This window comes from Sander lucioperca, chromosome 14 (assembly GCF_008315115.2).
Source record: "Sander lucioperca isolate FBNREF2018 chromosome 14, SLUC_FBN_1.2, whole genome shotgun sequence".
NCBI lineage: Eukaryota > Metazoa > Chordata > Actinopteri > Perciformes > Percidae > Sander > Sander lucioperca.
The window spans coordinates 17,015,110-17,087,198 of record NC_050186.1 but is presented as its reverse complement, the minus strand read 5'-3'; the positions used below and the strand labels follow the sequence as shown (position 1 = coordinate 17,087,198).

At 40.6% G+C, this 72,089-nt stretch overlaps 3 protein-coding genes across 13 annotated transcripts in view; all 3 read right to left on the bottom strand.

Annotated features, from left to right (window-relative positions):
* The window catches only part of stt3b (STT3 oligosaccharyltransferase complex catalytic subunit B), a 93,979-nt gene extending 90,182 nt beyond the window's left edge, over nt 1-3,797 (bottom strand). The window contains exon 1 of the mRNA XM_031295958.2: nt 3,265-3,797. Within this exon, the coding sequence (XP_031151818.1) occupies nt 3,265-3,524 (260 nt within the window). The 5' untranslated portion in view covers nt 3,525-3,797. The remainder of the gene's footprint in view (nt 1-3,264) is intronic.
* Nucleotides 3,798-14,193: 10,396 nt separating this feature from the next.
* On the bottom strand, nt 14,194-48,828 carry LOC116047287 (TGF-beta receptor type-2). Of its 3 annotated transcripts, none has more exons than XM_031295960.2 (7): nt 48,776-48,828; nt 35,639-35,780; nt 33,905-34,095; nt 28,992-29,767; nt 27,371-27,512; nt 18,409-18,533; nt 14,194-15,226 (listed from the first exon to the last, which is right to left on the bottom strand). In XM_031295960.2, the coding sequence occupies exons 2-7, from the start codon at nt 35,767-35,769 to the stop codon at nt 15,047-15,049; spliced, it is 1,545 nt and encodes a 514-aa protein (XP_031151820.1). In that variant the 5' UTR covers nt 35,770-35,780; nt 48,776-48,828; the 3' UTR covers nt 14,194-15,046. The 3 variants fall into 3 exon arrangements, with proteins under 3 accessions (XP_031151820.1, XP_031151821.1, XP_031151819.1); XM_031295961.2 differs by lacking the exon at nt 48,776-48,828 and adding an exon at nt 38,685-38,795; XM_031295959.2 differs by lacking the exon at nt 48,776-48,828 and adding an exon at nt 38,427-38,678.
* An 11,744-nt stretch (nt 48,829-60,572) lies between these two features.
* The window catches only part of rbms3 (RNA binding motif, single stranded interacting protein), a 306,928-nt gene continuing 295,411 nt past the window's right edge, over nt 60,573-72,089 (bottom strand). For 7 of the 9 annotated variants that reach the window (XM_035991632.1, XM_035991635.1, XM_035991636.1 and 4 more), the window contains 3 exons: nt 69,689-69,778; nt 67,988-68,112; nt 60,573-67,443 (listed from right to left, as the gene is read on the bottom strand). In XM_035991632.1, coding sequence (XP_035847525.1) covers nt 67,440-67,443; nt 67,988-68,112; nt 69,689-69,778 — 219 coding nt within the window. In that variant the 3' untranslated portion in view covers nt 60,573-67,439. Of the gene's footprint in view, nt 67,444-67,983; nt 68,113-69,688; nt 69,779-72,089 lie in introns of those variants that run through there. The other 2 variants (XM_035991640.1, XM_035991639.1) reach the window with 2 other exon arrangements.

The following is a 72,089-nucleotide window of genomic DNA, read 5'->3' as shown; positions in this document are numbered from 1 at the left end:
CAATACTGTTTACATAATGCAGAACAAGCTTGACATTTTGGTGCTTGGAAATCGAATCTTCATTCCTCAAATTGCCAGCTTATATAACATGATAGTTAGCTGCAGATAATTTCAAGCTCTGCACAGAGAAAATCAATAACAGCATCCAGACAACAACAGCACTAATCATGTGTGTCTAGGAGTGATGGCCAATTCTAGTCAGCAACATATTCCTGTAGTTGTAAAATGCACGTTTTCTTTTCTCACTGTCAAAAAAAGTTAATAGGTAACGCAGCATAACCATAGAAATCTGCTTTTTGGAGATAGACAATACCAGACAACAGAACATAGGAGAATAAATATTTGAATAATGTACCATTTAGTATTTTGGTAAAAACAGTACTCATGGGGGTCAGGTTTATGGGTTATCTAAATAAAAACTCTAGTGTTACGGCTGCCATACACACTGAGGAATTCCCAAGAGTGAATGTAAAAATGTAGGGCAATGGTTCTCAGCAAGCTGATCAGGATTACATGTGGGGTCAAAAGATAACTAGAGGGGGGAATGAATGTTGTTAGATTTATGAATAGTCGACTACAGATATATTTCTTTTGTATTTTTTTACTGTATTTTCTAGGGGTGTGCAAAAGCTCTACCGATTCAAAATTGATTTATAGAATTCCAAAAATCGATTTAAATTTTTTTTTTGTTGTTTTGTAATGGCGTGTACACCATTGTCCTGAAATGAGTTTAGCTCGCCATTCCCATAGATGGCGCTGCGTCGAATTCACACCGACGCCTGGACACTCTTGTTATAATCAAAAGAAGAATGAGTGCAGCAGAAGTAGTTTAGTCGGCGCAAACAATAGCAAACCTCACAGAAAGAATTATTCAACCTGCTCCATCCTGATTGAAGGCGAGAGTTTGGGCACATTTCAGCTTTTATAACCTCGAGGGGAAGACGGAACTTGATAGGAATCATGCTATATGCAGGCTTTGCAAAGCGAAAATTAAGTATGTTGGAAACACCACAAACTTGAGAACTCACATGGTACGCCATCACCCAGAGATTAACATTTAAGACGTGGATGAACAACAACCTAAAGTACCTAACATGCCAGTCAACCAACGCACTCTTTCAATGCTCTAAACTCCCACCGAACTCTGAACGAAAAGCTCTTTTTATTCAACAGTTTTATTTGATACTTGAATTAAATGTATTTGAAAGCTGGCCAAAGCTTGGCACTCTGCAGTTTTTAAGTTGCAAAAGTTTTAATTTTGTATGAAGACATAAAGTAATATCAAACTACATTTAATTTGTTGTGTTTCTTTTAAATTGTATGTCTACTGCAATCACATGGGAAAAGTAACTACATTTACATACTGTGAATCGTTTTTTTTTTTTTTTAAATCGAAAATCGATTTTGAATTGAGCCTAAAAATTGATATTGAATCGTGACATTTTCTGAATCGTGCACCCCTAGTATTTTCCATATAAAATGATTATTTGCAGTCTCTAACACTGTTTCTAATAATGAAGTCAACCATCCGAAAAAATATTTGTTTAAAACATTACTTTGTAGCTGAAATCACCACTTTGCACATGTAGGCCTGCAACAGAAGGTTCAATCCAAGCATTGCTTTATTTTCGGGGTCCCTGAGAAATTTGAAAACAGACTACTCATAGCTGCAAGGGCTTTTAAACTCTTGAATATCAAAGAGCGCCCTTGCTTTCTTTTCTGTGACATGTTTCCGAAGAACTGTGCAGTTTTGACTGTGGAAACGGATGGTTAAACGGCTCCCAATGTCACTGTGAAGAGCAGCAAAAATACCATAGATAATATACCAACTGTGTGACCACCCAGGGCGTTAATTGGATATAAGAAGGTTGTAAAGAAACAAATCAGCGTGAAAAATGGGTGTATGATGCTTAGGAATACTCATATACTCAAACAGTTCTATGGGCAGTCCTTGGTGCACATTACAGTCTCAAAGCAGGATCAAGCTCCTCTGAACCATGTGGACCCTCTCGTAGACCTAAGCCTTGGCCCTTGGCTATAGAATGCAATCAAGTTAACATAATTGAAGAGGCAGGTGTTACCCTGAACAAGATGGAGCACCTGTCCTTGAAATTAATAAATGCATGCATCAGTCGTGCAGCCTGGTTGAATGCCACATACGACGGCAGTGAGGGAATGCTTTGCAACCAGGCGGACACTCGTGAGCCCATGTGACACTGTTACAAAGCGGAATAATCCTGCATTGTGATGACAGACACACCACACCGGATCAGTTTGTTTCCGGGTTAAAAGCGGTCTGCTATGACGAGTACCGCTGCAATTTGCGCTAAAACCTAATAGTCCATTATGCAGATATTTTCAACTCACTCAGCAAGTTGTGTTAAACTAACAGAAAATCTATTCCAGGCGTAAAACAGCTTCAATCAATCATATCGACTACCGCTAAAGAGATAATCCCCATATAAGCACAAAAAAAAAAAAAAAAACTTTAAACTTCACCTACTCACACTGAATTGAGTTTTCAATTAATTAAAACACGCGCTAAGCACAGAGAAACCGTGCATATCTTTCACACGTTTCCCTACAATCTCAACTACGTTGTACGTTTATGCAGATGAAGCCTCCTCACACGGCCCACTGCAGCTGGTATTCAGCGTTAATGAATGCTAAACAACATGAGTGGTCAAACCAGACCAGCTAGCTGCGTGTCACATTTAAATGTCAAGGTCCTTCAAACAGACTACACATCAGGCCACTGACCTCATATTCAAGAATCAGAATGAGATTTAATGCCAAAGTAACTTGCATGCAATTTGCCTTGGCGTGTTTGGTGCATACAATAAACACATGAAAAGGGAATAAACCATAAACAATAGAGCAAAGTACTGCAACAGTCAAGAACATAAATACAGAATAACAGACACTATAACAATAAAGTGTTTGTCCCAACAACAAAAAAAATCTCTCTCTCGTCATTATAGGAAAACAATCTTGAACGTAGAGAGCTAACGTTAACAGAACATCTAGCTATGTTAAGTAGTTAAAGCTGTTTAAAAAAAAAAAAAAAACTGTCGCTGTCATTGTGCTGACTTTTAAAGAGTAAAATAACACAGCGAAATTAACATACGTCATGTTTAATATTTAAAAATGACCCCCTGGAGCGATTTCGACATCAAGCTCTGTCTTTCACCGTCACTGCAAGCAACTGTTACCAGGAAATGAACCAGACCTGACAAACGTTAACGTTAGCTAACGTTAGCTTACCATGGATCAAACTCGTGGATGATGCTCTCGAACCGGATCACCGCGAAAAGTCTGGAGCTGAATCCGGCCAGGCAGGCCAGGAAAAGAATGCTAAACGAGAGTAAAGACTGCCACCCTGCCGGCTGTGTCAGTCCACCCGACAGGCCTCCTTTGCCCCCTCCTCCACCCGCGGCGCCGGGTCGGCTGTTCCCGTGCACCGAGCCCCCGGCATTGGTGGACGCTTTGTGCTTGCCGTCGCTGACTGCGTGGTGCTCCGCCATTTCTGCGTGCAGTGTCGGTTAGATTTGCTAGAGCGTCCCTCCTGCCACGCTCCCGTGTCTCCCTCCACTCCGTGCTGTCGTAAACTCCTTTCGTTTGTGCCTGCTCTCCTTAGGTTTTCTATTTTCCGAGTCCCCCGAGTATATGTATATATATTTTAATTCAGAATCGGTACTCCGAAAGACAGTCGTTACATCCCGAAACGCATACTCATGCGCCACATACCGAGCCTGCAACAGTCAATTCGCTTCCCGATTGAACGCCGGTGAAAAGAGGCGGGAGGGATGTGATAGGCGGGGCGTTAGAAAGCTCTCGCAGCCTCTCACAGATTGACAGGTACGAGGGGGGCGGGGTTTTGTATCATTAAACCAATCAGAGAGCTACATTGGCTAGACAGACAAATAAATCCACCAATGGAAACACAATAAATCATGGTTGTCACTGATTGAAATAAGGATTATCCTCTGTATGAATATTGAGTCATTCTGGTGTCCGCTATAAATACAACCCTTATTGCTCGGCTTAAAGTTGGCTTTATAACGTTGAATTAGTCACTTTTCGTAGAGAATAACAAAGTATATGATAGATAATGGGCACATAGTCCAAAATCTAGTTTTCCTGCAGCTTAAAGCTATAGGCAGGTGTGTGAAGATAAATGTTCTCTGTGAGTGCAATATTTCTGTTGCCCTTGGATGTTCTGGACTGGGTGGTGGAGTGGTAATAAAGATTGATGTGTTTCATCATTATTATGCCCCCCAGCAAAGACAAGAACACAGCATTCATCACACTCTTAAACTCAGGATGTACTCATACAATTTCCCTTTGCCTTTATTAGCATAAGACAACTTTTTTTCTTTTTTTTACATTTCCAATAAATGCTCAAGTTTTTGACTGATAGTATATATTCATTTTGTGCTTGCACTGTTTCATATAACAATGAGACAGAGGCAGGAAAGGTTATTGATTTATCTGAGATGTGATTTAGTCCCAAAGGGAGAAAAACAATAGTCCAACAGCCCTCTTCTGTGTAATATCATAGATAGCAACAACGTTGTTCTGAGGTCAGAGTGGGCATATCATCTTTTTTCTCATCTCCTCTAACATTTGTTACATATAATGCTGCCTTATAGGAGTGCGGGAAAAAATCGATTCACGTATGTTGTGTGGGTTTTTTTGCCTCGATTTTTAAACCGATTCTTTTCCCAAGAATCAATTTTTGATTCACCTCAATATTTTCTGTTTATGCGGTACTGCTAACAGCAACTACATCATATCCGTTTTCAGCAAAACAGACCGAAAGCAGAAAATACATGTTATGTACTTCTTTACAAACGAAATAAGTGTATTATTCAACTTTTGTTTTTCAGAATCAGAATCAGAATCAGAAAGGGCTTTATTGCCAAGTACGTTGCACATACGAGGAATTTGTCATGGTGTTGTTGGAGCATGTCACACATTCAAATATAAGAAGGATAAAAAGAATATAAACAATATAAGTATAAACTTTTGTTTTGTTTTTTGGGACTTTTGTTAAAGAAGGAGAAGAAAATCGCAATACAAATCGAATCGGCACCCATGTATCGTGAAAGAATTGAATCAGGACAAAAGCATATCGTCCTAGCCCTACTGCTTTATGTGAACCTATCCTACTGCACAGAGCTTCATCTGGGTTAACCTGGGAGCATTGTACAAGAGGAGTCTGTTTCTAAACAAGCAGCAAAGTCATTTAATCACTGACCTCCAAAATCATAAATTGAAATTATGAATTTATTGTGTGTATGGCACCTGATTTCAATTCCCATTGAATTAATGAATGAAACCTTTATTGCCCCGAGGGGAATTTGTTTTGCACTTTGGGCAATTTATGTGAATGTTTAAACAGATGCTGCATATTTAGACAATAACTACTTATCAGAGTATCTTGGTTTTTAAAGGGATTGCATGCTTTTGTTTTTACAAAATAAAAAAAGTTGTTAATTATGTCCTCTTTTGGTACCTTTGATTTGAGAATAGCCCATTTTCTGGTTTAAAAACTTCACTAATTCGCTCAAAATTCCCATCCTTACTTTGCATCAACAGTATTTACAGCTACCCTGTCAGCCATGAGATTATGATTTAAAAAATGTAAATGAAATATTCATGTAGAAGAATCGGACTGAAGTTTAAGCCGGCTTAGCGCAGCTGTGCATTGAGGCTATCTTTTGAAGAGACGAGAAGGAGATAAGAGGGAGATGAGAATACAGCGTTGGAGAGACGGGAAGATGTAAAGCTGATAATAAAGGACAGTAAAATGATGATTATGGAAATTGATGGGGGTCATCATAGAGAGTAGATGGAGTGGCAGAAGTGGATACGAGTTTTGAGTTCATGAAGAGATCACAGACCAAAGCCATCACAGACAGTATTATAAGCATATGCTGCAGCTAAAAGGCAGTGCCAAAAATAATTCATGCACACCCACCACACATAGCATCACACAGACAACAGATACAATGCATGCAAACACATGTAATCCCACACACACATGAGCACATGCATACTGATGAATACATCTTTATGTAGCACGCCCAGTTCCTCGATCATTCATCAAGGCCTGCTCATAGCCAATGAGCACTCCTTCACCCTTTCACCTCTACCTCTACCACCATTCTGAATGGATGACCTTTAAGACAAATAGAAATGCAGGCTGTGAAGATTGCGTCGCTCAGATGAAAGCCTGCCAAAATGAGTGCTGTTGCCAGGCAGGGCAGCTTCGCTTTCTTCCGTCTCTAGAGGCAGACTTGAATGTTTGTGTTTGCTTTGTCTTTCTTCTCTGTTTTTTCCTCTCTAGAAGATTACAGACTTGCCAAGTTTATGCTTGACATTCTTAGGTGTCTACGCGTCTTTACTCTGCCAAAGGCCAATCGTGCAAAAAAGCTTAAGATGCCTGGCATGAAACACCCTTTGCACCTCTGTCATCTCCCTCTCTGCTGTGACTGCATGTGTAAGATAGTTAGAAAGTGCAAGAGAGAGAGATAGATGTGTCACAACTGGTCAATAAGATTATAATTATTATGCAGATCTATTATCCCTTTTTGCCTAAACTGATGTCATTGAAAATGATGCAACTGGAAAGCTACAAACAGCTACGGTATCATCTAGGTGCAGTATTGACTGGCTTTAGTAATTTGTCTCAAAATGCATAATAATCTCAATTAGTTAATTGTGCACAGTGTTATGTAAGCATGCGGGACAATGCAAATAATCCTCTGTGAATATGCTGTCTCTGATGTAAGCACAGTTTCTGTATATTTTTTTAAAGGAAGTCCCATACAATGCAGATGGTAGGCTAAGTGCACAATGAGAAGAAGTCTGATGCTGTAATTTGTTTTTTAAGGCACAGACTGCAGTGTGAAGGATGTCTACGAAGCAGGCACATCATGTTCCCAGATTCCTGACATCCTTGCAATGCACAGCAGTGGAAGCTGTGCAAAAGAAGCAGAAAAAACCCAAATGAGAAGAATAGATCCATGTTTTATCTATACCCACTTTTTCCTATTGAGGGCCTTTAGTGGGGGCTGTGGCCTTTCCCAGCATGCAATGGGTGGAAGGCAGAAAAACACCACATTGATTGCCAATCCGTCAGGGATAACATGCAGAGTCAAACACATTCACACACCTATAGAGTGTTTACCAGCTTCCTGTCTTGTACTATACACAGAAAATAAATTTAAGACCATGATTTTATTGGGGGTTTTTTGTGCAATGTTATTAAGTTGTCATTTACTTTACTTGGCATTGCTCCCCTCTAATTACCTAGAGTCTGTCTGTGGGATTCAATGTAACAGAATGATTAGCCGGTGCCTGGGGATCACCACTGCGCACACCGATCTGCACTGCAATCATTAACAGAATGAGAACACTTAAAGAAAAGCATTAAAAACCCCAAAGAGGTGCGGCATCAAACTTTTATGAACTATTTATTTACCTGTGGCCAACAGAGAGTTAGACAGTCTGTTTTAAAAGTCTCTAAAAAGCTGTACAGCATCAGAATAATTGTCAAGGTCAAGTTTCATGTCTCATTAAAGAATTCCTTATTTCATTTTTGTATACAATGTATTCAGGTTTTAAAAGGTTTCTATGACAACAGAGTTTAGTGACATCTTGAGTGCAAGTCTTATTGATGATTCAGAGAATGAAAGACACAACACAAACACATGAGCGATGATCTGAGTTAGCTTCTACTTGATTATGTTGGGTCTTTGCACAGGGTTACCTGTGTGGCCTCATCACTGACACACCAGTTCACACTGAGCATGCCTCATTTCTCCAACAGTCAATGGGGCACACAGAGGCAGTTAATGTGAACATGACCCACATAGACCCAGGCAACACATGTGGATGATACACCACAACTGCAAAACATCTTAATCTTGACTTTGATGGAAGATGTGCTGGCATGGGATCGGTCATGGTCTTCACCTTGTATGATAGGACTGTTAATCTTGACAATGTCATGGGTTAGCCACTGATTATCTATAGCGCTGCACTATTTAGCTATTCATATGCACCATGCACAGCCGGGCTCAGACTCCTTCTTTAAAGAAAATTGCTTGTTGTAATATAATGTGAAATAGTATGAAAAGTTCCTGTATTTTGAAACAGAATATGGCGTGATCTATCATCCCGGAGATCAGAGAGCTTTTGCTCAATTTATAAGGCTGCATCTGCCTCAGGATGCTATTGCAGTCATCTGTCATTTCCCAAAGCATATGAAAAGCTATTTCTCCCTACGATGCTGTGAGTTGCAGAGACAATGACAGTTTTGATTGAAAAATTCTTTTCATTTTGCATTTAAATACAAAAATACTTTCATCTTCCACAGATCCAATAAGGGAACAAAGCAATCAATGCAACAATCTTGTCAATGAAAGCTTTTTTTTTGACAATATGAATAAGAAATAATTGACTAATACTGCTTTTCAGAAAAGTCTGAGCTTTGCATCTTTATCTTACCCGAAATCATCAAACATAATGAATCTAAAGTTCTGATTTTCAATCAGGCTTTTAATCACAATCATTATGCCATGAAATTATACAATAATTATGCAATTATGGAACTGAAAAGAGAATCATCTTGCATCTGAGCACAACGCAGGCCATAATATAAATAAGTTAAGAAAACTTTTGTCTGGGAACAACTTTCAAAAACATATCAGCACATAAAATTGCCTGTAAACATTCACAGTTCAAAACATTCATCAGGATTGATTCTGACCTGTCGACACAGCTGAAAGTGCCCGCAGTGATGCTTCACATTCTACTGGCATGCTGCATAAAACGTTTATAAGACAGTTTCAATTAGTAGAGGAAGAGCAAGAGAGATTGGGGGAAATAAGGAGGAATGTGGTTCTAACCTGAGCTCAACAGAGATATCAACTGTCTGCAGGCAGAATGTCAGATTTGGAAAAGTTGGCATGCATTTCTCCCTCTTCAGAATAACAGCTGCCTTATCAACATTTCCCTGGCGTTGGTATGGTTCGAACAGCCTCTGCATGAGGTCTTTTGAGTGGTCTTGCCATTGAGATATGAGAAATGTTGTGCGTAGAAAACAGTTGAACTTGGTCTGGCATTATCCCCGCGGGAGAGAAACAATATGACTCACGTGTTGAAAATTGAAGCAGCTTGACGAACGACCCTTCTTTCACTTTTTCCTGTGTAGCCTACGTGGGCTGTCTCAATTCAGAAGACAACCAATTTATGTTATACTGCTTCAATGACAGCCCTGAAACCTCTGTAGCACAATTAGGGCAGCAGCATTCAAAACAAGAGGAGCAGACATGAGGCGCCTCGCTGACATTATTCTGCTGTGGTCACAAAGTTTGTCTCTCCAATTCTTTGAAAGTTTACACAGAGATCATGCATGTATAAAGATGCCTGTCATGTGTTTCTCACAACTATGAATATTTTTACTGAATTCCAAGCAGCTTCTAACTGCATTTGCCTCACTGTCATCTTGAATTTATTTTTTACTTTAGGTTACTTCAGTGAAGCTTTTGTGATATATGAAGACCATATTAACGCTTGTTCATTTTCTTGTTTTATTGCCCTCTTACGTATACTGTTCAAAAACATTTAATTGAAGGCCAACTCTAGTCTATTTTCTAACCAAGGAGCACTCTGTAAAGGTGGTTCAATACCAAGTGGCCCCTTGGTCAGGACCATGCATCTCTGTGCTCAGCCCCGTGTCCAATCAATTCTCCTCCTGGTTGCCCTCGATCGGTCTTCAAACAGATCACAATTCACGCCTCCAAAATAAAGTTAAACTTAGCAGGACTCTCCAATGAATATGGGGGAGAAGGGGTGAGGTGAAGGGGGGAGGTAGATAGATAGATAGATAGATAGATAGATAGTAATTTTTATTGTCATTCAACTGTACATACAGATTGCACATATGGACGAAATTTCGTTCCACTGGCTCATAATTACTGCTTTAACTAAAAACAAAAGTTTAAAAAATAAAATAAATAAATAGAAATGCTACAGAGTTATTTTAACATTTAAATATGACACTAAAAAAACAGCATTAATCTTATTGTTGCACATGTTGAATGACAACATATAAAAAAAACAGTTATTGCACGTTTAAGAAAAATAGATACTGTTATAATAGATACTGTTATGAAGGACACAGTACACACATTTCAACATCAAGCAAAGGTTCGACTGATATTTGTTGTACTGTAGAAATGTTAGGCTAGCTGTTTCCCCTTGTTTCCACTCATTTATGCAAAGCTAAGATAACTTCCTCCTGGTTTTAGCTTTATATTTAACGGACAAACATGAGAGTGGTGTCAATCTTCTCATGTAACTCTCAGCAAGAAAGAAAATTAACTTACCGGTATTTCCCAAAATGTTAATGTATTCCTGGAGGGGAACAGACTCTTTTTACAGAAGACATTTTGAGTTGTCAAAGCAGGAAAAGAACAGGTGTAAATAATATCATTAACTCTATCCCGTTAGGTGTAACATGCCATGCCCACATATAACATTGATGAAAGTTAAGGAAAGGCATTCTTTTTTATGTGTCTTAGATTGACTTTGGTTCACATTTAAGGAAAACATTTCTGTACATTAGTTAATAATGAGCTCCCTATGAAGTCCAAATAGGTTTTGCAACAATGCTACAACAGAGATGGCTGGAAATTAACATCATTACATCAGCCTCACATCAGTAAATTATTTCTAAATAGACAAATTTATATGGAACACAGATTAAAGGATATACTGCGCCAAATTGGTCCCAAATCATCATCACACTCTGCATGCAACTAGGCATGATTGATGTAAGAAATTAAGTGGAATGGCATCGCTCTTGTCCTCTAAAATGATCAAATCATTCCCGCTTGTTTTTGGAGGGGATATCACAATAAAACTGCCAAGCACTGGTCTCGTTTCATGTAAGCAAACAATTCTCTAAATGCATTCTCCCAAGACAAACACCTTCAGATCAAACATATTGCCATTTGTGACACAGCTGTTTGTCCTTGATAGACAGTTTTTTTTTTGTTGGTATTAAGCACTCAGTGGCTCACTAGCTGAGAGTGAAGACACAATAATCAAATCAAGCAAATGGAAATTAAAGAAATAGTGGAACCATTGAGTCCACTGCCATCAGACAAAAATGTCTAAGAGGACAGCAGGGGTAATGGCTCCTTATACACCAGTCTCATCTCTCCCATTCTGGGCCTGGGTTGCCTGCTGCTCTTATCTTAACAGGCGCATCATCCTCTGAACAATTGCTGCATGCAATTGTGGCTCAGGGCCTTTAGGTTTGTGACTCCTGCTGCTGCAACTATCACTGCCAATAGCAAAGCTGCACACCCCAAAGTGCTGCTTTGAAATATGTCAAGCGAACATCTAAATCATATGAGTATTTAGAATAAAAAAAGATCTGTAAACGACTGGGATGGCGGGGGAAATGGCCTCTGACGTTAACTGGACCTGCAGAGCTGAGAGAGGAGGTGATATCAGAGCAATTTGTCTTCCTTGTCATCTCCTTACTGGAGCTCAAAATATTGTTTATAGCTCTCACACCAACGCACTCCTCAGCAACTTTGATTGATGTATGAGGTGTCTCCATGGCAACCAGCATGTGGGAATGATAAGTGACTTTGGCAGAAGAGTATCTCCTTCTGGATTATTAAGACCACCTGAGGGTTGAGTGAGCGTTTGCCTCTTTGTATATCCTACATGTAAGCAATGACGAGCGGTTCTTGGCTAAACACGTCCGGCTGCTGTCACCTCCCACTCGAAGGGTTAATCTGATTAAGAAGTATCATGATTGAGCAGGAATACATGTGATGCTGCATGCATGGAGTTTAACCACCAGCTACTTATGGAGGGCTGTACACTGGTGTCTTGGGCTTATACTCTGTGATGCGTTGTGACAGGCCAGTGATGGAAAGTGCTGTGAGATATTAAGAGAGAGATTCAACAGAGTGAGAGAATCAAATGGAGAAAAATTTGTGAAGTTATGCTCATCAACAGCAGAGGTTTAAATGCAATTAGGTCCCACCAAGATACATAATGACTCCAGTGTTTGGTGATTGGTTAGCACCACTGAGTATGGCTCTACAGTAATGGAAAGACCTGTCACATCTTGAGCTCAGCCCCTTCATTTTTCCAGTGCAGTGCTTCTATTTTTTTTTTTTTTATACCCTCAAAGCACAAACGTTAGCTCACTGGATCCCTGCACCCACCCAGTTGGCTCCGGAAGACAATGATGAAATGATGTCTTTGTATGCAGTATCCAGTAGAACCACTACACCCTCTACTGGTCAAAAGACAAAATGCAGGTGTTAGGCATATTCAAGGCAATATTATACTGTACTGTAATGTTGCCGGCAATAAAATAAATAAGTGTGCACAAGCTCCCATGTTGCCTTAATCAAAACACAAACTGGGATGGTATCACAGACAGGAGTATTTGTACCAACTGACTGGGAAAGTTTAAAAAACAAACCAAAAACTGAAAGACACAACATACAATGTAATTTATTTGTTCACCTTATTATGACCTCAATTGCTGAATCTAAAATTGAGTGAATTAATTTGCAAGGTGCGACAATACAAGCTGGCATAACAGGATTAAACATAAAATAATTATTGTTGACTTCATGTGCGATATGATTCCTGTTAAATTTCTTAATACTTGTTCCACACTGGTCCTGACTGTGGAGACCTTTCCTGGGGGTTCCACGCTCTGTGGCTCTAAAAATAGAGAGTTATTCTCTTACTGACACTAACATATGTTCAGGAGGCATTTAGAGGCACTCACTTTCTTCAATATGCATCTCCCTTCTGAGAACTTGACTCCTTTGCTGCAGGAAAATTGGCATCATATTTGATTGTGAAAAATGAAGAGAAATGTTACTTTTTTACTGTGAAATAATAAATCATTCATCATCAGCATGTACAGCAGCGGTCCAATTTATCCGTAGTGCAGCCCATACCGAGTGTGCCTGTAGCATAGTTTATGTAAATAGAGCATGTAAACTGTAGGAAGGGCAATGGAAACCACCCTATGAGACAACAGTCAGCCCACTGTAGCTGATAAATCACTTTTCATACTGTTCCCAAGTGCATTTGTTCAGCAGTTCATGTATTTTCAGTGGTGCGGCTTCACAACTGCAGCCTAGGCTAATCTGTTTTGAATATAAGAAAGGCAGTTTTTGACATAACAGAATTAGTCTTGTAGGGAGACATGATCACATAGCATCTGGCTTGACAAAAGAAAGCTAAATCTGACATGCTGACATGACCACATACACATACATACTACATACAGGAGCTTTTCTTTTTTTTTAAAAGCATTGCAAGATAGATTCTGGGATCCAGTGGATGAATTAAAAGCAGCTGCCTGCAAGATTCACACGGACAGGCTGAGACACAGGCAAACAGTGGCATAGACAGGTAGGCAGAGAGCCACAGACAGGCAGACACATATTCCAGTCTGAGTCAGCTGTGGGCTCAGGATGAAAGGTCTATTGGCAAAATACACTGTAGACACACTCAATGCCAAACACTGTGTGGATCTGCTGAACCCCATCTAGCACAAACACACACGCAAACACACACAATGTAAAAACATTAGGCACTGTCTGTCAATCAATAGAGAATTGCTACCATGAGCTTGCAAATGCCTTGTTTATATAGTGTGCATGATGGAATATGCAAGTTTAAATGCCAGAATGAGGCATGCATGCATTACTTGCACTGATATGATTTAAGTTGTGTCACAGTGTGCCAGGACTGGGACATCAACTTCATGTTCCAAGCCTGAGATCAACTGATGGGATATCATCAAGGCCATGACTTTAGGGAGCTTGTCTTCCTGCAGAAGCCAAGGTCTCCGGTAATAAATTAGCTTATATCGCTCCATACTAAAAGCATATTTTCAGTGCATAAGGTGTACTTTTGTAACGTATCACAATGACTACCCTATTAGCAACATTAACAGGGAGTCATTTGATTCAATGTTAGAGATATCAAATATTACATAACTGTTAAGTATAGAATTTATGGTGCCAATCATCTCATATAACATCCTTAGAGGAATAATCTTTGGCACCAAAGTTCAAAGTATAAAGCAATATGACAGCTATAAAAACACAAAGATTGACACATTGAGACCTGTAACAATTTTAATTATGGCTTTTATACAAAAATGACTTTGATATAGATCTTTTCTGACTGCTGGATCAGAATTCCCTTTTATGTAACAAAATGTATAGTTCAGCTGTTATAGCATATACACCTACCTTTCAGGCTGAATTTGCTGTCTTTATTTTACGATTCATAGTCCTTGAGATATGATATCAACTTTCCCTGTGGATTATTGCATTGGATGGGTTTTCTATTTCTTTGTTGTAGTTTTTTTTTCTCCATTTCATGCACAAGATATTATACTTGCACCCTGAATCCAGTCCTGCAGAATTATATCCAAGGCCACCATGCCACCTAGGAAAACATTTATGTATGCAGTCAAATAGACTATAAGGGGCATAGTAGTGTTATTAACTGTCTTAATATATTACATTGCTTCCTTTTACCCTGTTTTCTAAATACGTGCTGTCCCTTTATTTCCTATACCTGACATTATATTATAATAACCAGTATTGTCAGAACAAAAAAGACAGACTGAATATATAACATTTGGTGTGCATAGATATTGATAAAGTGCAAATAGTATTTGGTTAAAAAAGCTTTATAATGTAATTTCCCTGTTTGTATGTGACTTGATTCAGTCTTTGAAGCATGTAGAAGACGGTCCCTGGTGTCGATATGTATGCTTGGTCCTGATCTGTACATGGAAGTCCATCTCTGGTATCAGTTCATCTACATGATTTTCCAGTTTGCTACTCTGTCACACATTTCTGACAAACCCATAGCAAACACTGCATCCACTGGAATTTCTTTCTCTTCCAGCTGCTTGGTTGTACTTTCTCTGCCGCCCTGGTGGGGGCACTGTGTCTGTTGAGCTCTACTTCTCATCCACCATTAAGATTTCATCAGGGATCTTCTCCTCTGAGTCAGAGCGATCAGACAGCTTGTTCAGGTACTCTATGTCGTCGAAGCGCTCAGCAACACACTGGGCTGTCAGACGGGCCTCCGGGTCGTGGTCCCAGCACTCGTCTATGGAGGCGCACACCATCTGGATGCCCTGCACGGGGTGCAGTGGAGCACAGATATAATCAGTCAATACTACAAACTTGGGACAAGTCTGACTAAGACAGAATATCATCACCTCAAGCTGAAACTACAAATGTTCCATGTGTGCTTATGTGTTTCCATCTGTGTGTTTATGTGTGTCAATATGTGTGTGTACAAGCAGACAAACTAATGCTGTCTAATACAAAAGTCCTGCAACAAATCCTCCTTTCATCAAAGTTATGATGCCTATGTTGTATCGCAATACAAAACAGTAATAGTTTGAAACTAAGCTTAAAGTTGCCCTGTGAAGTTTTCTTGTAAACAAACAAAAGTTATGTTTACACAAAAACACATTCTTTGTGTCCTTGATGTCTCACAAAACTGTTGAGTGCATTTCCTTCCACATAGAACATTTACAAAGCCAATTCTTTAAGTATTTTAAATTGTGCATTGTTTACATCTAGCATTTACTAGCTTCAAGTTGTCGTCTTCTTCTTCCCTGCTGTGTGAAACCATTGGTAGGACTATGTATTGTGTCACCCGCATGCACGCGCATCCTCACGCACAAACAAACGGGGAACCACTGATAAAAAAACTGTTCCATAGCGCTACTAGAGGTCAAAAACTCCACAGGGTACTTTTACTGGAACAGAAAAAAGGCGCTGCTCTAGCAAATTTGTCAAGATACGTACTGTATCTTAACTTACAATTGCAATGATAACCGTATCTGTTTATGATGCCCAGTTGCTCATATTAGTCTACACAAACCATTTATAATAATATTGATGCTAAGACTTGTATGTTTTACCACAGAAAATGCAGGTGGAAGATTCAGGCATAAAGGCATGTAAGTATTGCTAACAAATAGGCCTGTCACGATAACAAATTTTGCTGGACGATAAATTGTCCCAGAAATTATTGCGATAAACGATAATATTGTCATTCTGAGACCATTTTCATCTAATATAATGATAATGGCATAATAATGCAGGTACACCTTTTCAAAGCTCAAACTTTTATTTCTAAAGAATATTCACTGGAACTGGAAGACATTTTAAATATCCACAATATGTCTTTGATCTCCTTTAGTATGTCATCTTTCACGGTGTTGTACAGTTGTGGAATTACCGTTTGTGACACGTATGTTCTCCCAGGTAATTCGTACTGGCTGTCAAATGTTTGCAGCATTTCTCGAGTGTTTGTGCGATAGACTACAGACTCTGTACTACATTTAACAATTATTTATTAAACACTAAATATTAAATTTAAATAATAATATATACTTAATAAATTATATCTATCTATTTCTATGTGGCTATCTGCCACATGGCGAGTAAATGTTTGTACTCTTTTTTTAATTTTTTTTCTTGTACTGTCTCTTTTGCTCCTCTGCTGTCTGCAGGTCGGAGCTTCACGGGGGCATGCACACACACGCCAGCCACCATGTCACTTCTGTTTACTGATAGCTAGTGTTTACCTCAGGCTAATTCATTAGCTAGTAAGTGGCGATTTTTGACAAGCAGGTAACGGAGTCTCAGTTCACCGTCCGGGAGCCTCTGACACACTGACAGCTGTAGGCTTGTACCGGTTAATGCTCTGTGCATTGTCGGACACATGCAGCAACTTTCCTGAAACCGTTTGCGAGACTACAGCAGCCCGTGGTGTTTATGTCCGAGCCTGTCTTCACCGCCTCCACCTGCAGGTTGTCAACTGTGTGGTTAGGAATGAAAGGGAGAAAACAGGACGCAGAGTAACACGGCGGATATCGCTCATATACTATACTATACATATACCCTGCTCCAACTCTCAACCCAACGAGAGAGAGAGAGAGAGAGAGAGAGAACAAACAAGCATGCAAATGGGATTATCGTGGCCGGAAAAATTATCAAGCTCATTTTTTTTATCGTGCGATTAATTGATTTATTGACTATCACGACAGGCCTACTAACAAATATTAATTAACTTAACTTTAATTGGTGCCATGACGTCACCAGCCAGGTAAATGTCCAAAAACATCGCTAACAGCTCGAACACAAGACGCCGCATCTGCTTTAGTTTGTGTACAGCTTCATTTACCAAACAAGGTACTGGATGATACTTTTTAATATTAAGAAAAGGGATCAACATCTTTGTCCTGTAACAACAGTAAATACTGTACAAAGAACTACAGGATGACTCTCTGTTGTTGTTTCCTTGTATATCAAAATTGCATCTCAAACACAGCTCTTGTCTCTTTAATTTGTCATCTGTCTAATTTGCCTAACTTTTGCCAGAAAACGCAAACAGGAATGTGCGAAGGGGACTTTTAGTTCCTAGTTTCGTTCCTGAAACAGTTTGGTTGAGAAGTGTTACATTATGCTTTTTGTAGGTTGTCCAGCCGGAGTTGTTAATTCGTTATTTATTTATTAGTTTATATATATTTCTTATTTTTATTTGTAGTGGATAATGCACATAAAGTAACACAGACATTTATCAACATTAATGTAAATTTGCACCCAAGTAGACACGACTAAAAACTGACAAATGATAAAAAGCATTCACTTCAGCCGACAGGAGAATGAAGTTAAAACTGAAAATGAAATCTGCAGCTTCAAAGTTTTGTTTTTCACACAGCAGCAGCTTGTCATAGACAGCATGTATGTTTTTACTGTATTTTTACAAATGTTTATCATGTGAAGCACTTTGTGACTTTGTCTGTAAAAGGTAGGCTACTATATCAAATAAACTTATTACGTCTAGATGCTTCTTAACAAGTACATCTAGACGTGCACACATCACTCCCGTTCTCTACACCCTACATTGGAATTGAACCGGTCATTGTAGCCTTCAAATCAACTGATTTTAGAAGTCCCAAGGTCAAGGTATAAACGGTGGGGTGATCAGGCTTTTGCAGTTGCTGCCCCAAGACTCTGGAACAAGTTACCCCCTGATATCCGCAAACTCAAAACCTATTTGTTTAGAATGGCTTTTAATACGTAGTAGTGGTGTGACAATTTCACTCTCCTCCTCCTGTTTCTATGTAACCTTTTCTGATTTTACGGTTTTCTATGTTTCATTCTTTTTGTTGTATGATGTGTTGTTTTATTCTTGTTTTCTGATGTGAAGCACTTTGGATACCTGCTGGTTGCTGTAAAGTGCTATATAAATAAATGTTGATTGATTGATTATGTCTGTGTGCGTGGTGCCTCTTACTGGGTGGTTGATCCAGCTGTCGAGGATCTCAGGTCTTCCTTTGTCTCGGAGAACGCTGTCCTTCATGCTCTCTACACACGGGTGTTCTCTCAGGTTCCCAAAGGGTGGCTCATACTCTTTCACCTCTACACACACACACACACACACACACACACACACACACACACACACACACACACAAAATAGGTACAGACACATTAGCCTGCGAGTTGCGGTTGTTTATACACTTTGAAACAGATTCCCATCTACTGAACGATGCAGCTCTGTTGAAAAAGAGGCGAGATCAGATGGCAGTGGCCCACAGCACACACATCAACAACACCTTTCAAAGGATTCCCTGTGCGCTCTAAATTAAAACTGCAGGTTGCAAACTTTAAATAGCACTGAAGCAGCACAAACAACTAAAGAATCCTGTGCTGCCGACAGAGGGGCTGAGGGGGAGATTTGCTGAAGAAACGCACTTATTATTATCGAATTTTTACCCTCAGCGTGCAATGTGCTTAAAGTATCTCACTAACGCAGCCTTGACTTTGTGCTTGCTTCCTTACACAACAAAATCCAGAGTGCTTGTCAAAAACAATTTACCAGTTAAGTTTACTCAGAGCAAGATTTCAAAAGACTGGTGTGAAGGATATAGCCTGGAAATGGTGGGTCAAGAGTTCCCAAAGACAACTTATCTTTACATGAATTAATGTATCCTTGGAGTAAAAACAACAATTCTAATTCCAATTTGCTTTGAAGCGTACAGGGCTTGTTTAAAGAAAACACAAGTTTTAGAGAATCCATAGAGATAAGAAAAGCCTGATGAGGCACATGAGTGTCAAGAATGTTGTAGTGAATAGTTCAAGTGGATTTTCAATAATTAAAAGATGACCAGAACATGAAAAGGCAGAGAATGCCTCAACAAAGACGTAAGACAAAAGTTCTTCAAACAGCACACACAGATTACACAATTTCCACTTGTTTATTTCAGGCTACTTCGAAAGCCTTAAATCGACTGTTGGCGGTTGTTGAAAACAATGATCCCTCTCATATGTTGCAATAACTCTGTCAGGATGGATCCCTTTTATAATTCCCTTTTTAAAAAAGACAGCTATGTACTTCTAGAGTACATATAACTTAAACCTGACAGAGTGAACTGAGTCAAACAGTTATTGCACAATGATGTTGAATGACTGAATTTTCTCAAGAAGTGAGAAAAGTATCACAACTAATGACTTAATGATGGGAATCAAAACAAAAAATACAGAGTAACAGTGATACATCTTACAATGATGCTATAGCTGCTATCTAGTGTCATAAAATATGCTATGAAATAGACAGTATAGGCATACAGCAGAGTAACTGCTTGTGATTAGTCCCCTGCAATTGGTAGTATTTGTCAGTATTTGGGTACTGCGTCTACATTTTCTTGTAGTAGAACCTGTTTCTGTTGTTTCTTTAGTTATCATTTCTTTTTTCTAAGCGTGCATACAAACCTAAAGCTGGACTTGCTCGTTTTTGAGCTCTCCATTACAGACACCTACAAGGCAGTCCCAGTCACTGATTGTGCAATAAGCTGGTTCTACAAAACACTATATCTGGCTCTAAATACACACAGACTGCAAAACATAAACTGAATGAAAGGCACATTGCAGATTTGTCCTGCATTGTCCCGTATGTAAATCTGTCACTCTGAGTTTACATCACTGGAACAAAGCAGTGCCAGCCAGCTCTGGAGGCCAACATGTCGTTCCTGCAAGTGAACTGACACATCTCGTATACAGACTATTATATATGCCAACATTTTTTTTTTTTTAAGATTATTTTGTGGGCTTTTCTGCCTTTATTTGACAGGACAGCTAGATGAGAAAGGGGAGATAGAGAGAGAGGGGGAAGACGTGCAGGAAATCGTCACAGGTCGGATTCGAACCCTGGACCTCTGCGTCGAGGCATTAACCTCTAAGTACACGTGCGCCTGCTCTACCCACTGTTCCAACCCGGCCACTATATACCAAAATTTAATGAATGAAAGTAATGTTCAACTATCCGCTAAAGTGTTGACTGGAATAGACCATCCACTTCTTAGTATACCGCTTGTAGGATGAGATGAAGGTCTCATTTCACTCTTTCAAAACTTTTCTTTTAAAAAGAAGCTGACTGGAAGTTATGATGACCACAAACAGGGATTGGTGGTTTCTGGGACACAGACTAGAGAAACAGAGGACTTTTTCAGAGGTTGAAACTTCCTTTTTAATTTTTTTTCCCTCTGGTTTGGCATTAAAGCTTAAACATGGCCCCACCCAACCATCAGTCAATATAAAAAAAAAGGAGACAGTTGCTTATTTTTGTTTTGACAGGTCCAAGGAAGTGTATAACTGTGTTCTGAACTGCAAATCCACTTTGTAAACTTTTGGGCAAACATGTTTATGTGTTCAACTCCAAACAATGGGTCCAAAATATATGAATCATACTAGTGAGTACTTTGCAGTGTAAACAGAAGTGTGTATTCCAGGATGGAAAGATTGGCCAACCCTGCTCTAAAAGGGAAAGATGTTTTTTGTTTTTTTTCAAGCCAACCTGAAATTAAACTCTGAACTAGCAAAGGCTATTGAAAACACAACACAGGGCAAGCGAGGAGTGCTGTGGTTTGCAAAAAGTCACACACTGCATATTGACGAGATTTCTGCAAAGCAATATAACAAGTTCAGCACAGCAACAATGAGGAACTTACACTATGTCTTCTACAACAGCTGACATGTAGTGATGTAAATTTTTGCAAAGCAAGCACATATTTCATCCTTAAAGCGTAACTCTCGCCAAAATGCAACCTAGGGTCTTTTTGTGAATGTACCTGAGTCAAACTTTCGTTTAAAAGCATAATTAGGACAGAAGCGCCACTTTTGAGATTTACCGTATTTTTGTTTTCGGTCAAATGGCCTTTTGAATGGGAGTGCTAGGGGCACTACTGTGATCGCATCAAAATCACTATTTTTAAACACTAAGAAGGCTCGACACAACATGAAACTTTGCTCGAAGTATGACCAGGGTCTCTACACATGAACTCCAGCATTGAGAACATTGTTTGTGTACACAGAGATTACTAAAAAGAAAGGTTTTAACAACTCACAGTAGCAGTTGGTTTTTCTGCTCGCCGCCATCTTGCCAGTCAAAAATAGTCGATCTCCGAATGCAACGTAACAGGGAGGAGAGTAAAGATGGAAAGCTCCTAAAGCTTAGTTCCATAGAATTAATATGATATGAAAGATAATTTGTTGTTTTGTCGTTAGTGAAAAACAATATTGACCTTGTAGTTGAAAAAGAATGAAACAATACTAAAATGGCAAGCTCCAAACTGGCAAGATGGCGGCGAGCGGAAAAACCAACTGCTAAAGTGAGTTGTTGTGAACCTTTCTTTTCAGTGAACTCTGTGTACACAAACAATGTTCTCAATGATCGAGCTCATGTGTAGAGCCCCTGGTCATACTTCGAGCAAAGTTTCATGTTGTGTCGAGCCTTCTTAGTGTTTAAAAATAGTGATTTTGATGCGATCATAGTAGTGCCCCTAGCACTCCCATTCAAAAGGCCATTTGACCGAAAACGAAAATACGGTCAATCTTAAAAGTTGCGCTTCCGTCCTAATTTTGCTTTTAAACGAAAGTTTGACATTCACAAAAAGACCCTAGGTTGCATTTTGGCGAGAGTTAGGCTTTAATGTCTATTTTCCATGCCAGTTGTCAGCCATTCCTGTAGAAACTGTCTGAGAATCTGCAGCCAAAAGAAACTAAGTTGAATCACACACTGCAGACTGGGGGTTACTTCTCAATGAAGGTCACCCTTGTGATATACATCCATGACAGCAAAGCCATGTTTCCAAAGCTAATGACTATATGGCCTCTTTCATGTCTTACAGGGAATGACCACATGCTGCACTGATGCTGTTTTGATTATTGCCCAAGCACATAGACGTATATGTTTAGATATTAATAGTCAAACTGCACTAGCGCACCAAACAGGACCAAAACAAAAAGAAAGAGAAACACAAACCATTAAATTGATACAGCAAAGTGGAGAGTGAGCATAATCCAAACCAGCATCTGATATTTTGTTTGATATTCTTGTGCTGCTGCCCAAAGAAGTTAATATTGTTTGTCTAATTACGCTCAACAAGGCATGATGCTAAAAAAAAAGAGAATCCTGTCACCTAAATACATAAATATTGCAAAAAAAACACAGATCCACACAGAGTTTCAACATGTGCTTGGAAATAAATGGGTAATGTGATCACAATAACATTGTCCGTTTCCCGAAATGAGTCTGAGTCTTCAACAACAGCTCGACTAATCCACTCCCAGCCGCCTCTGCTGGTTTTCATTAGGCTGCGGTGGCTGTGACACTTGTTTTGTGTTCCTCACAGGTTGTTAAAGTCATTTAGTACAGATGTATACATGTGCATTACACGTTAACAGAGCTTACGTTTGTACATATGGCATTGACTTAGCCTGGAGGCTTACCCTACCATTAACTATAGCTGATACATGCCACTAACCTTTACCTTACCATTATTAAAGAAGACCAAAAAACTATTTTAGCTCACACTGGATGCAACTTCAGTGAAACCAAATTGGCACACACAATTTGTCCCTAATTCATCCACAATCAAGTTGTTTAGATTTGTCCCAAAATGTGGATTATGGTGGACCCCACACAAACACACACACAGGACCATCAGGCCCTCCAGTCCTGGAGGAGTTGATGTTCTGACATCTGGAGAGCAGCTGCCCTAACCTCTCCTCCTCTCCAGTCTAGCCCAACCTCTCCCTCTAGGGACTAAAGGCATTTCTCCGTCTGCAGCTCCACATTCAACACCACTCCACTATTATCCCCCTACGTAGCCCCACCCGCCTGTGGAACGCCCTCATAGTCTTTCCAAGCCCTAAATCTGGACGAGCTAAATTATACAGGAGAGACATTTTTAGGGAACAGAGGCAGAGATAAAAAAAAGGCCTGAGCCTTGAATCCAGATTTTCCTTCTCTCCGAGGTGTGTTGATCTCTCGGTTTCCCTCTCACTCTAACTCTTCCTCGGTCTTCATAGTCTTGGAAGATAAAGAAAGCAAAGTGATGGCTCATGGCTGGCTGACTGGCACTGTCGACAGACGGCTGTGTTCTTCTCACCTGGCATATATAAGATCAGACCACAGCCCCCAGGAACAGTGACAGAGTGGCTGCCTGCCACTGAGACGCACAATGCTAATCAGACATCAGTCTTTCACAAACACACAGTCGGGAGGCATCAGAGATGAGAGGAAACCAGGGCTTCACCTCAGCCTTTATAATGATGCCCTGGGATGTGTCACTCTGAATTTCTGTGCATGTCCACACATGTTCATATTTTGTCTCAAAGGAGGTGAGTTTTCAGGGTGTCATTAGTGACTCACGACCTCCAGGGACAAAAGAGGCCAGCAGCGTGAAAGCATGAAACTCTTTTAGTGCACTCTGTAAACACATCAGTTTCACTCTCATGGTGCTCCAATTCCAGAATCAATACCGGATCTCTGCCAGCATACAATACACAAGGAGATTTCTTAGCTGCTAGTGGAGCAAAACCAAATTACTGTCTCTTATTTACGCAATTTATTCTTTCCACCTTCCTCATGGGCTATCAAGGTAGGAGGCTGGCTGTGTTTGTACAACCCTTTCAGCATGAGAACGTCTCCTTGGCTTTTGGCCTTAATGAACTACAGATTTCAGCTCTCTGCTTGTCTCGAAGACATGCCAAGTCTGGGAAAGTGGATAGAGATGTACAGAAAAACGTGAACTATTCCAGCTGCTTCTATCTTTTGTCTCTATTCTTGTCCAGGGGTGGGACGGGAACCCCTCTGCTTCCCTTCCCTCCAGTAAATCTGCGCCAGCCTGTCCTCCCTGTCTGTCTGTGTCGGCATGAGTAAAGCTAGATGGCTGTCTACAGTGTTTCTGTGCAGAGGGAGAGTAATTAACTGCTGCCTCACCTGCCTAGGGGTAGGAAGAAAGAGACAGAAAAATGTCGAGAAAGTTTCTGTGCAAGGACATTCAGAAAAATGTGGGTCTAAAATAATGTTTGCTGCCATGTACAGTGTTTTTTTGTCGAGTTCTAAATAACTGTAAAGGGAATGAAAGACTCACAACTAAATGAAATGAGTGGAGGAGGATGACTGTGATGAATAAAACTTAATGTCAAGCCGCAAAACATCTTCATATAAAAGGAGACACCCCTACTAACAACTTCATCCGCATCAACCGCTTGTCTTGGGGACTGTGTTCTTTGCATAACAGGAAATAGTCTATTTTCTTTTAAAAGGTGTACCCACAGGGCACATATATTCTTGCTGTTGGGAAAGAAAAGCAAGGGGGATTGTGGGTCACTCTGGCCCATATTTTTCTTCAGAGGACTCTTGTGCAGCCTAACTGCGCAGTACACTTTAAGGAGGGCCCCCAGGGGTAACCGTGGGGGCAAAACAGGAAAACGCCAAAGTAGAAGCGTTCATGCCCATACCCGGCTTTCAATCATTGCTCTGACACAATGGAGACAGGAGCAGTCACAGAAACAAACTGGACCACAGAGACACTAAAGGGAAGTGAAAACAAACAACTGAATGTCGACATGAAATACTGCCCTGTGGTTTGCCTTTAGATAATCACCCATTTCTATTATTTGCACATATCCTGGCCTTGTTTTTGCTACAGAATGACAAACATAAGTAACGGTACATTAGTAATGTGAAAGCTGATCCTTGAGACTTCTACAAGATGGATTGTGTGCTTGAAACTTTTAGATTTTGTTCCCACAGTGATAAATGGGTCGTTGAAGACACACGATTAAGTCCTGTCGCACTATGTCACACATGTGGTGAGTGAACTTGGTGGAGGTGGAGTTGCTCACTGCGCTCCTAATTGGTAAAGCCATCAATGTGCTCATATTCCTTAGAGGTCATGTGAACTGTGGAGGCAATTTTTCTTTTTACAGTATTTCTGAGGATATTCACACAGGCCACAAAGGGAAATTCATCAATCAGTGCTTCTATTGATTTCCTTTACACTCAGCTAATCTCTAAAAAGGAAAAACAGAGTTATGTCTACTATTAACTTTACTGTGTGTCCATGCTATTGTAGTCTCGCTTTGCCAGACCTTCCTCCACAGCGCTGCATACGAGGCTCTGGCTAGTCCACACAGCATTCCGGGATGGGAGAAAAACGTGCTCTGGTTTATTGGCATTTCTTTAAACCAATCACAATCGTCATGGGCGTCGCTGCAAAATAACATCGGGAAGGAACTTGTATTGGTGGAACGTGTACGTTCAAAAGTATTGGGTATCGAGTATCGAGTATTGATTGGAACCGGGACTAGCTTTGCGATTTTCCCGGACTCGTTCAAAAGTTTAAATTTCAATTCCTAGTTTCGATTCACAGTCCGCCGACCAGAAGAAGAAACCGCTGAACACGCGAGTCGAACATGGATAGCGTGCGTCGGCGGTTCAAAGTGTGGCTTCACTTTTCTAAACAGAACGAAATCTCGGCAAAATGCAACATTTGCGACAAGATTGTTTCGTGCATAGGAGGGTGCACATCGAACATGATAAAGCACCTCCGAGTTCATGGAGTAGAAATAAATGTGTGCCCCGTCTTTGACGCGCTGCGCCGACCGTCCTCCGCTGCCTCTTCCTCTGGTTCTGGCTCTGGCTCCAACCCCAGCCTGGCACCGCAGTGACTGCACTGCAGTCCGAATCCGGTAAGTAAAACAATACATATACAATAAATAATGTCTTGCACCAACATTGAGGCAGCTAACAAATTAGCCCATGTATTTTTTCATAGACAATTTACGACCTGAGATTGCGAACGTTAGCCAGGCTGGTGACTCCACGACTCTGTGTTCTGTGTTTTCTCCACAGCAGGAGATACTATCTGTCCAGAAGGCTCACGCATCCTGCCTGAGAAGGCAGATATGGTCAAATAACAACTGTTTCTGATTTTATACTGTACCTGCTGCTAATCTGGACTGGGTTTTACAAGTTGTTTCTTATTGTTTATTTGCTATTCTGCACCAGGTTAGCCCATCAGTGGGAGCACGGTAACATGTTTAAGTACCTGCAGCATCATACACTCATGTGTAAATGTGTTTTCATGAGGTTTTCAAAAATAAAGCTCTCTTGAGGAAAGTGTACCCCTGTGAAAATATATTCATAATTTATAATATTTATATTCAAGTTCATAGATTTGATATTTATATTGTAGTTGAAAACAGCCCTGTGAGAAATTCATAGTAAAGTTCATAAAAAGTTCATAGAATTAAAATTGATGGAGATGGTCAGACTATTTCCTTCAGAAAGACCATTGGTTAGCTAGCTCATTTAAAATATCCTAAACTTTTTTGACCCTGCCTCTTAAAAGAATCGGAATCGAGAATCGTTAGGAACCGGAATCGAAACAAGGAATCGGAATCAGAATCGTTAAAATTCAAACGATACCCAACCCTATTCAAAAGTTGTATTAGTCGTACGAGAGAAAACTCAGATTGGACAGATAGTCTAGCTAGCTGTCTCAATTTACCATGCAGCAATCTGAGGAGCAGTCAACCACAGTCCTCATAAATCCACCAGAGTTTAAAATTCCAACACAAAGAAAGCGGAAGGAAACGCTCATTGGAGAAAAGACATGCATCCGGCAGAATTTCCTACGGCATTGGAGCAATCCCAGAAGTGGAACATCGAGAATATAGACTAATGCTATTGTATCATGTTTAAGGCAGGTGTCCACAAAACACACTTGATCACCATAAACACACACAAAACACTGAGGTGGGTCCTGAGGGCAGGAAAGGGGAATATAATCAAAGGAATAGTTCAACATTTTGGGAAATATGCTCATTCGCTTTCCTGTTGAGAATTAGAGGAGACAATGACCAGCATTTTATCCTACAATCATGTGTGTCTGATCATATCTTACCTCCAATTGCGTTACACCTGGAGATCATCTCCCACAGTACAAGAGCCATGGAGTAAACATCAGCCTGTTTGAAAGACTCAATGTTTTCTAGGTTGATTCTAGACTCCAAGACCTCCGGGGCCATGTACCTGGCTGTACCCACCTGAGAGAAAACAGGGTGAAAAAGATGTCTACGTCATTACAGTCCATAATACCACAGAGGAGTTGATTAGTTGAAAAAGCCTAGCTATGTAGACCATCTTAGCAGTAAGAATTATTTACCAGCATTAATCAAGTGACAGGTAGTTATTTTGTGCTGTAGTAAGCTGTCGCATCCCATTTATCTGAATTAAAAACGTGTTTGATTTATAAAATAATTGGAAAAACAAAAGGTAGCTCGGTGCTCAACAACACGTTGCTTGTCCTCACATAATTACCACCTCGGAAAATGTGTTCACTGGCGCTTCCACCAAATGCATTAAGGGCATTACAATGCATTAGGTGTGCTGTGCAGTTAAGGGTGAGGCCTTTTTATAATGAGTCATTTTCATAACAGAGTCTAATACGACTCTGGCCTATTACATCAGCATAATGAGTCCATTAAGAATCAATCAAGCCTGTTTTGCTTGTGACTATTATAAAACGTCCACCTCAGAACACTTACAACACTATTTCTATCAGCATTATCCATCTGGGGCCAATATATAGAGGGTGCCAAATATTTAGAGATGGAGTCCCTGTGTGATGAGGATCAGAAATGAAAAGTGTGATTGAAAGCACGGCTCTGTTCAAGGTCTGATAAATATCTTCAAAGAAATGTTTTGGCAGGGCCTGGAATGGCCTGTGTCTGGTGCGTCTGCGCCAGAGATGCTCACAAGTCACTGAGCTAGAGTTCAAGTCACGTCTCAAGTCTTTGAGCTAGAGTTCAAGTCACGTCTCAAGTCTTTGAGCTAGAGTCCAAGTCAAGTCTCAAGTCTCTCGTGGTTATAATGTGTGTTGTATCACCTGCTGAGTTCATCCAGGCTGCTTATAATAATGCATAGCTATATGTAATAACATCTAGCAAACAACTGACGGAGTTAACTTCCCGTACGTCGTAGCTAAAGCAAGAAGCAAGTTAACGTTAGATGGCCAATGCTGAGCTAAACATGTTAGCTATCTTATCAGTGTGCGTTTTCAGGTGCATGATAAAATTAGATCTAGAGGTTGAGCCAGAACACTTTATCTTGATACCACACATTTTGCATTTAGCTCCTCTCTTTAAGTTTTTAAAGCCAAAGCTTATGATGAACGGCACAGCAGCTCGCGGTGCGGTCAACATGTTTGTTGCCCTCTTTCACGTGTGGCCCTGCACAGATATGTTACGCATTGCGTAGGCAGTTTATAGGTTACACAGGGAGGGGAATAACATTCAGCTCATCGGACGTTTTCTAAAAATAAAGATTGTTCACAATTCCCGCATCTCGAGTCTGAGTTGAGTCTGAAGTCTTAGAGCGACTCAAGTCCCAGTCTCAAACTTGAGTCAGAGTCTCTGGTCTGCGCAAATTATAAGGAGATGATTTTTTTTTTAAATCTCTGAGAGGACCAAAAAAGCCAAGCAAAACTAAATAAAATCCCCAAATTTAGGATTAGAAGGCTTTACCTGCCCACTGTTGGCCAGCTCGTCCACAGACAGAGCGTTGTCCAGGCGGAGGGCGAGGCCAAAGTCACACAGGCAGCAGGTCAGGTCGCTTTTCACGAGTATGTTGGAGCTCTTAATGTCCCTGTGTGCGATAGGCACCTTGTAGCGACCGCAGGGGGTGTGGTCACTGTGAAGGTGCGCCACTCCACATGCTAGCGAACCCCCCAGCAGCCACAGGTCGTGCCAGCTGATGATGTGGTGGATCAAGAACTCTTGGAGGTTTCCTCTTGGATGGTAGGCTGTGATCAGCCAGCACTGTCTCTGCACCTTCCTGTCCTCTGCTGTCAGGAAGTGAAGCACATTTTCATGTCTCAAGTCTGCGTCTGAGAAAATTTCCTTCTCGTTCTTCCAGGAGGCGTACTCTTCGTACTGGAAAATCTTAACAGCCACTGTCTCAAAGCCTTGCTCCTCGCTGACTGAAGAGCCCTGCTTAAGCTTGGCTTTGTAAACTTCTGCAAAGCGTCCTTTTCCAACCTGAACATCCAGTTCAATGGGCAGCGGCTCTGTGTTGTGGTTGAGGTTGTTGGCGTGCGTGGAGCTACTGTCGGAACCTTCGTTGTCTATCATGATGGCGTGAGCATCACTGAAGTCCAGTGGAAGACCCCTCTTGCGTCTGGAGCGGGCTTGCCGCTGGCGATAGACCCGATAACAGTAGAAAGAAGTGATGACGACAACAGCCATAACCAGCAGAGGCACAAGGCTCACTAAGATGACTGCCACAACCTGGGAATCCATGTCTGAGGGAACAAAAGCTAAAAGATTGAGATGATGCCCACATTCACATAGTTGAGTTTTAAGCTGTACTAATCTGTTATATTTTTACATTAACATTGAAAAAAACAGAGCTGCTGGTTGTGTAAATAGGCAACACGTCAAAATGTAATTCTTGACCTTCGACACAGACAGTTTACTAAATAATTGCACCACAAATTATGTTTAGTGGCTCATCTGGATCTTTTGATCATATCACATGATCTTCATGCAGTATATGACACACATTCTTAAAAAAATAGAAATTTGAACAATTTCACGACCACTGCGCAAACTCCATCTGCTAATAAAGGTCATGTAATATGTATTATGGCTGAACGAGTAATCATTTTCAAATCGAAATCGCGATTTGAAAGAATACGATTAGCTTATCGTGAAGACCGCAATATCAAATGTGAAATATTTGGTCTAATTTAACATTTTTGTATGCATAATTATATTTACTGTTTCTTCATAAGATAAATGCTGGAATACTGTTGTTACATATCACAGATTGTCAACAGAAATCTCCTATTTTCAGTGGATTTTTCATTTATTTTTTTACTACTTTATTTTACATGATTGTAGAAGGTGCAATATGTAGCTAAAAAATAATAATTGCAACTTGAAATATCTCGCAGAAAAACTTGCAATTAGATATTTTCCTCAAATCATTCAGCCCTATATATATATATATATATATATATATATATATATATATATATATATATATCTAAAGCTTTTAGAACAGCTACTACATGGGGATTATTTTGTCAACCACATTAGTATTGATTCAAAAGTGGGAGATTTTATTATTCTCTCTGTACGATGTTTTGAAACACTGTATTTTTCCACCTGTGCTTTTTATGGAATGAGCATTAACATAAAACAATTTGTCACCCACAATACAAAGAAATACAATTCTGCAGATTGTATCTGCATCTAACTAGTAGTAAAGTAATATCCTCAGAGCAGCAGAGGAACCTGAGCCGTCCCTGTGGAATGTCTATAAGTATCAGAAAGCTAAAGTTAGCATCTGGGCTCCAAACCCTAACCCAGTCAACCACATATTGTGTCTCTTTATAGTATTCTTATAATTTAGGTGGTGGTGTGTCTGGGAGCTGCTACGGTTTTGGCAAACAGTGAAAGTTTATGCTTGTGCTGTGTTTATAGTCCAGTATTTGAAGCTGCAGTCATAAACAGACTTATAAAAACTATATCTCCAGACAAAACATACTAAAGAAGAAAACCCCAACTGGTCCACAGTTTGATGAGTTCTAAATTTAATCATTTATACGACGTCTTGTCTAGTTGTTAAACTGCACAACTTTCTTAAACATTTTAAAATTAGCAGTTATTTTGGTTTCACATTTTGGTTACGAAATGTAAGATTGCAAAAGTTTCAAAGCAGAAAAATGCTCACATTTTCCCCATTTTGCTTAAAGACTGAGACGAAACTAGAGGCAAATGTAGATGTGATGAGCAGAGTTGGGATGAAATAAGGGCAACAAACGGGGAAAGCATCTAGCAGACTACCCAGTGAAGCCCTCTGCTTCTCTGCAATTTCTTTTTTTCTAAACAGGAAACCACATGTCTGAAATCCTCAACATGGCCCCAGACAGTTTGTTTTTATTTTCGTAGAGCGAGAAGCTATTTCTCACAACAAACCTGTCACTGTGCCTCCCAGACTCTCTCAGTTTCTGCCAAAACCCTCACTTACAGGAGAAAAGATTCTGTGAATGGCAAAAGTTGTGAATTACTCTTTCACAGTCTTAGTGTTAAATTTGAGGGATTGGGTGGCTGGGTTGGCTCAGTGGTAGTGCAGGCGCACATATACTGAGAAGTTTATGCCTCGATGCAGAGGTCCAGGGTTTGAATCCGACCTGTGACAATTTCCTGCATGTCTTCCCCCTCTCTCTCCCCTTTCTCACCTAGCTGTCCTGTCAAAAATTAAAGGTGGAAAAGCCCAAAAAATAATCTTTAAAATTTGGGGGATTGGGAGGATGTACCCAAATGGTTAAACCCTCTTGATTTAAGATTTCCCTTCAGTTAAAAGTTTTTGCTCTGGAGCAGTGTTTGTTAAGTGAAATAATTCTGTAAAGAAATAGTTTGGAGAAATTTGGGAAACATTTTGGAAAATAAGCTTGTCTGCTTTCTTGCCCAGAGTTAGATGAGAAGATCGGTACAAGTCCCTTATTTGTTGGTTAAATATGAAGTTGGAGACAGGAGACAATTAGCTTAGCATAAATACTAGAAGTATAGGGAAACTGCTAGCCTGGCTCTATCCAATGGTAACAAAATCTGCAACAAAACAAAGCTCAGTGACTTCCGGGAGTCTTGTCAGCTGAGACTCCAGAAAATCATTGCTCCCCGCCAAGAAATAAAAATAGCCTGGCACATCAAAGTTTCTATTTTTGTGCAGGTTAAACAGATATAACTTTCGAGGTACTGGTAGACGGACTTTGTTACCTTTGAACAGAGTCAGGCTAGGTATTTCCCCTCTTTTCCAGTCTTTATGCTAAGCTAACTGCCGCCTAGCTCCGGCTTCATATTTTATGGGCAGAAATGAGTGGTACCCATCCTCTCATCTAATTAAACTTTTTGAAGCTTTACCTGGTAGATTATTTCATATATTCAATAACATGTGCTTCTTGTTCTCAAGTTAGGTCATTTCTAAAAGTTTTTGTAAATGTATTTCTGATAACATGGTTAAAAACACCCTTAGGTCACTTGTCAGGGCTGCAGTACAATGAGGGTTTACCGTTACCATGGCAACTCTGAGGTATTTCAGCTGGTAAGTGACAAACAACTTAGTATTTCCTGTAATTAAGGTAATGGCTTTCCTAAATGTATCCTTCAGTTGTGGGAAAAATACCTTAAGTGAAAGCTCAATCAGAAAAAATGCTTGGTACAATGGGTCACTGGTCACTAGCTAAAAGAGGAAGAGGTAGATTCATCCAAATTTACTGGCATTGTTGCCTTGTCGTTTTTAGCTGGAGCTCCTTCATTACTACACTGTCCCATGTTAGTCACTAAAAAGTTACAGACAGTGCACAGACATTCTTAACAGTAAGCAAATATATTTCCATTACGTGGTTTGCACTGTGCAGATGCTTTCAATTTGGCTCTCTGTGCAGAGCCAGGTCTCAGAAATGTACCTCCGTGTTATTACTGCCTGGCTGCTGTAGTCAAAATACATCTGATTCCAGGGCCAATGTTGTAACTGGAGTCTACAAGCTAATGTCTTCAAAAGCTGTTTGTAATCATGTATCTGGAGGGCATTACAGTGCACACGTGTTAGTATTCATTCATGACGCTTTACATGACAAGCTGATAGAAAATGGCATAATAATATCAGGCTGACGGGGACTATGACGTTACCATGTTATGTGGCACAGATGTAAGTCTGTGCATGTCTCATTTTTACATGCATAAAACAGTGTTACTGCACTATTGCTCCAATGTGAACGAATGCAAGAGGGATGGACTAATAAGGAACTTATGTAACTTTGAAATACTTAAAAGGAGTAAAAGTCAAAATTGTGGGAAATACATTTGTGCTTTTTTTGGCCGAGTTTTAGATAAGAAAATCGATACCACTCTCGTCTGTCTGTTCAATGTAAGGCTACAGCCAGCAGCTAGCAGCCATTTAGCTTAAAGACTGGAAACAGGGGGAAACAGCTAGCCTGACTGTAACAAAGTCAGAGTTCTTTTCTTTTGCTGTTACAGATTTTGTTATCTTAGACAGAGCAAAGCTAGCTGTTTCACATGCTTCAGTCTTTATGCTACATTAAGTTGCTGTAGCTCCATATTTAACATACAAACATGATGGTATTAATCATCTCATCTAACTCTCTGCAGCAAAGCCAATAAGCATATTTCTCGATTTGTTGATCTATTCCTTTAATTTTTAGGAAGACGAAATTAATTGTCATCCCATTTTATGAAACATAAATAAACATATGGTATTTCCAGTGCACGATGGATGCATCTTACCGAATCCATATTGTTTTGTTTTAAAAGGGCACAAATCTCAAAAAATACATTGGTTGAAGAAGCTCACTAAGCTCAAGAGTGGGTGAAAATGCAGGATTAGAAGGCAAAGTAATGTTGTCTTAACTTACAGGAGTTAAAGAAGATGTGCTCATTGCACTCATCCTCAGAGCAGGAACAGATAAAGAACTGTGAGCCCATGCCCTTTCTTTCTTTCATCTCACACTTGGTGTTGTTGTAATCCTCTAGGGACAGGCCATACAGCTTCTGAGATCGGTTGTGGCAAACTGTATCAAAGGTGAAATTGTCATCTTTCTTCCTCCTTGGAAAGAGAAAACACATAAAAAAATACTGCCGTTTACTGGATTAACTTTGATTTGTAATCTTGGCTTACTCTTTTGGCAGTGAAGTCCCCTTTTCAGAGATGTGTATTATCATGTAACAAGGCAATGATAGAAGGTCTGCAGTTGTGCAAATGATGCAATTTTAAGCCGTACAGTGATGAAGTGATAACTGTAAATGGCATATCTGTCTCTTTCAGCAGTCCTCAGTCTCAGCATTATGTAAATGACTGCAATACAGAGGTCACATTTACAAACAGCGAGATTTTGAAATACCATTACAAACAGGAAACAAGGAAAACCCTGAACCTGCAAAAATATTCAGATTTAATTGTTGCTTCCCTTCTGGGCAGCATTGGCCGTGCAGTTATGAGGAAAATTTTAAAGAGGGGCTGCTGTCCATGTGCCATCAGCTTTCTGCTGACCTCGCGATGTTGCGGGCATGATCTGAGCTAATATAATGAGAAACAGCAGCACAGCCTTAAGCTTTTGACACAAACACAAATCTGCTTCCTGCTGTTTCTCACATTCAGAGTCAGATTTGATGCTGATGGATGTTTAGGCGCTCACATGCCTTCATGATGCAGCCAACTGTTTTCACACAAATGCTGACTGACAAAGTGTTCAAAGGAAACGGTCACTTAAAGGAAGACATTTTAGGGCTTATGGGAGGAAATGATGAACAACCTAATTAAAAAAAGACTATCCATTGCCGGGCCCCTGATCAAGCATTTGTGTTTTTTTAATCATTAGCCTACTTTATTAGCCTAATTGGGTGGGGAGAAAGCTATGCCATAATCAGAAATATTATATAGCCTATATTTTTAGGCCTAAGTAACAAATGTGTACAAAGTTGCACAAGTTAGGCTAAAAAGTTACAAATTGCAACATGTGTCAAGCGCAGCGTCTCCTCCACACGCACGCATCGCACCGGGCATGCTGTGCTGTATTGTGTAGCTTAAGTGCAAAATGGAGCTTGAAGATGTAAGACGTACGTATTAAAAAATTGTCGGGTTTAAATCGGGCTCAGGCTCATAATTACAGTTAATGTGTCGGGCCGGGCTGGGCTCGGACACAACGTGCACGGGCTCGGGTAGGGTCGGGCTTGATTTTTTTGGGCCTGATCTAAGCTTTACGCCAAGGAGGTTATGTTTTTGGTTTGGTTTGTTGTTTGTCTGTTTGTCAGCAAGATTACGGAAAAACAACTGGCCCGATTTTCATGAAACGTGGTAGAAGGGTGTAGCATGGGCTAAGGAAGAACCCATTAAATTGTGAAGCAGATCTGAATCACGGGGCGGATACACCAATTATTTTTCACTTCCGTTAATATTGCGAGATAGGGCATTTGGGCTTGGCGGAGGCCTGCCGCTCTGAGTGCCATCCTAGTTTGTACATGTAGTATTACCTAAGAGGTGAATGTAATGAAAAATGCTCTTTTAACATTAACTATACTACACTAAAACAGTTTGCATCATAACCCTGGCTTTTTATTCATATAGAAAAGTGCATTTAGAGGACACTTACCAGATACTGACACACACATCATCGTCATTGGGGCAGATGGACGTGATGTCACACTCCACCTTGCAGCTCCCTTTACCTGTGCAGCTGGTGGCCCGCACATCACAGAACTTGCACAGCCTTCGTGGCTTCATTATAGAGGCTTCTGGAAAAGGAGAGAAGAGAAAAGACAGTGAGTTGGGTTTACAAAAAACATTCAGTCTACTCTGTAAAAACATAAAACAGACTCAAGCCCATTTTCATATTCACAATTGGGTTGAGTATGCAGAGTTCAGCATTAAAATGACAGATTACTAATAAATTATAAACACTCCCATGATGATCAAACATATGAGTATACATGCTATTCATTAGCATGAAAAGCAAAACAAACTTGAAATCTAATTAAAGGGTGGGAGTCTTTTGGAATTTACCAATGAGTAGAAGCAGATATTCAACGTAACCACAAGAAAATCCAAACTATTTCATCCTAGAGGGGTGGACAGATTTTTTTCGTGCGAAGTCTGAACAATAAGAGCGGCACGCAGTGGCATCCACCTCTTTGGTCTTGTTAAGACTTGACTTTTCTGGCAGGCATACCCATATCAGTGAGACAGACGGAATAGTGTGATGAGTGCCTGTGGGTTCGATAATTATCTGAGGAGACAACTGCCAGACAGGCAAGAACAACAAACAAAGGAAACACGGATGCACCTCCTCACTAAGGAGTCTCTAATTTGTCAAGCCGATGAGTCGGCTCCCCATCTAGAAAGGTGTCGCACCAACTCTGTTCATGTATATCAAAAACCGGGAGGACAACATTATGTATCGGTGTCTATGAATGTTTGGAGAGAGAAAGAGGCTATTATTGATCAAATTCAGCCAGGCAGCATGCCTCTGTTTGGCACAGAAAGGAGAGATGGTGCAACACGGAAGGTAAACAATCTCTCCTGTCTTTTCCGATTTTCCTTTTCCTAAAAGGGAGTACTCTCCACCACATATTATGTATGAGTGGAAAGTGGATCTTGTGGCTTTCAGAGTTGGACAGAGTTGGACATGACCCTACCAGGAAAATAATATGTCTCACATGATGGTGTTAGAACATGATGAGTTGTATAAGTGTACACACAATGTGGACTCAAGTGGTACAATGAAGTTAGGCCACTCGCTGTGAATCTATTGAGTAAACAGAGAGGGTGAGGGTGAAAGAGATATGATGAAGACTGTACTCCTTCCAGATCTTAAGAGTTTGTGCTGAAAAATAATACACACTGAAAGTTAAACTGAAATCAAAATAGCCAAATCACAAAAACAGGAAGAGAAAAAACGTGCGACAGTGCTGCTACAGTAATACAACATAATCACACTTTGACTGTGTGCTGACTCCACGTGCACAGGAAGTTGAACCTGTTCCTTGCATCAGAAAATGAAGCTTGTGACCAAAACAAAAGAGAAAGTGGGTTCATTTCTACCTCCATACTGTGGTTTACAGATTACCTCCGGAAGAACCATTGTAAACAAACATGTGTGATGCATCTGAAGCAGTAGCTAGTTGTCTAAAGATGGTACTGACAAGACTCACATGACCACAACGTGAGATGTATTCGACAAGGAAGTGTAAGTGAAACCAGACTTATTGACAGGAGACGGTGAAGAAGTCTGTTCAGTATCCGTTAGCCTCAGACTTCACACTAACTTGAGGAAAAGGTGCTGTGCGACAGTGCTTGTATTCTTTTAACCATGCACAAAAAGCCCACTGTGTCATTTCACCCAATCTGCAGAGTGGGGTTAGACCTCCAGCTTGCAGCAGCAGAAATACTGTACAACCTGCAGCATGAAAGAGCAGCAAATCTAGAGCAGTAGGCTATATGTCAATCATGGCATCCTGATACTTTCACAGGAAGCTAGCAGGATATTTAAGATGGGTATTGCTTTCTGGCCTAGTTATAACTCATAGACTCCCACACAAACAAAAACATCAAAATATTACACTTGAACTCCAGACTTGACAGGGCAATTTAAAACTATGCCTGGCGGGTTGGTGAGGTTAAGTAAATCAGCACTGAGGGGATAGTCCATGCTTGAGTGGTGGGAAGGTGGTTGAGCCGGAGTAATTATATCATTAGAGCAACTCCTCTCAAAGAGCATGCCATTTAAACCCAGGAGGCGGGCTATGGAAGGGATGAATGGTAGTAATTGTCACCCAGGGCTACATATAATTGCAGAGAGGGGGAAAGAGGATTAGGAGCAGCCAAAGCCACTTGGTGCCGCTGGGACTAAGTCTGAGACAGATGAAGGTAAAACATTGTCTTCCTCAGGGAGGCTGCTAGACCTGTTAGCATTGTGGCTGCACATCAAATATGGAGATAACACATCTGAGCTTTAAAGGCTGCGACTTACAACAGGTGATGTTCTCCCAAAAGCTAATGTAGCATTCACAGTTAGCCGAGTAAACTGAAATTAAGTTTCAGGAAGACATAGGAATAGTTACAGTGCTAGCAAAACAAGACAAAAGCTTGTTAAATAATTGAAGCATTTAAGGCTCAATAACCTGCGCATTTGGGAGTTTCTGCTGTTTTTATTACATTCATTTGACTTTATATAGTCAAATGAAAAGCGGTGTAATAATGTAGCCTACTACAGGAACATGTAAAACACATGCATAAACAATGAGTAAAGTTTCTAATATTTTCCTAAAAGAAGGCAATTTGTCACTTTGTAGCGCTCGCTAACGCTTCGTTCACGTCGCAGCTGGGATAAAACGCAGCCACAGCTTTTGTCAACTTTTCTCGAAGTACAAAGTTTAACTCACCCGCCTCCTCAAGCTGAATACTACCAAAGAGTATCGCTCCACACCAAAAAGCGGAAAACCGAAGTAGCTCCATTTAGAGACGGACTATACACTCCCCTTTCTCATTAATTAGACTAACCGAAGCCTTGACAACGGGTTAATATCCAGGCTCCGTGGACTTTCTTCGGTCCGCCTGTTGCTTCCCCGAAACGCCTTCACAGCTCCGGGTAGAAGGAGCAGAGTAAACACACCAGGCAGGACTTGCCCTATATGACTCACACAGTATGCACTTTTCATGAAACAGGAAATCTTCAGAGGGGTTGGACAGTTTTTTTTCTTCTTCAACTTCTCAGTCAGTGCTCATGTGGCTCACAAAGTCTTGAACCATGTCATTAAGGAGAGGCTGAAACCCAGCAGAGCAAGACTTGAAATGACATGCTCTTAAACAGAAGCTTCACCTATAGGCTATACAAGCATTATGCAAACAGCCTGATTTACTTCAAAGTAGTCACATCTTTCAGATCTTATTAAGAGTTGTCAACTCTCAAACGAAAACTGCTGGGTTCTGCTCATATTTAATTTACATTTTACATACTAAACTCATTTAGGTGGCCATTCCAAGTCAATAAATTAAATTAATCTGCTTTTCTGGAGAGGTTCCAGGCTCACAGTTAATCAAGGGTGACATAAGAAGTGGCGAGAGTCACTCCATATCTCTCGTGTTGTTTCTTACTGAAGATACACAGAGGTTAAGTCCATTATAGCACCCATAAATTAGCCGACTATTGCCAGGGCTCTGCCGACATGTATTTTTGTTCTGCATACTCAAGCCGTGATGTCAGGTTTCAGTCCTGACCCTGTGACCCCAGAGCTTATAACTCTCCACACAGGACGCCTACTCCTTCTTACATCACTGGCTCACTGAGCTTTATTAACACCACTTGTATTTTGCGAAATATATAGTAGAGAAAGACACTCAATATACATTCAAAAACTTGCCTGAACAGTTTCCTGTACATGGGTACATTTTAAACAGAAACTGATAATAGCTAATTCGGTACACTCTTAATGGTGCCAATTTGCTAAAATCTAAACAAATACAGGCCTAAAAAAAACCTTTGCAAACCATGTTTGAGAGATATTTATTTTAACCCATTTCACTGACCCTATTTTACTTTTGGCTCTGGGTGGGTGTGCATTTGTTTGTACAAACCTGCATGCTAGGCAGCCATTGAGCACTGCAAGATGGAGTCCAAGCCACAAGGTGGAGAGCCGACAGCGCTGTGAGCCCAAAACAGCCATTCCCCACTGACCTCAGCACATGTGGGCTCCCAGAGGGTCACAACATCCTGCTCACTGACCACAACACACAAACAACTCATTTATAACGTTACTTTATCTGCTTCATTTCAACAGGAAATACACAACACTCCTGTGTGCCCAGGCTTATTTAAACATGATATTTTTTGTGTTACTTCATGTGTCTCTTTCACTGTTACTTTTAGCTTCCCCCCCTGCACAAGTTCCTCAGTGTTACTTTGCCTTTGAACAATTTTTCTCTCCCACCTCATTGCACAAACACAGATAAACAAGTAGCAGGCAAACATCCTGAGTGGTAGTACTGTATGCTCAATAGCAGGTGCTTGGGGTTCCTGTAAACGGCTTGGGTCAATTTGAAAGGAAAACAATAACCTGATGACAAATCTTTGGACGCATGCCTTGAGATATCTGTGGTGGCAAACAAGCGCTGTGTGCAGCACATTACAAAGACATGTCAAACTCTTTGCAACTTTCTCTGCATTTCTGTAGGAAGAAAAGGGGGAACACAACTGCAGTGTCTCTCCCACACACTAATTATATGCATATATTGTATGCACGTTTCTTATAAGATCTCTCCCCCGCACTGAGTGCGAATTCGAGGTATGCTACAAAAGGAGAGGGCGCACAGCAATATAGAATTATCAGTTATTACTAAGCTGAGGCACGGCAAGTATTGCAAAGTTAGAAAGATGCTGAATTGAATTGAAGAAAGTGAATATGTGAAGCTTCCTGTAAGAAAGATATTTGACATTTATGCAGAAGTTCAACTCTGGTTTTAAATATATTTTCTCTGGACAATAAGTTGACCAGGTTTGATTTCAACCCTTTGAGAGTGTTCCTGTATATTTTATATGTTGTGTTAAATTGTAATTAGAAAGAAGACTATTGTCTTAGTTTTAAGTTGCACAGTGCTACAGTCTTCATGTGTGAGAAATTCTGAGCTTCAGATTTCACATGAGAAATGCAAAAACTAAACATATAGCAGGTTTCTTCATGTTATATTGCATAATTGCAGATTGTATATTTCTGTTATATATCTTTTTGAAATCTGTTGCAAAAGTCAAAGGAGACAGGAAAACAATCATCTCACAAAATATGAAAGCTCTTCTTTTCATCATGTAGTAGGATCATGGTCTTAGCTGCACAAGGTTGGGAAGCATCAGTTGGCTAAGTTGATTTTGAAGAGGTTTACTCTTAAAAGCAGGTAAAATATGATTATCCAGTTTTTCAGCAAAGTAAAAAGTGTCTTTAATGTGTCTGTCTAATCCCTAGCAGTGCTCACTGGTATTGGATTTTAGCCACTGTCATCAACAGAAGAAGTCTGCCTTTTCAGTTCACCTTGAAGGCTACTGATTTATAAATATACCTTGTATCCTTTTGGATGTTTTCAACAGTTATCTGAACATAGCCTTAATTCAGGAGAGAAGTTAATCTTGGATTTGCTGATGATTGGTCCACTGGCTATAAAAGCAAGCAAGCAGCTGGATCACTGCACTCACTGCCAGCCACCTCACGCCGTCTGTCTTTGTAAACCACTTTCAATCAAGACTTTGTTACAGGATAAACTGCACAAATACAGCTCATGCCAAAGGAAAACATCTTTAAACACTGCTCTTGAGTCCCACAAGCTCGGCATGTGTATTTGCACAGCAGAGAGAAATGTAATGCAACTTGCAAATTGCTTGTGAGAATATAGCGACACAAAACAATCATGTTATTTCATCATCAGTCCTTTCTTCAGTTACATTGCACATGATTAAGGGACCGGCCTACGCAACTGGAATATGAAGTGGGTTTTTTTTCAGATTGTGGACGGTGTTTTTTCTCACTTAACAGTGCTTCTTTTTGGATGTCAATCTGTCAGGTGAATGTGCCTCAGGTTGTGTCTCTTAAATCCTTCAGATCCCACTTTCACTCCAGAGAGTTCACATCATCTCTGACAGTATCACAGTAATGCAAGTGTGGATTTAGGATTGATGAACCATACGTTCGAAAAGCTACAAAAAGATAAGCACTGTAATTCGTATGATTTCCACGTTTTTTTTTTTTTTGCTGTGCGCACCACATTGACTGCTGCTGTACAAGAACACGGCTGGCAGCGTAGGGAGGTGGTCGGGGTGGTCGGGGTGATGGGTGATGGGTGATGGGTGATGGGTGATGGGTGGGCGTAAACACACAGGACTTTCAAGCCAGGGAGCGGAGTTCGCTTCTGGGGAAAACAGAAGAACTTTCACCCAGGAAATGCGTGTTCCTTGGGAGTGTTTTAATACAAACCACAATCTGTGGTGCTCTGTACCCGGCGCACAGTCACCTATTCTCAGGTAACTGAACCACCACCTATTGCTGACCTGACGGAGCACTGTGTGTCGTAGCCAGTGTCGCAGAGCTCTGTAGCACCTAAACACATCTACTAACTGCCGCTGATACGACCAGCTGTGACAGAGGTCTGTAGCGGTGCATCATCTATCTATCTATCTATCTATCTATGTATCTATCTATCTATCTATCTATCTATCTATCTATCTATCTATCTATCTATCTATCTATCTATCTATATATCTATCTATTTGTCTATCTGTCTATCCTTTACTTAGACACAGCAGTGCTAACATTGCCTAATTATCACTGAACACAGTGCAGCTGGTGCTGATGGGAATGCCATTAGTCTTGCAGGTATTTGGTCATCAAGCAATGTATTGGATACATTTAAATTTTGACCTGACAATGGTGCTAGATAAAAAGTCAGGGGATCACCCAAAGTCTTTAGGGTTCACCCTCTGGGGACCATGCATATCTGAATAAAATGTAATCTATCCAATGGGCTAGTTGTTGAAACATTTCAGTCTGGACCAAAGTGGTGGACAGTCTGACATTGCCATCCAAAGAGCCATACCATAAAAGCCATAATATTTAAATTACCATGAGCATTCATCTCACAACTGCAACTCATAAGGGACTATTACTAATATAGCATGCATACAAACATATTTGAATCCTTTTAAACCCACAGACACGTGCAGGAACCCAGTCCGTGTACGGGAACACAACCTCTTGCTTTTAAGTTCAATGCACACACTTTGCAACAAATTCTGCCAAAAAGCAAAGAACTGAGGAAATCTGACTCAACATGTGGGTTTATGTGCACACTCATACAGAGTCATGCACAATAACACACACACACACACACACACACACACACACACACACACACACACACACACACACACACACACACACACACACACACACACACAATGAATTGGCACAGTTTTCTGGGTGCCATTGGTAAACCTGAGGAAGTCGCAATGGCCCATTCTGACAACAACAGCCTCTCTCTCTGTCTTCTCCCACCGCTGTGAACAGGCTTTGTCTCCCAGCATTAGTCAGACGCTGTGAAGGAAGGGAACGTTTATCTTAAACACTCCAAAGGTTACAACCTTTGGTATCACAACACGGTTAGGGCTATTGTTCTCTTGCAGAACATCGATAGGTGTCCAAAACTGTGCCAAAGCTAGTTTTAGAAAGAGAACATTTAGGGGGGGGGGGAGCAAGCATGTGAGCAAACGCTGCATCACGTGACTCCATCTCTCTGTGTGACAGGAAACATCCTGTTTCTCGGTGTGGTTCATGTGTGGAGATGAAGTGACAGACCTAACGTCATATGACATACTCTTATACTCTGTACACACTAAATAGTTGGTTTGTATACGCCTTGCATATTGACCATACTGTATAGGACATAAAACTCTTGCTAAACTCTTTTTATTAGGCATTTATTCAGGCATTTTGTGAAGCTGATTGAAAATAAATCTTATCATCTGTAAAATATTTAAGGCAGTGCTATTAGTTGGTATACATTGTGAACCTGGGAGCAACCCCTCATGTTCTAAAAGACCACAACGCAGCAAAAAGAGGACAGGAAACAATCAGAAAACAAACAGGCTCGCAAAAAAACAGTTTTCTTCCTGTCCTGATAATGCTTGAAACCCATCTCTTTCCTTAGAGCATAATGCCACACATCAACCATTTCAGTTGCTGTTACAATAGATACATCCAAAGTATCTAATTGCTCTAAGGCTGAAGCCTGTGTCCTGCCATCAGTCCCCAGCCTGGAACTACTTCTGTGGTAGGAGCAAAGAGAAGATGATGAAGATGATGGTTATGTCATTCACCAAACCTTGATTACAGGGAATGGACTATTTCAGCAAAGAGGGGGGTGATTTAGCTGCCCTGTCCTTGATTAAATGCTTCAATATGAAGTTCCTAAAGTGGCTGAAGATACAGTTACACACAAACGCAATCAAAGTGTCTTCTGCTGTGATTGAGTGAATGCTGTATATCAAAGAAGTTCATGCATACTAAAAAGGCAACGCAATGCATGCAATCGCTGTATTAATGAAAACCATGTACATTCTAATATTTAACGTTTACTGTTCAGCATAGCAACATGTTGTACTGCATTGTATCACAGCATTTTGACACAGTCATGCAGTAGGGGGAAATAACTAAGTACTAAGTAATTACTGTACGTAAGTACATTTTCGAGGTTCTTTACTAAAGCATTTCAATTTAATGCCATGCTTAGTCTACCTCGCTACATTTGAGAACAATGTTATACTTTTATATTTTTATTTGACAGCTATAGTTACAAGTTATTTAAATTGTTTTTCACAGAAATTAAAATGTGACTTGTGACTTATTATGACTATTTTGGTTTAAACAACCTTAGCACAGTGGTTCCCAACCTTTTTCCTTTCGTTTTCCTTAAATTTTTCAAACACGTTGTTTCATTCATTAAATACTGATGCTCTGAGTGTAGGAAAAACGAGGATGATTTAGCTAGCTGACCTTACAAAACTGATTAAGAACACTGGTCACAGAGGTTGCGAGGTCACAAAAGTGTGGCCTACTAAGTATACTATTTCTGAGTGAGGACAAAATGTTATATCTTTAACTAAAGTTATCTACTTTTTTCTTTAAAATGTCCAGTATTTGTGATATTAGGATTTTAGTTAATATGTGCAAATCTAATTTTGACAACCTCAAAGGAGACAAAGCCTTGCGTACCCCCTGAAATCTTTGGCACCCCCTTGAGGGGTCCTGGACCCCAGGTTGGGAACCACTGCTATAGCATATAATGGTTAAAGTTAGTTCCACCTGTCCTATTAAAATCCTGTTTACATGTTTTTGCATTGGTAATAATTATCAAATAATATACTGTATATATTGATATAACACTGTGATTGGGGGCATTCTGCTTAATAAATAAAAGTACTTATGTTACTTCACGCTGCACTCATCAATACTTTCATATAAACAATGTCAAATGACTGTGTGTTTTGAAAAATGTCACTTGTAGTGACAAATCCACATAGAATTATCATCTGACTATCTAACTGTGCAGTTCCACTCAACTACGGGATGTTTTAAGATCTTTTCTAGCTGACTAGCTGATGAACATTTAGCTGTAAAGCTCCAGATATTTTCCTTAAGGAATTTGTGGCAACCAAACCTAAACACTAGTGAATACTTCTGAATACTTCCTTCATCAATGATAATAGGCCTTTTTTACAGAAGTCACTTTGACGTGTCTCAGTAGGAAAAGGTCAGGTGTAGATAACAAACTCATGGCTGTATTCCTTTAGCTTCCTTAGTTTGAGGGTCCGGGTGTTGTGCATGTTGGCTCAGTGTCACACTGTTATGACACACTGGGACATTTAAATAGTACAAAGACGTTGTTACTGTAATTAGTAATGCCTGTGTTTTCCCCACTATGACAATTTCAAAATGTCTGCTGTGAAAAAGCTCTGAAAAAGGCCTGTTCCTTTTCCCGAAGGTTGTCTGTAAGAGTGGTTTATATATAAGAGTACATGTTGCTATAAGATAACATGTAATAAGGGTACACTTCTGTAGCTTATACTGGCCTCAACTTGGTAATGCAAGGCTAACATCAAGCTTTAGAACTGAAACTGTCAGTGGTTCACTGGAGGTTGTAATACGCAAACAGCATCCACTGATTTACAGTCGGCTCATTGTGGGATGCAGCTCGGAGATGGAGGGGATGGGTGTGTGCAAAGAAAACCCCAAATCTTAATGACATGCAAACAGGCTGCACTCCAAATACGTTCAGCGAGCAAGCCCAGTGATCATGGTTCTCCAAGAAACCCACTTGTAATAAACATTCAACATCAGAGTGTTTGAAGGGCAAGTCCTCACTGGTCTCTGTAGCCGCATGCGTATTTACAAACATCTGCAGATTCCCCCTGATGAGACCAAAGATTTTTCTATGTACTTCCCATGGGAAAGGCTGCGCCGCCATCGAGATGAAACAACATTCCCTACAATATATTAATGTCACATTGCTACCCAGAGGGGCCATCGTGGAGTCGCGGGGTCTCTTGAGTGGTTGGTACACAAAGATGAAAGCACATAAATGGAGGATATTAAAACATCATTTAAAAATATCATAGGCAACGTTCAACTAATTGCTTTGCTGACATTAATCCTTTTATTTGAAATCATTCTGAATCATTCAATATTGTCTAGTCAAAGTTCCTTGAGTATGGACATGGTGCATTTTGATTATGTATTTATCACATAACTAATAAATACAGTGGTTATCTGACGGACCTCAACGTGAATTTCTATTCTTAATGGAAACCACTGTTTTATTGATTATTTTTTCTCATTCTCTTAATCTGATGAATGCAGCAGTGACTGAATCATTATAGATTTATGTAAAGTTTCACATCTCAGATGCTGTTTGAGTAGTTTTTTTTTTTACTCTACAATCGATAAAAATGACTCATATTGACATATTGTCCAGTACGCACACACACCTTTAAATAACTCAGTTAAGCAAATTGCAAAATAGCATTGCAAATGAACTGCACTCAGCTAACCACTTGTCAGCATTGTGCAGCTATCTTTGATCTCAGGCAAACAAATGTACAGTTTATTAAATAAACACACGCTCCATATTGAGGGCAACTTAACCAATTCCCCTTTAACACTTCCTCTGACTGCAGTGCTCAGTGGTTGGGGCCAGTGGGTACATGTTGGGTGTGCCAGCACAGGAAGAAGCATTCATCCTGTGCCACCTTCTGCTCTTGTTGCTGGCAGGAAATACCACCATGACCCAACACTGATAAGGACAACGAGCTGAACCACGGCCACGTGGTAAACAATGCCAGACAATAGAGGAACCATATACTCTGTGTTTATGTGTGTGAGAGAGAGAATGAGAAAGAGAGATTGATAGAGATGGGAAAATGCATGCAATGTGGAAATCCTGGTAACCCTTCACTTTTACTCCCCCTAACTAATAACACACTATAATGTTGTAAGCATAAGGACTCAAATATTTATTAAAGGAATACTTTAATGTGCTTATTTGTTTTTTGTTGTTGAATGAGAATATTGGCACCCTCATGTCTGTACCGTAAAAATGAAGCTACAGCCAGCATGCAGTTAGCTTAGCATAAAGACTGCAAACAGAGGGAAACAGCTCGCCTGGCTCTGTTCAGAGTTTTAAAAAAAATTGCCTACCAGCACCTCTGAAGTTCACTAAATAACATGTTATATCTCTTTTATTTAATCTGTATAGAAAACCAAGTTTAAAAACAAACAGACTGGACCAAGCCTAGAAATAGTCTCACAATTATAAAAGTGTCCTGTAATAACTTACATTAGGATTTGACAATATAAATAAAATTGAAATTACAACTGTGTTATATTATGTTGTAAATCTTCACATGAGGAGTTGACAAATTAACTGATATACACATAACAATGTCCTACTTACAATGACATTACAGTGTGTTATAAAGCATTTATTAATTGTTTATAGTGGGAGTTAAAATTAAGTGTTACTGAAATCCTTTATATCCCAATGTTAATGCAAGATATTTATGAAAGTGATCCAAATGTGTTTAATATCGCTAACAAAAACTAGGCACTCAGCCAACATGTTCATTCTCTTGACCCAGCATGAAATATGCCAAACATTTTAAGATGCAGTTGAAAAGCATTGCTGTGACGTCAATAATCCAAATGGATTTAATTTAACGCCTCATTCCATAAGCTTTTCCTCAGCCGGTGCAGTCATTTTCCCTCGCTGGTTTGTAAATTTACCGTGACTGTGAACATGCATTTATTTTCAACCACTCCGTGGAAATTGAGGCGAAGCTCAACTCTTGCGGATGACTTTGATCATGGAAAACCTGCTTGCAATTTCTTCCTTTTAAACAAACTGTGCATGACATAAAGTGAGATTGGATCTCTGTATGTTCCCTCGCAGCCAGTGCAACAACACAGCAGGCAAATGATAAGAAAATTACATCTCTCCTCCTCTAATAGAGCCATTGTAGGCTTTATTTAGTACATCCACTGTATTACAGCTCCATATAGTGCAGCAAATGCTCAGAACAAGCTGCTGATGGAATATCATAAAATATTTGCCACTGAATATGAACTGCACAAATGTACAGATGCTAAGGCTGAATACTGATGTCTGTCTTGAATACACCGCTGCCAGATTAAATGATTTTTCCATTTGGACAAAAGCATCAATTTCACATTTACTCATCAGATCTAATGAAGTTCACTCTTGCTTTTGGAGCCAACCACCTCTTTTTCTGTGTCAGATCCCAGTGTGCTTATCCAAACAGAGTGACTGCCAGCTTTTTCGCTGCAAGGAATTTCCTCCCACCACCTCTCCTGACACCGGGATGATTTAGATGTTTCAGGAAATCAGACTTAAGCACTCAGATCTGCTCTGATGCAGTTATGAGACACTAAAGTTTTTATTTATTCATTTCTTTTTTGTTGTTGTTGGAATTTCATCATGAAATCTGAATGTTTCTCAGATGAATGGGACTCTCCCTGAAAATATGGCCAAGTTATTAAGTTGTTCCAACCAAAATCTCATCCTAAGTTTATTGGTATCAAGTGTATCATATTGTTCCAGCAATTTAAAAAGGCCAGAAACAACTCAAAACCAAAGCAGAGATGCAATGTTTGACAAAATATATTCAGAGAACCAAACTTACCTGGTCCTTTGTCTTTAGCTTTAAAATCCCATCTTTCCTATTCAGTTTTGCAGCTGGTCGCATCCGTGAATGAGGAATACAGAGGAAAGAAAGAGAGTGTTTACCACATAAAAAAAATAGGTCTTACAATATAATCAGCTGCTGCATGCACAATACCAACACTGTCAGTGATGTGTTGGTCTTTGTTGACACAGATAACAGAGCTCGTCTTTTCTTTGTTAAAGCTGCTCTCTCATGATGTTTTCTGTCACTCGCCTTTAAAGATCAGAACTTCTTGAAGTGCTTTAAATGTTTCATATGGGTGTTGAAATTTAGCTTGTTGAACAAGAAAGAGTATTCATGACGTTCTTTTTTTCATTAAATGCTAGATTAAGAAATCCGTGGATGGAATTCAAAGCTACCAAAATTTTACATTGAATTTGCAACATTTATATGTCTCTTTCAGGCAGCCGAGCAGACCAGCCATCAACCATAATAGACTAGCAGAGGAAGGTTTCCTTAAATGTGCTTTCAATGTGCTAAGATTAAATTCTGGGTGGGAGTAGGCAGAGCAGTCCACAGTGATCCATTCAGGACTATATATTCTGGCATAATGTGTTCCACATAAAAGGCCATTTCCTCTACAGCAGCCCATTTTCATGCATGCTGGCCCTGTCCTAAAAATCTGCAGAGGAAATGGACCACACTGCGTCTATTTCAAGGACTGCCTTCGTGGTCCAGGCTCATTAAAATGCATTACCGTTATGGCTTAACTTATACCTCAAGTTGCTGCCTAAGCTCTTTTGTTTTAAGTGCAGCTGTTAGTTGAGGGGAATTTTTCCTTCGCTGCAGAATGACGGTAACCTCGACACATGGAGACATTGTTATAGGCACATGAGGTGAAAAGGTTTCCAATCTGATAATGGTTACAGAAAAACAAAGAGCGTGTGTATATGTGTGTTATTCAATCTGGCTTTATCGTGTGGAGATTTTCCGACTGACTCAACTACGTCTGCATTATCTGACCACTGGCCGGACCACAGGAACAATGATCGTAGTGGCTGTGTGTTGCAGGATTGTTGTATTGTACTCACAGGAAACCCGCTGCTGCTGCTGCTACTTCTACTTCTGGCTGTTTCTGTCCAGAGGAAAGAGTGTGGTCACCTGAAATCAGCCACGAAATTACAGCTCAAGTTCAGGGCCTGGATTTTTCAAGTGGGCCTATTGTGTCTGAGACCATTTTTGTGTGCTGGAAAAGGAAAAGCGTAGCGATGAAGTATGCAAAATATGTTGAAAGAATAGTTTGCATGACTATAAATTATATCAGTTACACATAAAGGGACATGGTACTGACTGCCAGCTGTTGTTATAAGACTACACACGAGCAATCTGAAGAGTCTAAGACTGAGACTTGTTTTTGTTTTTAAAGGTCAAAAATCAGGACCAGCACTTCCACATAAAATGTCTACAGATAAATATCATTAAATGATGAACTCACATCAGGAAATCTTTTATTGGGCAAATGCCTCATTTTGAAATCCACTTTCTGAGTTTCAATGCTCAAATGCTCAGTGGATGTTCTTTGGCTTTGTAGGTGAGTACAGATGAGATGACATTTAGTACTGTTAGATAGACAGAAAATAAGATTCGGAGTGGTACATTATGTCAGGAAGTGTACTGTCATTGTGGAGCACGGTTACTGTTAAAGCATCAGTATGCTTCAAAATAAGCATGTGCCGGATCGTCTGAAACATCCTCCACACACACTTCTCTGTTGGAAAATAAATGTGTTATGAGAATGACTGGTTCTTTATTTTGCATCTAGGCTTTGGTCACTCTCTAACATAAAGTGTTCTCATGTGGGTTTTAAAGAAAATATTAATGATTAAATCCTGGCTGGCAGTGAGTGAGTGAGCAAGTGAGCGAGTGAATGAATGAGTGTCTGAGTGACTCAGTGAGTGAGTGAGTGAGTGAGTGAGTGAGTGAGTAAATGAGTAAGTGACTTTGAGTTTGGGGCTTACCTGGAGTTGACATTAACGTTAGCTCAAGCAGAGGCCCCACAGGCAGTAATCCCAAATGATGTTCATAGAAGAAGTTCTTCTTTAAAACAGAAAACAAATTTAGACATACTCGACTTAACAGTTCTCAGAAAAAGACGTGAAACAGGTGTAGGCTCTCTTTCAGTCCAACAGCAGCTCAGCAAAGCCAACCCCAACGCTGCTACACATGTGCAAATAATACACCTGGGTCTCTGAGTTAATTGATAAGCCCCACCCTCTGCCAGCCAGCCAGCCAAAAGAAAGAAGGTAATCTATATGATATGAGCCTAATTATATGAACCTAACGGGCCTGCACCTAGTTACATTCACGTCCACTTGATGAAAAGATTGGCCAATTATGTGGAGATTGCAGTTAAAATTTAAACCTCTCTCTCAAGCTCTCTTTTTCAATCTTTGATCAACTGTTTCTGTCCTTTTTCGTGTGTACAATCGAGTGCAGCACCATAAATGCCTTTGGGGAGAGACAGTTTGAAGCTCTCATGTCTGTACAGTAAATATGAAGCCACAGCGCTCAGCCAAGAATTAATCTGGCTCCTTTAAAAACCACGTTGTTGTTTTTGTATGGATTAAACAAACACAAGCGTGTTAACTAGTGAGCTTTAGAGGTAGATTGTACCATTGGACAGAGCCAGGCTACCTGTTCCCCCCTGTTTCCAGTCATTATGCTAAGCTAAGCTAACTGGATGTAGCTTCATATTTAACAGACAAATATGAGGCCGGTATCTTCTCATCTAACTAGCAACAAGAAAGCAAATAAGCTTATTTCTCAACATGTCAAACTATTTCTTCAAGACAACAGATCGTAAAAACAAATTGTTTTTCAATCATACCTCAGCCTTTACTCAGCACTGTCAGTGTGTAGATTATGTAATGTAATACAGTAGATTACCAGTAACCTGCTCATCCCAGGCTGTCTTCCCATAAGCAGTGACACAGAAAACCTCCAGAGAGACTGTATTTATTTTAACTTTACAGAGACACTCAAACTCATCCAGCACTCATCTTTCATCTAATGAGGCCCCTTACTCCAGATGTTCTGACCAAAGCAGCTGCCAGCTGTAGCCATCAGGCATACTGTACATAACGTCCACTCTTCCCATGCCTTTCCCATCACTCTTTCTATGTGTCGCTTTCAATTCCTCTTGAAATTCTTCTGTAGTTTGGTGAAAAAGCAGTAAGGAATGTCCTGGCACTATAATACAGCATCATTAGCCACAGCAGAGCCCTTTGCCTTCTCACTGCCAGCTCCAGCCTGCACGTCTTAATCTTCACCACTGTGTACACTTGTTGTCCAGCTGATGCTATGGCAACGGAGCTGTGTTCTGCTAGACCTATGATGATCTTAGAGAGAAACACACACACACACACACACACACACACACACACACACACACACACACACACACACACACACACATGCATACACGCATGTGGGCAGGACGACAGACCAACAGGAGGAAAAGCAATAAAGAGTGAGCATTAAAATGCCAGCGCAGCTCCCAAAGCAGAGCAGTAAAACACTGACGGAGGGAAGGTGAGGCACTTCTGCGTAGCTCTGTTGATGTTGGCCAGTGTTCTTCTTTCTGTGATGACTTCAGTTCTCATCATAAGTCATTTACCAGCTTAACAAGGGGATGTACCACATGTCAGAAAATAGGCCCAGGCCAGCTTAAATAATGAAATATATTACAGTCATAATTGTGTGATTACATAAAAGCAAACCTAATTGGTTATGGCAACATGGACGGGCATATGTCCAAACACATGGAATAAGACAACTATACGTCATATTTTTCTGTTAGAAACTCCCCATTAGAGCTGATTTTTAGAGGCCAACAGATGTTTTAGGCTCAGTTCCTATGATGATGGTGGGCAGTGACAGATAAGTGAGACGAGGTTTACATGGCTTAAACTTCACGTCCATACAGCTCATTATTATTAATCAGGGCTAGCAGCACTGCACACATGACAGGGCCTCAGAAACATACAGATTCTGAGCCTTTCCTGCATTAGATGAAAGGAGTCAAGTCCTTGGTAAAGCTCCATTTATTATTCATGCGGAGGCCGGAGTTTGTTAATTTGCAAAATGAAAGCATGTGCTGTATGTATTCTTTCATACAGCAAGGACACATGGAACTAAAAAGCTCTGTATTTTACATGAATTACAGACAAAACTAGAAGAGAGTGCAGATCTCCAACGAGACATGCCCTATCTCACAATGTTATTGCATTGTGAATCGGCCCAGCTCATTTTTCTGATCATTCTGTCTACTGACAGACAGACAGACAGACAGACAGACAGACAGACAGAGACAGACAGTCAGACATACAGACAGACAAATTAGAATGGCACTTAGAGAGTGCAGACCTCTGCCAAGGCATGCCCCGTGTCGCAATGTTAATCTTCCGACTTCAGGGGGCATTCACGTCAATTTTCTCAGTCGGGAACTCATTATACCGATAATTCTGACACCACATGAATGCAGCACAATGCCTTATCTTGCAACAATGTTTGCGAAAATGAAAAATATATTTGTGTATCCTCCCCGTGATTCGAAACCGCTTCACAATTTAAGGAGTTCTTCCTTGGCCCATGCTTCACCCTTCCACCAAGTTTCAAGAAAACCAGGCCAGTAGTTTTTCTGTAATCCTGTTGACAGACAGACAGACAGACAGACAGACAGACAGAAAAGCAGCAGACAACCACACAAGCAAATGAAAAGGTCACCGGTGGAACCATATTGTCTAAATTGCTTGTTAGAGAGCGAAAATGTCAAACATTAAAATTATTACCCATACTTCCACTAGCTCTTGCAGCAATATAAGTCTATTTAGCTGTGTTTACTTTTGTTATTATATCCAAATAACTTGGTTAGACGCTTAAGGTTTAAGTAGTAGTCACTCTGCTTTAAGTTGGGCCATATCTCCAGATCTGAGCAATTAGAGATTGATGAGGAAAATGTTATCACAACAGGTATGAATAATGACCAAAACTACAAAAACAGGACTGTTTATTAGCAAAGAGTTGTTTTTAGCTCTGTTTTTGGTCTCCGCTAACTCCTGAGGGAAATATCTGGCTCAGCTAATATGTTCACCAGCCAGTCATTAACTTGCTGTGCTACAGTATGAGAGCAGCGAGCGTAAACCAAAACAATAAAGTTGCAGACTGGAAAATCAAAACAATGAACTGAAAGAAACTAAAAAAGCTCTGTAGAGCTGAGAAGAACAGCAAACATGGTCCACATAGTAATATCGATTACAGTTGCTTTTAATCATAGTGAATACATTTGGGGATCAATCCTGTGACACTGTTTCAATCTACTCCACTCAAGTTGGGAGCGTTGAGTCACACATTTAACTTGGAAAATAATTGAGAAAAACCAGTCCAGACAGTTCTGAGGCCAAGATTTCCAGACAGCTTATCTCTGGTGATGGTCCTCAGGTCTGATGTGTGCCTCACACATGCACTCATACAGACACAGACGAATACTAAAGCAAGAATGATGTCACCCATGCATATATCCATGTGGGGCGACTGAATTCCTGAAAATTAATTGCCCAGTAAAATGCAGACAGACAGACATGAACAAAAGTTGGCATATGAAGAGTTAAATACAGCACATGTGGGAGTACTTAACAGAGTTTGGGCCCCCTTCTGACTTCAGCCTCACCTATGTCGAGTTTCTTTGTAGTTCAGCAGAGGGTTAGTCTGCCGCAGCCATAACATGTGTAATGTACCATAACTCTGGAGAGATTAGAAAACATTCTGCTGGACTCAGGAAACACAGTATTGAGCGCGGTGAGCAAAGTGTATGAGTATGTGAAAGAGAGAGAAAAAAGCTTTTGCAGTATATCAACTTAAGCTGTGTGAGGTGTAGGCTATGGGTGCATGTGTAAGTCTGTGTGTGTATGGTATGGGCCACTGACCCAGAATAATCAGCACCCATTTCTTTTCTCTGCTTACAGTCTACACCCCTTTGCAGCATCTTAAATCCAGAACCACTGCAGTCAGTCAACACAGACCTTTCGCAGACTCAGACACAGCACTTCTAACATATTTATAGCGTGGTATTTCCCCTGCTTGTTGCCCTTAAGCAAGTCCACCTTCCATTGTTATTCCTTCTGGAGAGGACATGACATTTGTGGTATACGCACCATTCTTTCACTACGCTCTCAAAACACTCAGCCTGACGAGGGCAAAGGGTTATCCAGTTGACAGATGGACTGAACACCCAGCAATTTGAAAAACAGAAGGAACAATGACATCCGCAGCATTACAATATATTAGGAAACATAACATAAAGGATAAGATTAAAACAAAACTATTATTACACATCATGTTCATTTGTAAGTTTGTTTTCTTACTTATGCTCAAAACAATGTAATGTCAATTACTTTACACACTAATCAGTATAAAAACTTAAAAAAGGGCCAATTTAAAGGAAATTACAATATGTTAGTTTAGGACAATTTATTAATTGCACTTCGGGGACTCACAAGAGACAGATCAAAGTCCCCCATACAAGAGACTTTTTGTCCCTAGTATAGATCAAACCCCCCACCCATTTCTTTCATACCCCTCACCCTGATACATCATATTTATCAGTTATTTTCTTAAACTTTAAGACATACTTACTACTTACCAGCTTTTTCTAGGACTTTTTCATTAGTGTGATCAAGGGATCACATTTCACGTCACAAGATGATGTGATAACTGAACAAAGTGCTGAGAAAGACTGTAAGATGTGGTTGAAAGCTCTGGAAAAAGCTAGCAAATGGGCTTTGAGTTTAAATCATCATTATTTTTATTTTGGTCAAACTAATATTTCCAAGGTCAATAATGAACAGAAGTTAGTCAATATGTATTTTCTTTGTTGAAGGGGATGTTTTGCAGCGTGTTGCTAAAATAAACATCATGTTTCTCCCCATCATATATTTCCAAACACATCAGGGTCACATCTAGAGGGACTGAGGTGTTTTGGAGGCCTTCGGAGCTGGAGCTGTGTTTTACGGTCCCACATGTCAGTAGCTTACACATGTTCCTATTATAGTCCCACAAATCTGCGGTGCCAGGGCGCCGGGTCGGCCCCGGGAGCATGTGTGGTCTTCCTCCTGTTACCTAGAGAACTGTTTTTCCATCTGCACACTGTTGCTGTAGATCACATCACTAGGCCTGGAGGTGATAGTGAGCCGTTAGGACTTCATTCTGCAGCCCTCAAGGTCTAATGGGCTGCAGAGGGGAGGAAAGGAGGTGAGTGTTGAATCTTCTTCTCTTTTCTTTATTTGTCTCCTTATATCTTCCTTCTCTTGTTCTCTTGCCATTTGGCTTTTTCTCTCCCCTCCATTGCTTTCCCTCTTTTTTGCCACGATTTCCATTTCTTAATACACCTTTTCCCTGCTTGTTTATGCTCCCATTGCTCTGCCTACTTCACCTGTCATTTTTTTGGATTGCAACTCTTCTCTTCACCTTTCTTTTCGCTCTTTCCCTTTACATAAACATGCCTCTACTCTCCGTATTCATATCCTCTTTAATAATTCCTACACCCATTTTCAGCCCTGTCCTCCCATTCCTCCCCTCTTTACAGTATCATCATCTCTGCCCTTGTCCTCTTCACTCACATGCACACAAACGTATTGAAATCACACAATCATAGCACACACAGACTCACTCAAAACTGCACATTCATTCATTGTGATTAGCAATTCTCTCACCAAGGTAACTTTCATGACCTAAAAAGCCCGTTGATTTCATTCCATTGCTGGAAATACATTTGCATTTACATTGCATTTGTTTTTCTTTCTACTAAATGCTGCAGCTCTCGTGTCTATCTGTTGGATGAATATGCTGGTCTGAGATCTCCCACTCAGATAATGGTCTGGTCTCCGTACCAGATGATACTGGCATATCTTCTCTTACTGGCCCTAACCAGATGTAAACCATACAGATGGAACCAGCAGAACAGCTAAGTGGGATCAGTTAGTAAATACAAATCTTCAAATTGTAGAGCTCTGATAAATGTGATTGTTTTGGGGAATGCCGAACGACTTGACTTGCATTTCACACTTTAAAAGTAGCAGCATATAAAAATAAATAATATTGCTTGTTCTGAAATAACCGAATTAAATGGATTTTTTTTTAAACCAAAGTTGTAACCTGAACATCTAAATCAATCATGAGAATGCATCTTTGCTGTCTGAGGACACACAATAAGCAAAACAGCATGTCTTGAGTCAAACGGATTGGTTACATGAGGGTTAATGACAGGAAGTGGTGCATTAATGGTTTTCTTCACATCCTCAATTAACACTTATTGTCATCAGCATATTGAAACCAGAGCTTGGCACAGACCCACTGCTGTGCCACCTGGGGAACAGGGCCTTCTGTGCAGCCCCCAGGATCTCCTGGGATATAATTGTTCCACTAATGTCATTGTAAACTTCAATAGGCTTTGGCTGGGCTCCCAATTCCTGCTACACAATGATAGTAATTCATCATGGGAATATTGAATTGGAGCTGCTGTCTGACTGAGTGTGTCACCACAGGAATTCTATTGTAGATGTAAGACATGACAGCCGTGTTTTTCATTTGTTCTCCTGTCGGCTTGAGGAGCACATCTGCCAAATATATTAACACCTTATTTATCAATACATGCTAAAGGGCTACATTTACTAAAGGAGGGCTTTGCATGATATTTTGGGGCACTGATTCTACCGCGTTTCTTGGGAGGAAAGTCTCCACATTAGTAATTTGACCAGTTGTTCATATAAAATGATTGTTAAGTGCAGCTTTAAACTTCCGCCCCAAATCATTTAATATATAATTCTACTTTATTTCCCTTGTCTTATTTGTGTGGGTTTGGCCATCATTGCTATCAGTTGGGATAACATTGTACTCACCAAAGTAGATTCTTAGATCAGACAGGTTGTAAATAATCAAAAGGTTTAGCCTGATGATCTTAACCACTTTATTCGGAGGTCAAACCTAGCATGAGTGCACCTCAAATGTCATAATGTAATAATCCCTCATTGCACAGGAACATTATGGGCGCTCACTCTGGCAAATATGGTAGGTCAAAGTTCAACCTGGAAGTCAAGATATAAACTGTGATGGATGTTCACAACAGACAGTTGGATAATATTTGCTTATCAGTGTTTTAAGCCCCCAACGTCTCCTTCCAGGCAGTGCTGCCTGGAAGGCACTAGGATTAGGCAATGGTTATGGTTAGGGTTAAGGTTAGGTGCCTTGAAGTCAGCGGTCGCAGCGCTGCCTGGAAGGAGATGTTGGGGGCTTAAAACACCATCGAGCATAATATTTTACTGCTTGCCTTCATTTTATCTTCCGAGGAAGTTTGACTAACTTGGAGGTTTGTTCAAACCCAAAATGATCATCTGATTGCTTTTGTTTCTTTCCACCCCTATTTGACTATTTTTTAGTGATGTCACTGTAATCCCACATTTTAGCAAATTAAATGGGTGAATACAAAGTTAGTATTACTGATGGCCAAATTTACCAGAATAAGATCCCAGTTGTTATAAACTGGAATGGTCCATGAACAATTTCAGATTTGTGCCAAGATTAGAGACATGTTACTTATACAATGCTTCTTCCTGAATCTAATAGACCTAGATAGTGTATACATATTAATCATGCATTTCCCCTCTAATGAGGTAGCTTCTTGTAATGAGGTTTACTGGCCTAATGTTGCATATACATATTCCGAGATTAAGCAAATAATGAATTCCTCCTCAAAACACACCAAATCCCTCTTGGGCATTGTTTATATTTTAGCTCAGCAATGCTCATCCCCCCTTGGGTTAATTATGTCTCTCTTAGTGGGGTATAAGCTAATAAGGGAGCACCAGGTGTGTTTGTGGTTGCTGACGATCACAGATTCTTGATTGGATGCAAACCGCTCGGACTGGGTCGTTAAGGTCCCAGACCCAATAAGCCCAATTTCACTGAGTCTCCTGTTTAGATTGGTCTGGAATGAAATCAATTGTGTTCAACTAGCTGGAACCTGAAACCCTAGAAGTCTGTACAGATCATGTGTTGTAGGCAAATAGATATCCTTCAGAACCAAAAGAAGACAACTAATTTACTGACGCTTGTTCTATACCACGTGGGTCATGTTTATTACATCAGGACATTAGAGAGTGCTGGGGTTGCAGTGATGACACCCTGATGAAGACAAATGTGAAAAAAAGGTTATGAGCTTAATAAGCTTATTTTCATCATTTTCCTCTGTGTTGCTACAACACAAAACCTGACTTCCAAATAATTTGCTGTCGTCATTTTAGCATTTATTTCACTTTAAAAACAAACCAACCATTTAAAGAAATTCAAAATTTACTCCCTCCTTTAAGTCTGCAACTAAATGGACATGGGATTTATCAGTTTCTATAAAATTCACCATCAATTCTGCAGCGAATGCTGCATCCAGAGACACCTCAAAGAGCATGGTTATCCTATATAAATGCACATCGAGACAATTTGTACTGCAAGTAGGACAGATATATATATGAATGCACGTCCAGTCTTTTTCTTCCTAATCTTCGTATATATGGGAAGGGTGGTGTTGTCGTTGTATTTCACCCAGTGAAGATGCCCTTGATCTGTATCCAGCGGTAGTGGTGTGTGTATGTCTGTCTGTGTGTGTGTGTGTGTGTGTGTGTGTGTGTGTGTGTGTGCGCGCATGGAGGGCTTCTCTCTCCTCTGTGAAATAAACACACCAGATAACATCTGTGTTGGTATGCTGCACCCTTGTGGTGCTCAGCTGCTACATCTCTGTAAGTCCAGATAAGGAGGCTGCCTGGCTCCAAGGGAGTGCGATTGAATCTGTGGCATTTCACTTGATAAAGGATCCCACTGCATTTTCCCCAGATATAACAGCCTCCAGTGTTTGTTGGAGAAAACCATGGCACCATGGAGAAGTCTCTCAAAGCAGTAAAATGTTTTAAATTGCTGTAAATGTACCACACCGACACTTATCTCCGTCAAGCACTGAGGTACTTCCATATATTATCAGATCAGCAGATGCAAAAAGCTGTGAGTCCTGGTGGCTCAATTATGCACATTCGAGTGCACACGCACATGCACAAAAACACACACACACACACACACACACACACACACACACACACACACACCAATCCAACCGGTCGATTGTTCTCTATTAAGATGTCCTTTGTCTTGGAGTGCCGGCCTTGTTGCCTTGATCTTGCAGAGACGTCTCAGGCAGTGGAAACTTGGCTACAGTGCAGCGGTGGTATTGACAGTACAGGCGTCCCTAGGAGGTGACAAGGACAGCAATTGATTGGGCCTAAATGAGAGTGAAGAGGAAGATTGATTGCCATCGATCCACTTCTTCCTTCAGCAGGCTCCTCCATCTTTGATTATGACCACTTTACGCCCAATCAAGTGTGTGTGAGCTGTGATGGGGGAAATCCCGTTGAGAGGTATTAGCTCTATTTGTGAAGGCTGTAATTATAAGAGGATGTGAGGGCCCAGGGTCAACGCGCAGCAGGTGCCATCAAGGCTGGATGATAATAATAGGGCTTTCTCTTGCTTCCCACTGCAATTTAGTCATATAGATAATAGGCTATGGGGAAGATGGTGTGATCTGTGTGTATGTGTTCCTCAGAGGATGCTTGGTGCATAATAAATGTTTCCATAATAACGGCTTGAGGACACGAAAACAGCTAGCTGTGATGAAACAATCATTTGTTAAGATTGAAAGAAAACAGCGCTCCTTGGTGCTTTTTTCCACATTTTTTTTTATTGAAAGCTTCATCAGAGAGAAAAAAACAACTCATAAAACCCAAGTCAAATCCTAACATCCACAGATGTATAGATAGTTTCTCAAAGATCACACACACTGAGCAGCGTGTGCGAGGCGTGACCATGTCCTCCTCGACGCTGAAACAAATAAAAGTGAAAAACAAACAAAAACGAGAAAACTAACAAAAACAAACTAAAAACCGCTCTGCTGTCCTAATAAATAGTTCCTCTTTTTATCTGGTAAATTAATCCCATGCACTTTCTGTGCTGGCTATCTCTAAACAATTTGGTCGGCCATTTCCTAGTGATTGTTGAATTTTGTATTTCTCAGAAGGGCTGTGCTGGCTGGCTGCGCTCCTGGGATTGTGTGGCCAATCGATAGCTCTCATCAAAGGTGGACCGGAGCATCAATTAAAAAGCACAGGGCCCTCGCTCTTGTGGGGGGCAGTTTGAGCAATTTTCCCACTGCATTATGTGTGGAGAGTATGAGTGAGTGTGTGTATGTGCTGGTCTGTGATGAGTTATTGAGCCACCTTTCTCCTTTACACTCTGTGGGAGACAAGCTGTGAGAGTAACTCTGAACTACTGTTCTCCCAACACCCGAGAATCAATGTGGAATGGCTACAACTCCGTTTACAAGGAAACTCTCAAACTAAGTATGACATGTAATACACCTAATGAGTTTACTCCTGTGACAGTGTGGAAGCCACACTACATAAATGACTTTCTGGATCTTGTCAGATTTAAGGATGACAGCGGCGATTGCAAGAAACTTTTTTTTTTTTTTTTAAACACAGTGAAGTAATAAGTACTTTATACTTATACTAATAAGACACCGGAAAAGACCAGGATGTAGGTAAAGTCTCAAGATCTGTATTTATCAGGTATTTAGATAGGTACGCTCACAAAAGCTCACATTTACCTTGTAGAGAGTGACTGATATGGAGTAAAATGATCTATTCGCTCTAAGTGTACAGTATTCTTCCTTCTTTCTGTATCAAATAGAAGTTGGAAACCAATTCTGAGCATCTGATTACACTTCCTCCAGACACCAGATGAGTGAGACGTACTGCATTGTGGCAATTCAGATAGTGTAAGATAAATAGGTAATCTTACAATTCTGTAACACTTAATATATGATTGCATAAACTTTGTTTCATCAATGGAAGCAAACAATATCATCCTGACACTTAAGCAGGCAAACTGTTTGAGCACCTGTAGGGCCCAGGTTTATGAATGACAACAAGGACATTACAGGTCCAACCTGCTGTCCCTGCTAATAGAAAAAAATGTATGCAATGGTGGCATCTTTGCCTAAAATCCATGAGTCGGTTTCCCAAAAGTTATTTGCGAGCAGTGCTTGGACACAGATTGCAAATGATGGCAGCATCATGTTTCACACATTTTGCAGGTCCTAGAGGGCTCTTGCATGCTCATGCATGGGCCACAAGGGTGGCGTTTGTTTTGATTAGTGAAATGTGTCAAAATGAACACAAGAACACATGTCATGTTGCCAATCGCAGCTTGCATGTTGCAAATTTGTTAAAACAGGCCCCTGGATCTCTAGTCAATTTAGAAGTAGGAAAGATCCTAAGACGATGAGAGAGCAGCAGATTGGAATCCGAAAAGGATGCTGATGTGGAGATAAAGAACAGGAAGGAAGGGAATGTTGCAAATGGATGGATTGAAAGTGGTGGTAAGGTATGTTAAATACAATAAAAAATAATGATCGACTGTGCAGAAAATGGGAGAAAGAGTCTGTCTCGGTGTGATGTGTAGGAAAGGAAGGGTGTTGCTAATTAGCGAGGGGTCGAGCTGGTCACCTCCTGGAGTCCTGTACAGAGGACATACTGCTGCATGAAGACAGAGAAACTCCACGCTATGACCACTTCTGCCCGGCAACAGGAGCTAATGATCCCCCTCCTCTCTTTCTTTCTTTCTCACACACATACACATTCTCTCTTGGTATAGCTGGTTCCTGGTTTGTGCTGACATATGGGCTGACTGGGAGCAGAGCATTTCTGCTACAGCCTCCTTAAAATTGCAGGCATGCCTTCTGTACACTTCCACAAAGGTATTGGTATTCTGAAAAGGTACATTATGCCATTGTGCTATTAAGAAAAAGCCATTTCTGTTTGTTCAGTTGGGTAATCTTTCAGATCTCTGTGAAATATTGGTACCGTACACCAAAAGCACCTGCCTTAACATCTTTTTCTTTCTTGAATCTCCATTAGCAAAATAGAGCTGATATTCTTTGTTGTGCATTTCTTCCATAATCTTTTGGCTATTTGTAATCCTTTTTCCCATAATGCCATTACTATTGAATCTCAGGCCATTTGTGGGACACTCTGCTCTCCGATGTGCAACTCCTGCATTATGAGTCCTATTAAGTTTCAAAAATGTCTTCTGTACTCTATAAAACAGCAGCTGTTAAAGTCTTGAGAACTTGGTTATAGCTATGTTGAATTCATAACCTCACTATTAGTTAAACTGTTGAGTAGAAGAACTCTTCAGACACACACACTGACACACACACACACACACACACACACACACACACACACACACAAGCTTAAAACTGGTAACGTTACAGTTTAGCAGCTCTCTTCACACTTCAAATGACTCAAAAATGGAACACAGTGAGTTAATGCAACAATGTCGAACGTAATAGCGATGTGGGAAAGTCCGGGGAGCTCTAAAACCCAACATTTGTCAGTTGTTAGCCGTTTAAGACTGTAATGTGGCAAAGACTTGTTCAGTGGGAGATAAGAGCAAATCGTAGCCTCGAGGCAAGTACGAGCAGATGTAGATCAGATGAAAGGAAGAGGGCAGGTGTTGATTTGATTGGACAATAAACAGCTTAACGGTCATTGAGAGAGTTTGAAGACATTTAGCTTTTGAACTCCATTGGTGGATGGAAGATAAGAATGTGCAGCAGGTATTAACACTGACTGAGGAAAAAGAAAATGTACGTATGGCTTTAATAGTTCACTTCAGGATTAGAGCCTGTGTGCCTGTTTCTTTTGTGTGTCATCAAGTGAACAGGTGGCCTGTTAAGAGTGACTTGATGGCCAAGTGATCAACAGTGGCCGGTTCGTCACTGAGATCAGTGAACACATTGAAAGCACAAGCCCGAGACTGCTTCCTCTTTAGCACCATAGAGTAGCTTCGATATTGTGCAGCATTTCTTTAGCACAACTGAATCAAACAAGCTCTTCCATGTGCTTTGCTTTTTTTTAAACTATCACAAAGATAATTTGGAATCATTTGGAAGCTTAGTTAAAAGGCACTCAATGTACAATTTGATTGTTGGTTACAAACATCGCCATGATGACGTAGCTAGCCTGTAATGTACGCAACACGCCATCATGAATAACTCACATGAACTGCAAGAGCTCAATTGCAATTGTCGCCAAACAAACCCCTTTCTCTGTCAGGAAGAAAGGGGTCTTTTGAGGGACACTGGGGTGGATCCTATTGCCCCGGAGGGAGATAAATTGGGCCCGTCAAGCCTCATTGCGAAAGTGACTGAAATTGGTTTGTGGTCCTGCTTCTGCACCATCCAATAAAGAGAAGAAACCTCAGAGAGAGGGCATGAGAGGGAGGAAAAGAGGGAGAATGAGGGAAAATGAGAGCAAAAGGAGCCTGGCTTGGCCATGGTACATTAATGGTGCCAGTGAAGCAGGGAAAAAACAGGGTCTTTTTAGTGCTGTAGCCCCACAGTGGGGCAGAGAGGCTGGGCATGGGCCAACAGAGCTGACACACAGCGCTCCTGACACACAAAAGGCTCCTGTAATGGGGGCAGAAATGGCCGTTGTCCCACAGGGAATTTCTTCAGGGTACAATCCTCAGAGATGAAATCATTGAAAACCTCACACAGCTCTGGGATGGAAAGACCAGATAAGATATGACGGGGTTGTTTGTGCAACAAATTGGGACAAGGTGTAACTGACACTCAGTGGTGGGGCCGCGGAAGTAGCTGCCATCAACATCTTGTTACGGCTGATAAGGAGCCTAGTTAGTTCCCACAGGTGTGCTGACCTCCCCTGCTTGTGTTGGGCAAATGATCACGGGGATGTTCAAGACACACAGTCCTTTTCTAGCCTTTAAACACACTTCTTCTACACCTTGTTAGTGTCACAGAGTGGTGGTAGTCTTTCAATACAAATAGGTCTTGCTTCTGTTCAGATGTGTTTGTAAAGGAATGGTGCGACATTTCTTCACAGTAACTTCCTGGAGTCTGTGCTGGTTGAGTGTCAAGCTCAAGGTAATTACAAGACTCCAGTAAATGATTGCGCCTGGCCAAATAATAGTCTGGCACATAACCCACTTGTAAAACCACAAGGTGTCGTTTTTACATTTAGGTTTTTTTTGTACGGATTAAACAAAAGAGATATAACGTATTAATCGGTGAGCTTTAGAGTTGCTGGTAGTTGATTTTGTTACCTTCGGATAGAGCCAGTGCTTAGCTAAGCTAACCAGCTGCTGGCGGTAGCGTCATATTTACTGTACAGACGAGAGAGTGAAATCGATCTTCTCATCTTACTCGAAGAAAGCAAACAAGCATATTTTAGAAAAATGTCAAATTATTCTTTTAAGCATTTCTATTACTTCTTCACTGTTGTTTTGATATGTTTTGGCTGCCAAATAGATTAAGTCAGAACCATTAAGTGTCAAAGTATATGCAATCATTGCTAAAGACTTTAAACTCAGATTTGATCTGTTGTTCAATATGCAGCAAACACCACTCATCTGGTATTCTGGGCAGGTAAATACTCAAAAGCGTGACCTAAGTTTGGTGATACATGAAAGAGATTAAAAGAAGGTCAAACAGCAGCAGTTCCCAGTTCAACACTGAAGCTCAGTATGCTGAGGAATGGTTGAGTTAAATATGATTGAATTAAAGAGATAAAGACACTGAGGACAGAAATCACGAAGGGGACAAAGCTAGAAGCAATGTGTCGACAACCACGGAGTGTAGCAAGCAACATTCCCCAATCTGTTTCCTAAAATTTTCCCTGCAGGATCTGATAGAGAGAGAGAGGTGGAATGCACCCACAGTGTGTGAACGCATCGTAAAAGTGATGAGACTTAGAAAGTAAAAAAAAGACGAGAAGAGGAGGTAAAGAAAAAGGACTTTTGGTAGGACTGCCACTGGTTGAATTACACTTTAAATACTGTTTGATATGTGTGTTTGAGTTTGTACAATACGTGTGTGTATGTTTAGATGTGTGTGTGTGTGTGTGTGTGTGTGTGTGTGTGTGTGTGTGTGTGACGGCTTGGACAACCGTGGAAAACTAGCTTAAACCCGGTGAAAAAAGAAGATGTTAAGGATAGTAAGGACTGGTCCGACCATCAACGTCAAATAAAAAACAACGACAACAGCAACATCAACAACAACAACAATATCAACATTAACATCATCATCATCAACAACAACATCAACAACAACAAAATCAAACTGAAAAATGAAAAGAAAAAAAAACAAAAAAACAAAAAAAAACTCTGGTTCAGAGTGTCTCTTCATCTTTGGTATAAAAATGGCCATCCATGGGCTGCATTTGATCCACAACTAGGAAAGACTACAGAAATTGTCAACAATTTCTTCTATTGCTTTTGCACTGATTGGTTTAAACCGTTAGCTCCTACTGAATCTACTGTTTTTGTTTCACTGCCAGAAATTAAACCGTAGTTTTTTTGTTTTGTTTTTTGTTAATTTTATAATTTTTTTCTTCTTCTTTTTTTTTTTTTGCAGTGTGACAAGCAAAGCGGGCTAAAAACATCTTAAAGCTCATAAAAAAGGTAAAATGTGGCAGATAAAAAGCACTAATGTCATTGACAGCAACTTTGCCATGTAAAATAATAATTATGATAATAAAAAACAAGTTCAGCATTTGCAACAGACTGCATCCACAATGCAGCATGTTTTTCTTATGTTTTCATTTTTTTCTCATTGTGAAAAATCTCTTCAAAGCTTCTCTCCCCCCCCACCCCCACCCCCCAAGTCTTTTCCCCAAACAGACATTTTGTTTTCTTCTGACACTTAGTTACCTCTGACATAATAATTATCAAAGTTTTCTTCTAATGAAGAAAAGAAAAAAAGCTCTTCTCTATTAAATCTGTACAGCTTATGTGATAGATTCTTTTTTTTCCTCTTTAGAACAACTCATCCAGTGTCTTGTACCCTCCAAGTGGTCCAAGAGACTGATTTCATTTGCTTCCCCCCCCCCCAACCAGACGTCAGACTTTAACTCTGTAAAAAGTTTCCGACGCCCTTCAAATTAAGGCCATGAAGATTCAAGAAAGAAAAAACACTTTGTTTTTGAATATATCTAGAAAAGTAAAATTTAACACTAGAACATAAAAAAGAGTGAAAAGAAATTGTAGCTTAATATCTGAGGAAGACAATCTGTGTGTATCTCAAACTTGACTCCCCTTTTCTAATTACAAAATAAACTTCATCACCTACCTGCACATTCAACCTTTTTTTGTCATTTTTTCTTACTATTTTTTTTCTTCTTTTTTTTAATTGGTTGAGAATTTTCTTTGAGAAACTTTTCAAGCTTCAGCCCAGCCCTTCAGGCAGGTTGCCAGACTAAACAATTTCACTTCTTTGCACTGTGCCCAGCAATTTTCTCATCCCCTTCCTCAGCACTCTTTGCCTCCTCTTTTTTCTTTTTCTTTTTTTCTCATAGGCCAGGTAGGAAATGAAAAAAGTGTCTCTTTTTTGGTGCCTGGGCAATCTGGAAGCAATCTCTTTCTTTTTTTTTCTTTTCCTCACACTCACAGTGCAGCCACCTTCTGTCTCAAGGCAATGCTGTCACAGGAACATTTGCTCAGGCCGTTGCTATCTGATGAAAGAAGAGAAAACAGAAAGAGAGAGAGAGAGAGAGAGAGAGAGAGAGAGAGAGAGAGAGAGAGAGAGAGAGACAGAGAGAGAGAGAAAAGAAAGAGAGAGAGAGAGAGAGAGAGAGAGAGAGAGAGAGAGAGAGGAGCCATTGTAATCAAAGCACAATATTACAAACACAGAAAAGCAATAGAGCTGACAGTTGGCAGCCCAGTCAGAAGCAAAATGAAGCACGCTAAACAGTTCTGATCGGGTCAGAAAAGCAAAAAGTTATATGTAATTTGACTGCTTTTGTTATTACAGTGTAAAAAATGACATTCACAACACAATACACAGAGATTAAAACTCTGATGACAAATGTATATCGTCTCACAATATATATTGTCATATGACCCACACATTTGAGTGTAAAACATAGAATATTGTGAAAAATAATCATCATAACTAAAGAAAATGATTCATAATAAATAATAAACACTACCCTGAAAGGACAGAATACCATCTGAAAATGGTTAACAGCAACTGTCCTGCTTTACTGTTTGACTTACTTGGACTGGTATGAGTATGTAGGAACATGTTCGCCAGCACTGTCCACCTGGATCTGTTGCTGCTGGCCAGCCACCTCCTGTGACGAGGGAGCCACTGTCTGGGGGGAGCCGTCCGTCACCACTCCCTGGGGACACACACGGGAGGAAATGTGTCAGCTCTGAACTTTAACAAGCATCTCTCTGCAAAGCTTGGCACTTACACACTACAGACTGTAAAGCCCCCTCAGACAAACTTGTAATTTTGGGCTTTAAAAATAATAAATTATAAAATATAATAACATTAAAAAAAAACTACATCAAATAAAAGCACTGTGATTATTACCTTCTCAGACAGGTCTATCACTCTGAACTCACAGACGAGCAATTCTCACACCCACAGAACCTCATTTAAAAATATTATTCTTTTTCCTCAAGGGATGCCAATATACTGCCTGTCAGAAATGCATATAAAATAATGGTGGAGACACCTAAAATGTTTTCATTTATGCACAGCAAATGTGCAGACATACAAATGCTGTTTTGAATTTTAACATTTCACTCAAATGTGATAACAGCATTGTAAGAATAATATAAAGAATATTTGTCTTTTATATAACAGTTAAGCTAAATGAATAATGAAAACAAAGTGGTTGAATAAAATACACAACAAAGAATACAGAAGTATAAAAAAAAGTCTTTAAAGATGACCATGTCCACTGAATTTATCACAACAACCTCTTAGCCTTTGTATGTGTCTAGCATTAATGATAGCCCCTATCATTGAGTCATCTCAATCACCTTTAACAAGCTCTCGAGGATACAGCGTCCTGTCCATACATCAGCCCTGCAGACACTAGCTGATGCAGTGATATACACTCCACTGCTGACGTTGGCATTCAGAAGACAACGGTGAGGATGAAATAGGTATAAGGCGCCATGGGCTACACTACAACTACATTTCTCTCCTCCGTCCCACTCCTTCATGAAGAACTTTCAGAGGAGGGGGAGCTTGGGAGGGGGGTATAAGAGGTGTGGGGGAGGAGCGACTAATGGGCTTGTCAGGGGAAACTGTCATTGTCCGTGGCTGGTGGGCTAACCAGAGCTCTGTGGCTGACGAATATGTGTGTTCCAGCTACCTACCAGCCCGGACCGGCTGTGGTAGAGAGAGAGAGAGAGAGAGAGAGAGAGAGAGAGAGAGAGAGAGAGAGAGAGAGAGGGAGAGAGCACCGCCGGCACTGTGTCTCATTTCAGCTCCTGTCATCTGATACACGACTGATAGTCCATCTGGATACGACCGTACTGTCAGCCGCCAGACAGCCGTCCCGCTCTCCTCTCCTCGCCGGCCTGCCCGCCTGCTTTCCACGTTCATCATTTCACAGGCTGGACTGCCCGAACCTGCCAGGAGCTCAGACAGCCGCCGTAGAAGTGACAAACTCTGTGCTGCACTTCAAATGTCTTTCCCAAATACTATAAAACTTCTGACTCATCTTGCTTTGCTTGCAGTTTTCACCCTTGCTATTTGCTGGTGGTGTGAGGCCATTTGTTCAGAGAGAAACACGGGCAATTTACAGCGTGCTTCAAATGTAAGCTGTCTATTTAATACAGAAGTGAGCGCATGTGGGTGTAAGGGAGTGGGTGTCAGGAGTAATGATGTCCTGCTTTGGGTAAACAGACAGATTTTTGATTATTAGTAAGTACCGTGTGCATGCGTGTGAGTCTTACCTCGACAGGGACGGCTGTTGGAGGCACAGGAGTGTACTGGGGAATGTAGGTCCCTTGCATAGGCGCCGCGGCAGCTGCAGCAGTCATATACTGAAACACGATGAAAAGACAATATCAAAATCCCTGCTACACACACGTTACATGCAACACACACATTTCCTACATAATATACCAAATGCCGATCCAAAGTGGGACAAGAAAGACTAGATAGATATCCAACACTGACATTCCCAAAAAGTCTCATTCACTTCAATTATCCCCCAAAACCATTTGGAATGTGAGCTTGCTGTGCCCTCAGCATCCTTTGGAGGGCGCTAAAAGAATATGTGTGCACTCAGAGCAGAGCAGAAGAGAGTATGTGAGGTAGACAGAGGAGGAGGAGGAGGAAGAGATGTCCAGCTGTTCCACCAAGACTTCACAGACAGGCAAATGCACCAGGCCACAGCTGAGAAGAAGCTAAAAAATATAGAAAAAAAAACATTGAAGGGAATGAAAGAAGGTCTGTTGCCTGTGGCCTATATTCCTTTAGACATGCCTGCCCTGGCTTTTATCTGGGTGCTAGCTTACTCCATGATGGCCATTTTACAGACGTGACACACGTTCAGTTACATGACAGCCACAGGGCTTTCACATGCAATATGAATGAGGACACGGCACGGGGGGGTGGGGGGTGAACACGCAGTGTAAGCCTGATTTGCCTGTGTGTGTGTGTGTGCTTCTTTTTAATTAGCACATGCCTGTGGATTAAAAAATGACTATGAACTATTTGACCGTCCAACTGTGCATGTATGAGTTCTCCTGTGTGCAGCTGTGTGTTGGGAACTTAGATGCATATGTGTGTGTTTGTGTGTGTGTGTGTGCCTGTGAGAGACAGACAAAGACAAAGAGGCTTGGAACGATAATGCTGCAGTACAGCGCCAACGGATGTGATCCCAGATAAAAGCCACCAGGCTGCCTCTCCGTCTCTCCTCGTCTTCCTGCTGCTTTTCCGGACCAAGAAAAAAAAGGGAAGTACAATCCCTTTCTTTCTGTCTTATTTTTCCCTTCGCCTCTCAGCCCCCCTGCCAGTGCTAAAAAGCGGGGCGGCAGTATGCAGCAGGACGCAGTAATGGAGGGTCTGTGCCGGGCTGCGGAGCCTTTCTTGGCCGTGGGCCCAGCGGTGCTGGTGAAGTGTCATTACCGGCAGCGTTGCTAATGGATCGGGTACGGCTCCACCGCTCACCGCTAATGAGAGCAGCTAAAGGCCATGGACATGGGTGATTAACTCCCCCACCGTCTCTACACATGGCCAGGAGTTTGACTGTGTGGGCCTGTGCGTGTGAATTTAAGGTTATCACACCTTCAGGGCTGTCACACTCAGGACGGGGTGAGGGGGCACATCCAGACTTCCTGACACATTATCACATTACCTCTCTGTCTCATCCCTTCTTCCCGCTCATCTTCCTGTCACTTGCTCTATTCCCTCCCTCTTTCTCTCTCTCTCTCTCTCAACCTGCTATTGTCTAAAAGGGCCTATCAGGTTGTTGAAGTGACCTTCTCCCTGGTGAATTGAAACCATGCATACCAATTTTCCTCAGGACTTTTAGTCTTCACCTTTTCTTCCCATTAACTTATTCAGTCAACTCACCTGTGAGGGTAGCATGAAAGCAAATGAAGGGAAGCAGGAGATAATTAGCAATATCCAAATCTCCCTGTCAAAGGGATGATGTCTATTTGAAATGTTATATTTCTCTGCAGGACTGCAAAATGAATATAAATTAGATTTAACAAGAAAATTTAATAAGATAAGGTTTTTCCTTCTACCATAACCATTAGTTAACCTATTTAATGTGGCAGGTTAAGCAGGGCATATTTCTGCAGTCGCTGCTATGGAAAGTCAGGGGGATGTCAAGCTTGGCTACAGTGAATTGGGTTGCTATGGCGATAAAGATTATTTTTGTCCAATTTCAACTCTTTTAATACTTTCCTATCCATAGTCAGGGGACAGGTTTGGGCAATATAAAACATCCCTAATTGGCAATAAATGGTGTTTCACTCTCTGCCAGTCACTCACACACACACACACACACACACACACACACACACACGCACGCACGCACGCACGCACGCACGCACGCACGCACGCACACACACACACACACACGTGCGCACACGCGCGCGCACACACACACACACACACACACACACACACACACACACACACACACCTGCGACTGGAGCAGATGGCGTGTACGTATGTTTGATGAACGGGAGGCCTGAATAGTTTCTTAACGAGGCTGGTGTGAGTAGACTCCTTAAGTCTCTTCTCTACCATCACTCTCTATGACACACAGCTAAACTACAGTATAAAGTCACACCGCAATGCAGCAATGTCACAACGAAAAAACATCGACATACCATA

What these genes read in the sequence shown, in the direction of transcription:
- LOC116047287 (XM_031295959.2), bottom strand. Translation starts at nt 38,499, where the DNA reads ATGGAGCTACTTCGGTTTTCCGCTTTTTGGTGTGGAGCGATACTCTTT. An exon ending in TATTCAGCTTGAGGAGGCGG is followed by an intron (nt 35,781 to 38,426) that starts GTGAGTTAAACT and finishes CTCCTTTTCCAG; the next exon opens with AAGCCTCTATAATGAAGCCA. An exon ending in GATGTGTGTGTCAGTATCTG is followed by an intron (nt 34,096 to 35,638) that starts GTAAGTGTCCTC and finishes TCTCTTTCCAAG; the next exon opens with GAGGAAGAAAGATGACAATT.